This window comes from Macrotis lagotis, chromosome 5 (genome assembly GCF_037893015.1).
Source record: "Macrotis lagotis isolate mMagLag1 chromosome 5, bilby.v1.9.chrom.fasta, whole genome shotgun sequence".
Taxonomy (NCBI): Eukaryota; Metazoa; Chordata; class Mammalia; order Peramelemorphia; family Peramelidae; genus Macrotis; species Macrotis lagotis.
The window spans coordinates 262,593,359-262,662,634 of NC_133662.1; the positions used below are offsets into that span (position 1 = coordinate 262,593,359).

Sequence of the window (69,276 nt, forward strand, 5' to 3'; positions counted from 1 at the left end):
TGCCACAAAAATGCGCATCCCCTTTGACCCAGCAATACCACTACCACTACCCTGAAGAGACGGTGCAAAAGGGTAAAAACCTCACTTGTACAAAGGTATTCCTAGCAGCCCTGTGTGTGGTGGCAAAGAACTGGAAATCCAGTCAATGTCCTTCTGTTGGGGAATGGCTTAGCCAGCTGTGGCCCAGGTATGTCCTGGAACACCTGTTCTGTCAGGAAGCAGGAGGGACTCAGGGAAGCCTGCAGGGATCGGCAGGGACTGATGCTGAGCGGGAACCGGGAGCAGGACCGGGAGCAGGACCGGGAGCAGGACCGGGAGCAGGATCGGGAGCAGGATCAGGAGCAGGAGCAGGAGCAGGACCGGGAGCAGGACCGGGAGCAGGACCGGGAGCAGGACCGGGAGCAGGACAGGGAGCAGGAGCAGGACCAAGAGCAGAACCGGGAGCAGGAGCAGGCACCGGGAGCAGGAGCAGGCCCGGGAGCAGGAGCACCGGGAGCAGGCCCGGGAGCAGGAGCAGGCCCGGGAGCAGGAGCAGGCCCGGGAGCAGGAGCAGGCCCGGGAGCAGGAGCAGGACCGGGAGCAGGAGCAGGACCGGGAGCAGGACCGGGAGCGGGACCGGGAGCAGGAGCAGGACCGGGAGCAGGCCCGGGAGCAGGAGCAGGACCGGGAGCAGGACCGGGAGCAGGAGCAGGACCGGGAGCAGGACCGGGAGCAGGAGCAGGACCGGGAGCAGGCCCGGGAGCGGGACCGGGGGCACTGCCCACCCCGACAGCAACATGGGGGCGAGGACCGGCCTGGAAGGCCTGGCTCATTCCATCAGGGTGACAAGCGGGGCCAATGTGGGGCTGTCTGCAGAGGAGCGTGCCAGCTGTGCCCAGATAAGGAGCTGTGGAGTTTGAACAAAGACCGGGGCCTATTCCCTTCCATTCAGATAAAACCCCATCATCTCATGATGTGATTCTGCCCTCTCTTTTATCCCGCTTCCTCCTGGAGGACATCTCCCACCACGTGCAGCCCGGGCCAGTGCAGGCCCGGAAGCCGCGGCAGGCCGGGCAGGCCGCCTTGTGGGGGATGGGGGGCGAGCACGGGGGAAACTGCAAAGCCGGCCGAAGAACATCTTCCTGCGAAGAAACGAAAAGAATCAGGGTGACTGGGGGGGTCGGTCTGCGGGGTCTTCGGCTCTGAGGGGGCCGGGGCCGGCGGCAGCCGTGCGCGCATGCGCGCCGTGCCTGCGCAGGGGCGCCTCCCGCCCGCCTCGGTTTCCTCCTCTGCCCGGCGGCCGGACAAGGCCACGGCCACCGCCCCCGGCAGCGAAGGTCCCGGCGCGTGCACGCGCGTGCGCCCCCCCCCCCCCGTGGCGCGCGTGCACGGAGGCGGCTCCCGAGGCCCGGCGGGGGGAGGGGCTCCGCCCTCGGGCGCGGGCGGCGCGCCCCTCCCCCGCCGCCCCGGCCCACGCCGAGCCCCGGCTCCCGCTTCCTCCCAGCCGCAGCCTCCGTCACGCTGACGTCAATGGAGCCGGGCGCGTCCCCGGTGGGTGGATGTGGGCGCCCGGCCTCGGCCCTCCCCGCGCCTGGCTTCTCCGCCCCCCCCCCCGGCTCCCGAATGGATCGGCCCACTCCGCTCCCCGCCTCCCCGGTCCGGCCGCAGACTCTTGAATGAAGCCGGCCCAGGGAGCGGAAGTGGAAGGGACCATGTGGGAGGCTCCGGGGGTTTCCCGAGCGTTCATTGAAAGGCCGTGGGCCGAGGGAACATGGTGTTCCATGTGCGTCTTATGTAAAGCGAGCGACGGGCGGCCGAGCCAATGGGAGCGCGGCTCCGGCCCGGGCCCCCGCCCCGCTATGCAGATGAGCCGGGGCGGCCTCCAATGGCGGGGCCCCGGGGGCGGGCCCGGCGCCCGCGGTCACGTTTTCCACTATGTGACAGGCGCCCGGCCTCGTCCCGCGAGTCGCAGCCAGCTCAGCCGCGGCCTCCCGCCCGCCCGGCGCTGCCAGCTCCGCGCTGCTCCGCGGTGAGTGCGGCCGGGCCCGGGGCGCGGGGCGGGGGGCGGCCCGTGACGTCACGCCGGGGCGCGGGGCGGGGGGCGGCCCGTGACGTCACGCCGGGGCGCGGGCCACTTGTTGCCTCCTGCGGCCCCCGCGCCTCAGTTTCCCCCGGTGTCACGCGGGCGGCGCGGCCCGGGCGGGGGGGTGGGGGCGCCCCCTGCCTCAGTGTCCCCCGTAAGCCCGGGGGCCCCCGCCCGGGGCCGAGGCTTCTGGAGTGTTCGGAGCCTCCTCCTCCTGCCCGCTCCCGCAGCGCCGCGCCGTGGCCGGGGCCCCACGGGGCGGGGGCGCTATGGGGAGGGGGCGCCACGGGGAGGGGGCGCTATGGGGAGGGGCCCACGGGGAGGGGGCGCTACGGGGAGGGGCCCACGGGGAGGGGGCGCTACGGGGAGGGGGCCACGGGGCGGGGGCGCCACGGGGAGGGGGCGCTACGGGGAGGGGGCGCACGGGGAGGGGGCGCTACGGGGAGGGGGCGCTACGGGGAGGGGGCGCTACGGGGAGGGGGCCACGGGGAGGGGGCGCTATGGGGCGGGGGTGCCACGGGGAGGGGGCGCTATGGGGCGGGGGCGCCACGGGGAGGGGGCCCTATGGGGAGGGGGGCCACGGGGCGGGGGCGCCACGGGGAGGGGCCCATGGGGAGGGGGCGCTACGGGGAGGGGGTGCCACGGGGAGGGGGCGCTACGGGGCGGGGGCGCCACGGGGAGGGGGGCCACGGGGAGGGGGGCCACGGGGCGGGGGCGCCACGGGGAGGGGGCGCTATGGGGAGGGGGCGCTATGGGGAGGGGCCCCACGGGGAGGGGGCGCTATGGGGAGGGGGCCCCACGGGGCGGGGGCGCTACGGGGAGGGGGCGCCACGGGGCGGGGGCCCATGGGGAGGGGACCCACGGGGCGGGGGGGGCGCCCCGGGGGCGGGACTGGGGGCCCCTCCCTCCTGGCCCCTCGCCTCGGGGGCCCAAGGCCGCCGGCTGCACCGCGTCTAGTTGGGGCGCAGACTGGGGGCGACGCCCCCCAACTTCACGCCGCTTCCCGGGCCCCGCACCCCACACCCAGCTCCGAGCCCCGGGGTCTCCCCACTCCCCTTGCACCCGCCCACCCGGGGGGCACCAGAGGGGTCCGGCGAGGGGCCGGGGGCCACCTGCCGGGGCTGGTCCCCCCGGCCCAGCCCGGGGCCCGCATGGAGGGGCCCCCAGTGATCCACGCCCGTGGGCACGCACCCCCAGAGACGCGCACGGGCTCCTCCTCGGGTCACCGCGTGTGCGCGGACAGGAGTGGGCACCTGTGCCCACGGGCCCGGGCGAGGGGCAGGGGCCGCACCTGACGTGCCCGCTGCGTGATTGGCAGGGGGTGCGGGCGCGTGGGGCCCCGTGTGGGGCCCCGGAGCCGGCCTGGGCCGAGGCCTGCCGGGCGAGCCCCGGCCGTTAGGTGGCGCCACAGCCCAGCCTGCTGTGAGGGGGTGGGGAGCAGGTGCTCCTGCAGCATCACCCCAGCCCCTGGGATGCCCCCCACTTTCCGAGGGGGACCTCGCCCCCGACACCCCAGGCCTGTCCTCAAGCTCGGCTCCGGCCCAGGCTGCCCTCCCCCCGCACCTGTGCTGGCCCCTGGGCTGGGCACTGGGTAGTCTGAGTGGCACCGCTGCCAGCCGGGCCCCCGCCTCCCCCCACGGGGTCACCTGTGGCACCGGCACTGCCAGGCACTCCCCAGGGAGTTTTGTTCTTGGCAGGAGTGTGCCAGGGTCTCTGGGCCGGGGAAGGGAAGGAAGGGGCCCGGAAGCCGCAGACTCCACCATGACAAAAGGAGGACCAGGCCCGGGCCCCCAAGCCTCAGCCGGAGCGGGGGCAGAGCTGGCCCAGACGGGCCCCCGTGCTGACGAGAGTGTTTGGAAGCCTGGTGAGGGGCTCAGCCGGGTGCTGGGGACCCAGCTTTGTCTGCTGGGGAGCCGGGGAGCGGGGTGTCTGCAGACCCCTGGCTGCCCCCGCTGCCCCTCTGGTCGCTGGCCTGGGGAGGGGTGAGAGCCTCTGCTGCTGCCCCGGGAGGTTCGGTCAACTTGCTTCTGTGGGGTGCAAAAGGCCTCCTGCTTGGCAAGGGTTTGCCTCTCCTGGCCTTGGGGGTTCTTAGAAAGTAGCCCTCAGCTGGGGGGCGAGGGGGACAGTGACCATAAGAGTCGAGGCCCCCTGGGCTGCCCCCACAGTGTTCCTATTCGACTCGCTTTGCTGGCCCACGCTTCTAGACTCTGACCTCTTTTTTTTAATTTTATTTAAGGCAGTGGGCTGAAGTGACTTGTCCAAGGTCACACAGGCAATTATTAAATGTCTTGAGGCCAAATTTGAACTCAGGTCCTCCTGACTCCAGGACCGGTGCTCTATCCACTGTGCCACCTAGCCACCCCCTTTCTCCCCAGACCAGGACCCCTTCCTGGAGCCCCCCCCGTTTGCAGGTTGGCAGCCTTCCTCTGCCTCGACCTCCCTCCTGCGGGAATCTGAGGAGAAGAACTTAGAAGAGATGGGAGACAGAGGAAGAGCCCACAAGCCTGGGGGACCTCAGGTGCTTTAGCAGCTCTTGAATTTTTAACATTGGTTTTTTGAATGTTCTTCAGAAAGCAGAAGTATGTCATGGATGCCCTGGGTCATTTGATCATGATTTTCTGTGGAGCAGGAGCCTCTGCCCCCCACCCCCACCCCCAGCTTGGGAGGCCGAGCCCAGGTCATGGGCCCGTGTTTCCAACCTTCTCCCCCTCTCCCCCCACCTGTTGCTGGGGAGCCCGAGGGGCTGTGCCACATGAACTCTATCTCTTCGGAGTCATGGTGGAGGCAGTTTCTGGGTGCTGCTCCCTTTGCCCTGCTGCAGTTCATACAGACTCATCTTGGCTTCCTTTTAGCTTTGCCCAGCCACCTGGAATGCACACTAATATCCCTTCCGTTCTCTATTACGATATCTCCTTTGAAATCTTTCTAGAGAATCCAAGACAGTGGCTGGCCGTATTTGAAAACAGACTGTTTTAGCTTAAATGTACATTATTTGGGATGAACATTCATTTTCATTATTATTTATCCTATATGCTTTTTCCTTCTCTTTGCAAAAAACTTTTCCTCAAAAGAAGATGATCTTGGGGCAGCTAGGTGGCACAGTGGATAGAGCACCAGCCCTGGAGTCAGGAGGACCTGAGTTCAAATGAGGTCTCAGACACTTAATAATGACCTAGCTGTATGGCCTTGTGCAAGTCACTTAACCCCTTGTCTTGCAAAAAATAAATAAATAAAAGAAGATGATCTTGGTCAGTAAGTGTCATAGGCCACCCCTCAGTTGAAAAAACAAAACCCATATTGGGAGTTCAGAATCAAAGCTAGGATCCTCCTGGTGGGGTTGGCACCAAAGATCACGAGGGCCATGGTCTTCTACTTCCGGCCTCATACTGATCCCTTCCAAAGATCCCAACAGTCCCCATGGGTTTGGTTGCCTTCTGACTTCTGCTTTTGGTCACTGGTCACACTTCAGCAGCCCCAGCTGCCTATCCCTCATAGGGTTCCCACGGTCCCTTCAGACCCAACCTGGCCACGCCTGAACTCATCCTGCCCAGATTCCTTGCCCCCACAGCTCCGGAGAGATTCTCCAGCTTGCCCTCTCCTTCGCCTCCTCCAGCCAGTTCCACATCATCACTACACCCCTCAGATCTCTGCCTTTTCCAGCCAAATTCCAGGGTGCCTCTCATCTGGTTGACCAAGTAGCCTTCCATTGGTCTCCTTGTTGCCATTCTCTGTCCTCTCCAGCCCATCCTCCTCAGCTACCAAGACTCCCCTTGCTCAGGTATAGACAGGTCTGGCTGAGTTGCACTCTTGCTCAGAAACTTTTGGAGGCTCTCCATTTCCCAAGTCCTCCACGTTCTGGCACCTTTCCTATCTGAAGTCATCCACTCCCCCCCCCCCATCTCCCACCAGTGTCTTCCTCTGGGGCTTAGTTGTGAACATGCTGAGTCTTGTCAGCAGAAGGGAAGCCCCCCAAGGTCAGGGACCCTTTAGTCTGTGGCTTTATGGCTCTAGTGCTTGGCACAGCGATATTATTCATCCATGCTAGATAGTAAGTTTATTGCACCAAACTTCCAATTGGCTCTGATCCCTGCAGATGCCCCCTCTCCCCTTGCTGACTTCTTCCTACAGTTCATGAGGGTCTCTTCAGGTTTTGAACCTGCAGTAGCTGAGTAGTGGAGCCCATAGGCTTGTTGGGGACCCAGCTTCCTGAGGGAAAGAAGCACCTTTTCCTCCTTTGTTTGGCTTTGAGTGTCTCACGGGGTGCAAGGGATAGATTGCTCCGCAGGGCCCCCACCTTCACAGGCATTCTGATTGATTCATTTGTGTTCATCTTGAATCCCCAGTAGGATGATTGGCTTGGCCCTGGTTGGTGCATCTTTCAGATTCCTGAATTCTTGGAGCCAAAGGGACTGAGGCCATTTGGAAAACTATCATTGGGCTCCCTTGATATGATCACATTCCTGCTACAATTCTTATTAAAGAGCCCACTGTGCGGCTTCTAAAGGCTGACCTAGCCTTGACTAGAAGTCAAGGGTCCAGAGCAAGCTGGTCGGGCCGGAGTAGGTACATATCTGAGCCCCCTGTTTTACAAGAGGTGTTGTTGACAACCCAGAACAGACCCAAGATCTGAGGGATCAGTGACTGAGTACTTGGCAGGACAGTAGATGGAGCTCAGGACTCTGTGTCAGTAAGCTCTGAGTTCAAATTCAGCCTCAGACACTTATTGGCTCTGGGACCTCAGGCATGTCATCTGACATCCCTCAGCCTTGAGTTTTCCCCTCTCTAAAATGGTCCACAGTAGGCTCTCTTCCTGTCTCCTGGGGTCATCCTGAAAACCAAAGGAGGGCCTGGGGCCAGTGCGCTTGGTGAGCCTTAATGTTCTATTAGGGTTGTTTTTGTTAGAAATGTTTGGGGTAGGGGCGGCTCGGTGGTGCAGTGGATAGAGCATCGGCCCTGGAGTCAGGAGGACCTGAGTTCAAATGTGACCTCAGATACTTAATAATGACCCAGCTGTGGGGCCTCAGGCAAGCCACTTAACCCCATTGCCTTGTAAAACCTAAAAAAAAAAGAAGAAAAGAAAGAACTATTTGGGGTATTAATAGAGAAGCTGAGCTTTCTCGAAGACTGATTCTAAACTTGCCTTGTTGACTGAGCAACATAAAAACTATTCCATCCATAAATATGGCTGGAGAATGATCACATCAGGGACATAAAATGTAAAGTGCTATTTACTTGGACATGGACTGCAGGCTTACTAATTGCATTTTCTTTTATCATTTTAAATTTTGAGATAGAAGGAAAACATGTTTCATTTTGCTCCAATGTTTTTCTCTTTTGGACCTTTTCTCTAAGCTCCTGGTGGAGGGGTCGGTAGGTAGGGTTGAAGCAGAGGAAGCATTTGAATGGGCACGAGGGAGAAAGGGAGGGTATATGTGGCAATGTCCTATAGAGAACTTTGGGAGGAGAGACAGATGAACAAAAGAGCTATTTTTCCCTTGGGTCGGAAAAGGGGAGAAAATAGCCCTGACTCCTGGTGAGCCCTAAAGCTACTTTGATTCCAAATCTGAAATAGTCTGCTCGTCAGCTTAGAGTAGATTGGCCTGGGACCAGAGAACAGGATGCTGACTCTCTGCCAACTTTTTTGGGGGGTGATGGTGACGGAGAGGAGACAGATTGGATTGGTAATTCTGTGGAAATGGACCTAGTAGGGGGTTTGCTTTCATTTCCCTCTTTCTGCATCATTTGTGGACAGTGGCCTCTGAGTGCTGTCTGAGAGGGTCTGAAGAGGCTACTACTCTTTTGTTGTTGTTCCTGGCTGGCAGGATTCGTAACCTGTTTTGTAGTCTGGGGAAGCCTAGGGAACTCTTCTCCAAATTAGGTTCTTAAATTCATAAAATCAACTACAAAGCATCACCAAGGCAACCAAGTTTACAGAAATAGAGCCATCCCAATACTCATGACAAGGAGGCCGTCACCCCAGGTTAAAGGGTGACTCCCACACCTTGTGTGGCCTCCATGAAGTCACATCATTGACCTTGACCGTCTATGGATTTGGGCCTAGCAGTTTCAAAACAACTCTGGGGAAGCAGTTGCCAACCGATCTTAGCAAAGGAAGGAATGTGGCCTGTCTTCCAATCTGCTGTTTAAAGTGCTAAATGTTTCCACATAAGACACTCTTTAATCACCGCCAAGGAACAAGGATGTTTTCCCCAGGATAAATACTCCATCATGGTAGAGAAAATAGATGGAAAGCTCATTTGGAAACAGGCTGGAGCCAGAAGACACCAGGAGAGCCCCCAAATCCAGGAAGCCCGCTCCAAAGCCAAGCTGTGACTTCAGGGCTTAGGACTTGGAGAGGAAATGACTTCCTCCAGCGGCCCCTAGTTCTTGGTGGCTGTTTGCTGGCTTTGGCCCAATTTGAACTTTTACTTTCACACTTAAAAATTCTGTGACCCATAGGGACACTCACCAGCCTTTCAAGGCCCCCTTTCTTTGCAGGAGCCCCTTCACCAGCACCTCCCCACAAGTGGTCCCATGCCCTTGTGGCTGCTGTACTGCTTTCTCACCTTGTTGGGAACTGTTGGCTTGTGGCAAGCCAATAACTTTTTTTTTTTAGTTTTTGCAAGGCAATGGGGTTAAGTGACTTGCCCAAGATCACACAGCTGGTGATTACTACTGTCTGAGGCCTGATTTGAACTCAGGTCCTCCTGAGTTCCAGGTCGGTGCTCTTACCATTGTGCCACCTGGCTGTCCCCAAGCCAGTAACTCTCACTGGCCCCCTTTCTTTGCCCCAGGATCTGCCCTGAGACTGAGTGGGCCAAGCCTCATTCATTCTCCTCCCCAGGCCTGGGTTTGCCAGGAGCTTGTGCAGAGTCCTGGTTACGTGTGTAGTTCATAAAGGTTGGTTGAATAAATTCATCAAGAGGATGGCAGAGGCGAAAGCAAGCTCTGGGTCTCCTTAGTGGCCAGGCCTTACCCTTACCGCTGCCCTTGGGCAGGCCTTCTCACTGGCCTTCGTCTCAAGACCCCTCTCCACTCCAACCTCCATCAAGGTGCCTGAGGATGGTTTCTGGAGCACCCTTCTAACCATTCCCGCCTCTGTGCCCCCCCCCAGCTGACTTCCTTCAGAAACACTGATACCAACCAACTTCCTTTCCTTTTTGGCTGGTTACTGAACTGCTGGGGAGTGGGCTCCCCTAGACTGCAACAGAGCTTTTGATAACATCTCTGTATTCTCACGGACCAGATGGAGAGATAGGCCTCTATATTAGCTCCCTCAGGGATTTCATTCACACCTTAAGCTCAGTCGCCACAAGCTGTATTGCTTTGTACATGGGCAGAGCAAAACTGAACAGAACTGATTCAAATGATGTTATTAGAAGGAGAATTGGAAATCAGGTATCCAAATGTTTAGTATGACAGGGAAACAGAGTCTGGGCTACCAAGCCAGGCTCTTGTCTGCCTTTCATGGTTATTTCTGATGGTCTTTGGGTCAGTGGGAGAGGCTACAGGGGATGCGTCTTGTCTTTGTTGGGCATCTCCCATAACACCAGGGGAAGTGTTAATTATACAGTGTCTCAAGGCTTATTCAAGGGAAAAATGCTTATTGAAGGTTCACATTTGTCTTATAGGTGGATCTCAAGTTTTAGTCTTTGGAGTCAAATACCCAATTTTCCTGGTGACGTTCCTTGACCATTTTCTCCAAAGTGGTGAGTTTATTTTTCCATTTTTGTCTTTTTTTTTTTTTTTTTGAAATTTTACCCCTGGTGTCTTAATACTAGTCTTCTGCTTTTCACACATTTCCATACTTGGCTGGGGTGTTCTCTGCAGGGGGAGGGCTCCCCACTAAGTAGGGATCAGGTATTCTTCTGTGACTTAGGCCTAACAGGATGACAGAGAGCCACTGAAAAGCTAAATCACTTGTTCAATGACACCCAATCATACATCTTCTAATTATGAAGAGGAATAACAGTAAAAGGAATCATCATCATCATCCATCATCAAAGCCCTTAATTCATAACAACCCCGTAACATAGGACGTGAGCAAACAGAGGACTGTGAAAGGCCAAGGGCCTTGCCTAGGGTCACCAGATTAAGGGGGCCCCCAGAGTCCTTTTCTTTGGGCTTTCTCTGCTTTCCCAAGGGTCTTTAAGTGACAGAAAGTCTTGGAGGAGGATTTAGACAGGAGTGTGGTAGAGTAGTCAGGTCAGCCCCAGCTCTTTTGTGCCAACCACAGATCCAGGAACCACAGCCAGGGATGTGACCCATACAGTCAGCAAGGTTGTGCTTCCTTCCTGGTCTCTCATTTGGGCTTCTGAACAATACTTGGGGATCAGTAGTAGAAGTATTATCACAGATAAGAACATGGCAGCTCATTTTTCTGGTGACAACCCAGAGGTTCAGACCTGTGTCTGGCCCAAGTCCACACAACTGATCAGTAGCAGGGCTTGGACTCTGGACTGCGCTCTTTCTTCCTCGTTGCCTTCAAATTTATGGGCTCACAGTTTAGCCTTAGTTTTTGGAATACCCTTACTCTTGGGGCGAGGGCCAGTTTCCCCAACCTCTGTGAGGTCCAATGAGAGAAATTCTGAAGAGGATGGAGAGGCATTCCTTGGAGATAGCAGCATCCCACCCCAGAGCTTCCAAGGAGGCTGAATGACTGCCCAGATACCCCGAGACGAGCAGTCCTACGCCGCACATGGGCATTCAAAACTTGCTTTGGGGGACAGAGCCCAGTGCTGGCAGGACCAACCCTAGTAAGACCTGGTGTGTCACCTCATGGAGTCTGTAGGGAGCTATGGCAACATACCCCTCTTCCACGGACACAGCAATGTAGAAAGGCCACAGAACAGTGGGGGGGCCTGGGGCTGTTCTGTCAGAGGACCTTCCTGATGGGTCTGGGCTGAGGCTGAAGACAAAAAGGCCATGTCCTCGGTCTGTGATCCTGGGCAGCCATTGCCAGTGCCCACAGTCACATAGCTAATGGGGGAAAACTTGAATTCAAATTCATTCCCCTGCATCATGGTTCAGCCAAAGGCAACAAGAAGCAGATTTTGTGGGATGATTCTTCATCTCATGGAGCAGTGTTCAATAGACGTAATAGAAGAACATCATTCTGGCCTCTATACCATCTTCTATTGTAGAGGATGGAGAGAGAGAGAGAGAGAGAAATCCTTTGAAAAGACCAACTTAAGCAAGGGCGGGAGAAAGTCGACCAGAAAATATGGTGCAAAAGAGCTGACTTCAAGATTTCCAAGACATGGAGACACCCTAGAAGCTTTAGCCCTGGCCGCTCTGAAGTCTGCCCCTGATTGAAGAATTGGAGGGCAGACCTGGGCATGGCAGGTGCAGGCGAGGGCACCAAGAAGTAGAATCATGACAACCCCAAGGAAGGCTTGTGGGGTTCAAAGGAGCCCCAGGTTTGTATACAGAGACACAAGAAAGAATAAGAATGAGAAAAAGTTGTTTGCAGTGAAGACAAGTCCACTTGACCGGTTTGAATAAAGTGAATGAAGGAAAGGACCCTGACTCCTGCCTTCTGCCTCTCAAGCTCCTTTTCCCCAGGATTTTAGGCTGACTTCTAATTGGAGCAAAGTCACTTACAAATGTTTCAGTATGTAGGAAAAAGCTCCAGAAGGTGGTTTCCATGTTATATAGTGTCTGCCTCCCCAAAGCACCTCATTGTTTGATATTTATTTTCTATAAATTTATACATGAATCTGTTGTCAAAGGTCTGGTCACTTTTCACTTATGGAAAGAAAGCCTTTGTCTTTGTATTTATGCGGCCCAGTCCAGTGCTCAGCATCCAAGGATGCTGTTGGGTGAAGCCGAATCCCCCCTTCCCTTGGGGGGGCTGAGACTTCTGGGTTGAGCCCCCCAGCCTGGCCTGGTCTCCTTGTTGAGTTCCAGCCTCCTGCTAAGGCTTTGGTCCAACCACAGGGGAAAGTTGAGAGACTGAAGAAGGAAGGTCGTGCCAGCAGAGGCTGCCATGTGGAGGGCCTGGAGCATGCCTGGGGGTCCACGCATGTCCTGACGTGGAAGTGAAAGCCTTGGAGATGTCTTCATCACATGTTGCAAGTGGCTGGGGATACATACCTGTTTCTATTAAAGTTCAGTAAATCTAAAGAAGTCAACACTGCATAGGTATGATTGCCAGAGAGCTTCAAAACCATTCTGATTCTTTGTATGTAAGTTAATAAAGCTCAATTGCTCCTCCTCTTGGCCTTCTGAGTCCTGATTTCTGCTGGATGTCGCCGACCCTCACTGGCCTTCCTTTGGATAGCACAGCATCCTTGGTCAGGCTCTCTGTGGCCTCTGCTCTCACTGCTCTGCAGTATAAACTCCCACCCCACCCCTGAGCCAGGGGCTGACAGCCTTCTGACATTTCTCCATCTGGCCAGCCCTGGCTCTTGGGAGGTGAAGTATTGCAGAGTATGGCAATTCTGTTTGTACTGTCCAATGACTGAGTCTGCTCTGGAGCCCTCTCCCAGCCCTGGAATTGTTGAGTTTTACCAAACTTCAGTTTTTCTGGCACTTTGAAAGCCCAAACGAATCTTTTCTAATCTTGTGTCCTGCCACTGGCCCATAGCCCTGCTGATTCGGTACTGATGGCTGAGGACACAGGGCGTGTCTTATTCAACGCTCACACCAGTGTTTGTCTCCAGATCCAAATCTTCCGGCCCCATCCAGTGGGACCCTGTGGATGAATCATCAGTCCACAAATTGGGCCAAAGAAACTTCCATTGAAGAAATGCCATTGAGGCGACAGTATCAACTTGACCGTGACTGGGTATGCTGAGCAGCCGCTGTAGAAAATGATGCTTCCAGGCCCTGTTCCCGATTCTTCTCCGTTGTGTTCTTGACTCTCCACTCAATTGAGATTTTATTGGAAAACTGTCTGCCAGGGAGCAGATGGCAGCATCCCTTTCCTATCATGGAACCATTGAAATAAGGGGCCAGTTCTGGTGGGTGAGGGTCACTTGATTCCATTCCTGTTTCACTGCATCACTCAGAGAGCAGTGATGGGCTGGCCCAGATTGGGGAGGGCCTGCCAGAAGCTTCACTTCATCCACTGCTACAATGCCCCCTCCATTTTATAAGGGAGATGCAGGGGCTCTGGACCATCCCTCAGTGTCCTCTCTAAAAGAGCAAATGGGGCAGGAGAGAGAGGATTTGAATTGCTTTTGAGGACTAGTGACTCCTCCCTCAAACAAAGGCCGGTCTTTTGTTGCTAATATTCTTTGAGTCACGGAAGTCAGGTAAGAGTAAAACTGAAGTTTACTGGAGGCCTAAAGTGGATGGCAGGCGTGAAGGGCTGTGCCACACTTTCAAAAAGAATTCCAAAGAAACCTAGCAAAGGACATTCTGGAAGAACTGCTTGAGCAACAGAATATCTCTGGGTCCCATGGGGAAGGCCAAGCTCCCCAAGGAACGGCCCATGCTCTCTTTTGGCGCCAACCTTGCAGAAGGCTCCACACTTTGGCCCAGGGGCCCCTTGGTGAGGAGGGTCTGGGCAGGTGTGGGCATTGGGGAGTGTGCCTCTGTGGTGTGGAAATGAGTGAGATGATGGTTTAAGTGACCTCCTAATACTTTAGCCAGTTCCGGAACATTCCATTTGGATATGGGGCCCAGTTCCAAAGTGTAATAGTGGGGTGAGTTTGAGGCAGAGGTTCCTTTCTCTGGAACTAGTTCCTTCCTAGGTTCTACAGACTCTCATTCTGCTTTCATCTCTGATGCTCTTCTAGAATTTCTTTTGGTAACCTCTTCATTAGCCAGGGAATCAGGGCTCAGACACAAGGACTTTTGAGGGATGCAGACCCTTGGGTGGTCTGCTTTCCACAAGGCCCCTTGGCTCTCCACACTTCATTATAGTGGTCATGCCGTTTGACACAATACATGCCTGCCTGCGGGAGGCAGTGAACTTGCTGTGGCTTCCATTTTGCAGAAGAGGATCCTGAAGCTCTGAGAAGACCCCGGAGCTAGCCAGCTGCAGAGCCTGGGTACAAACCCCAGCCTCCTGGTTGCACACTGACTGGGTTTGCCATTAAGACTGTCAATGTCAGAAGGACACAAGAGAAATATTAACAACCGATTACTGAATTTTGACTATGGGTTCCCCTTTTTATCTCCTTGTTCAGAGAGCAGCCCCATAGGGTTTCAGGCAGGACTGACCATGCGAGGGAAGCCTTCGATTTGAGCAGGTGGTCAAGAAATGCGAGGTTGGGAGAATCGGTGGATGGCAGCCAATTGGGCATCATTCAGTGGAGTGGAGCCCCCCAGCCCCAGTGGTCTGGGTCGAGTGATCCTGGCTGTGGTCCCCCAGACCCCCATTGGAACAAACCCACTTCTCATCATAATAGTCATTCATCACTTGTTAGCCCATCAGAGTTGATTTCCACCTTCAGGAACACTGCTCTCCCAAGGGAATGTAGGCATCAAGGGGCTGCCACAAGAGCTCTCTGGTTAAAGAGAGACAGCCAAACAACCACCTTTCTATTGCTTATTCACTAGCATAAATAATAAAATGATCAAATACTAGAAACTATGTCTCCCAAGCTTTTTACCTGGCACAGGCGGTAGCCTCCCTACCTGTTGTTTTCCCCATGTGAGATGGTGGCAGTTTCTGGGAGACAGCCCCCCCCACGCCTTGTTGGATCCCGAGCTTCCTTCGGAGCGTGGCGGAGGTACCAGTTCCCCAGGAAGCCTCTACTCCTGGCACCCCTGAGGTGGGCCATGCTCTCTTGGGTTTACCCAAGGATGCGAGCATCCCTTCAGCTCCTGGGGGTCTAGGCCATTATGTTGGTACCTCCTTCTGTCTCTCTCCCCAACACTGTATTGAGGTGCTCATTCAGTTGTATTAAGGACCCTGATGAGGAGCCAGGCTAGCCATTAGGGCTGATGGGGTAGAAGTGGAGGGCTCTGTGTCCACTAGGCTGGGAGTTTGGGTTGTTTGGGTTGTTCCGGGGCAGAATCCACCAGACCTGGCTGGGGTCACACCACTCATTGTCTGAGGTTGTATTCCAGGCTTTGTCCCAGGAAGCCCTTCCTTGAGGTCAGGCCATGGAACCCCCAGAGTCCCAGCACCCATGGAAAGGCATCACTTCCTTGTTAGCACCCACAGGTGCCCTCAGTGAAGGGTCTAATGAGAGGACACATGAGGCTGCGGGCATTAGCTTGGGGCTTCCCCACGTTGGTCTTTCCAAGGGGATGATACTGGCTCAGGGCCATTGGGCTATTGGCGTGTGTGTGTGTGTGTGTGTGTGTGTGTGTAGGGATCAGGCTTGTTGGCCCAATTTTAGCTGAGCAAATGGGGTTAAGTGGCTTGCCCAAGGCCACACAGCTAGGTAGTTATTAAGTGTCTGAGACCGGATTTGAACCCAGGTACGCCTGACTCCAAGGCTGGTGCTTTATCCACTGCACCACCTAGCCGCCCCCCCCCCCACTTAAGTTACAATGAAAATTCCATTGTATTGGAGGCAGTTGAGTGGTGCAGTGGATAGACCACTTACAGTGAGAAAGGCCCAAGTTCAAATCCAGCCTTAAAACCTGGACAAATCACTTCATCTCTATTTGCTTCAGTTTCCTCATCTATAGAATGAGGATGATAACGCTGTCTCATAGTGTTGTTTCAGGAATTCAATGTGATATCTGTAAAGTGATGAACACCATCCCTAGTTCATAGGGAGCACCATAGAAGTGTCGGTTATTATTCATAGTGAATTTAGTGAAGAGTTTGGGGTCACCTGGAGCAGTGAGTCTGAATTCTCTGTAAGAATAGAATACTGTGGGACTGCTAGGTTGTGCAGTGGATAGAACACCGGCCCTGGAGTCAAGTTCAAATCTGGCCTCAGACACTTAATAATTACCTAGCTGTGTGGCCTTGGGCAAGTCACTTAACCACATTGCCTTGCAAAAACCTTAAAAAAAAAAGAATAGAATACTTTTCATTGAAGATCCCTTAAAGGTGATTTGATTTCCCCACTTGGTGTTTTGCTGGCCAAGGAGATGCTGTTGAGGATTATATTCTTCTGCTTTTCAGTTTTTTTTCCACAGATTTTCTTTGCTGGCTTTCGTGGCTAGATGTAAGGAGAAAGCATGTCCTGCCAAGAAGTTGACTTTTTAAGAATATGTAATGTGGTGCGCCCCTGGCGAGGCAACCAACCAGTCATATCCTTTGAGACTCCCAAAGAAATGGGAGATGGAAATTGAAACATTGGCTGCTTGGCTAAACAGGGCCAGCATCTTTCATTAGTTCCTTTAAAAGACAGTGTGTATGTTTCAGCTGTCAGTTTTGAATTTCAAATTTTACTTTTCCCCTTTCTCCCATGGCCTAAAAGAAAATTCCATAGTGGTTTATGAGAAAAAAATTGTATTGCAGATTATGGATCAAATTCTGTACTTTTTCTGTGTTCAGTTGTCCTACCTGTAAGTTTTTTTCAGTTTTTGTTGAATAATTTACTGTCTTCTGTTAAGGGTTTTCTATTTCTCTCTCTTGCATTTCTACCTTTAGCTGGTGGCAGGCAGTTCAGTTTCTGAACTCATTGATTGGTTAACTGAATGAAAACAGACATTCGGGGCAGCATTATTAAATTTCAGTCTCTATTGTTTTTGTGAACAAAGATAACTCTCCCCTCCACCCAGGCAGATTTCTTTGGGTGTCAGTGAGGTGCTAGTTAGTTAATTAGCAAGGGCTTAAAAGATTAGGATTCATAGTCTTTAGTAAGAGTAGCTTTGGTACAGATAGGAGAATGACTATAGCTTTGTGACTGAGCTTTGAGTGTGTGTGTGTGTATAATAATTTATATATAATTTAAATACGTTTATACTTAATAAAAAGTATTTTAAACAGGCTCCATGTATCACAACAATAGTTAACATTATTCATTCATTCTTTGAAAAATGCCATTTCCCTTTTCAGACATCTTACTCCAGGAGGGCAGAATGAATGAGTGTTCCGAGCTGGCTTCTGACCGTCGTAAGGCACCGGAAGGTCAGGGGGAGCCGGGGCCAAAGACAGCCACCCTCCACGAAGATATCGAGATGAGTAGCGGGTCCAGTGGAAATGAGACTAATGAAAATGATTTCAGTGGGCATGAGTCTCCCGGCAACGACTCTGATGAAAATGGGAAAGATTCTGCCATGCTGGTGGAGTCCTCGGAAAGTCACAAGAGGTCTGGCTCTGCCACAGTCCATCTTGGGGCCCAGAATCCAGGTCCCAGACACCGGGGGGTCTCCCCCAGTCTTGTCTTGAACCCCTATGTGTTGGAGTCTAGAGCCCCGCCCCCTCTCTCCCCAACCCTAGCTCTGTGATTTACCCCCTACCCCTTAGACCATTGGGTCATCACTTAGAGAGCACCTAATCTGACTACAGATTCTCCTGATTCTCTCTTGTTTCTTCAAGTAGAATAGGAGTTTCCTTTCTAGTTTAGTACCTACTAGAAGCTTTTCCAGCCCATTGAAAGTCATAAAGCTCAGGCAGCTAGGTGGCGAAGTGGATAAAGCACCGTCCCTGGAGTCAGGAGTACCTGGGTTCAAATCTGGTCTCAGATTACCTAGCTGTGTGGCCTTGGGCAAGCCACTTAACCCCGTTTGCCTTGCAAAAACCTAAAAAAAAAAAAAAGACTGAACTGAAAGTCATAAAGCTCATTCACTTCATTTTACAAAGGGGGAACTGAGGCCCAAGTTCATGCCCACCCCAACTACCCTGCTAATTATTGACTTCCTGGTTGGGAGAGGGAAATGTGGAGAAAAGAAGAGGATGTGTTCTGAACTTGGAATTCCTGTTTCTTGTCTCAGCGGTTCAGACGCTTTCAACCTGATGATGGTAAACTCTGACCACAATCCATCCACCAGTGGATGCAGGTAAATCTAATTATTCAAATGCTCTAACCTTGGAGCTTTAAAATCTCTGTAAATGGAAGAATAGTGCGGGGAGCTGTTAGGGGTTTTCTTGGGGAGGGTGATCTTGCCCATCCATCCTTCTCCTGAGAGATGCTGAACTCTATATTGCCTTCCTTCCTGCCCCGTTCTGACGTGGCAGCCTGGCAAGATGGGGGCTTCCATTGGGGGGTTTTCTAGGAAGCTGGTTGCCAGAGGGAGTTGTTCTGAGTGTGTTCTAGCCAGGTCCCTTTCCTCTCAGCAGTGACTCCTGCAACCCTGTCTGGCTGCTGATGCTCTGATGTCCATTTGAGGCCCCTGACCCCCTTGTGGAATTGACTAGGGACTGTTCCTCTTGGCTTCACCACTTCATGCCTTCAAGGCCCCCCAGCCCCCCAAGACAAGAGTAGCTTCTGAATCTTGAGCAGCCAGGTGATAGCTGAGCTTGGCTGTGCAATATTCTCCAGACCTACCGTCCCCTTTCCCTTGTCCTCTTACCTCCAGACTCCTTCTGCAGCAGCTTCCTTCTCCTCCCCCCTTCTCTATAGGTCCTTTGGGTTCCCAGGTGCCACCTTTTTTGAGAAGTTCTTTCCATTGGATCTGCAGTCAGAAAGCCCCTGGTTTCCCCCAGGCACCACAGCAGGAAAACGTCCAGTCAGAGTGGCTTCCCAGAGAGTTTGGGCTTGGGTCCATGATACCTGAGCCAGGAAAACTTGGTGAAGGGGGAAATAGAACCCACTGGGAGAATTGCCATTGTTCTCTGGGCCCAGGGATTCACATTCCTTTTCTTCAGAAAGGGAAATGTAAAAAAATGAGTCTCTGATGACCTGTTTGATTTTTGCAGCAGTGAGCAGTCAGCCAAAGCCAAGACTCAGAAAGAATTGATCAAAATGCTGAAGGAATTGAAAGGCCACCTACCTCCAGAGAGGAAGACCAAGGGCAAGCCCAGCATGTTGGCCACCCTGAAATATGCCCTTCGGAGCATTAAGCAAATCAAAGGTATTGGCATTCTTGGGGATCTCTAGAAGGAGAGTTTGAGTCTATTTCTAAAGTAAGATGAAGGGATCTGAAGGGTGAGCTGATCCCAGATAACAACCTCTAGGTCAGTGATAAGTCGACAATTAGATGACCCCTCTTACAAACCCACTAAGGCCAGTGGCCTTGGTCCTCACTCCTGAGCCTTTGGTAGAAGGTCTTAAGGTATGAAAATGTGCATTGGTGCTCATAAGGCTACCCCTGAAGGAGTGTTAGACCCAGAATGATCGAAAAGACATCTGTCTTCAGCATTTTCCACTCATTTCTATTACTATGGTGGGTGTTTTCGTCCCTCCCCATCTCACAGGGTTGTGGGGAGGGTCGCACAATGTGATCTGTTAACTTTATGAGCATTATTGGAGTAGTCTTGGGTAGGTTCTTAGTGTTTTTCTTTCACTTAGACATTTTAGATTTTCAACAGCAAGACTTTAGAGGTTCTGAATAACATTCTCAGTCAAAAGAACTAATTCAGAGACCAGGCCATTGCCATCACCTTGCATTGAAGCTTGGATGAGCTCCATTCTCAGACTGAAGGAGGATGTGCTTGGGGCTGTCCTGGCAGCTCTGAGGTCATCCCTCTGCTAAATCTTCTAAAGTCAAGATTTCAACCCAGGTTTTAAATGACATTTAACAACTGGGGGCACTTCATTATTTAGTCCAGGTCAATGGAAGAAAGTGTAGAGCATGAAACATTCCCTGCTCCCCAACAGGATCCTTCTTTTTTACATTTGTATTTTGGGGTGTTGTTGGGACTTCTGTTTTCAGAGGGCAGAACTGGCAGAAAGTCTGCCCCCGAGACTGTGCCGGTCCTTCAGGCTCATCCAGATATTCCACGGGGCCTGGGCTGGGCCTGGAAGGCTGCTCTGGCCTCTGATCTCCAGCCTCCTTCCCCATCTTTCCCTTCCTGGGTCAAGCTCAGGGACCAAGAGTCTGTCATGGCCTTGGGGGGTGGGAGGGCTGGCTGTCATGGTTCCAGCCACTTCCTCAGCACCTCAGATACTCTCTGAGTCTCATTCACCCCTCTTCCTCCTCCTCTTCCTCTTCTTCCTACTACTTGGGTTCTTTTGCCTGAGGAAGAAGTAGCCAGACTCCAGGGGACCCTTCCCCTCTCAGCCAGCCTCTTCTCTGGTGACCTTAGAAAGCAAAGCCCTTTCTGGTCACCATCTCCCCTCTCCTTGGCATCCCCACATTTCTTTAAAAAAGCGCTTTACTAGGGGAGCCAGGTAGTGCAACAGGTAGATAGAGCCCCTCCCCTGGAGTTGGAAGAACCTGAGTTCAAATCCAGCCTTTACACACTTTGGATTTGCTAACTGTGTGACCTGGGCAAGTCACCTAATTTACTGCAAAAAACCCCAAACAAACAAACAGAAAGCAAGCATTTCACACTCCTGCCCTTGTTCCCCAATCTCTCAGGGTGGCTTCTCCTCCCTCTCTTTTATAGTCCCGTTGACCCTTTGGGCATCCTCTTCCTCCTCCTGACCATCACAGGCCCTCTGGAGGCTTTTTCTGTGGCTTCCATAGCAGATCCCTGGGTGGGTTCCATAGCAGACCCTGGCATGAGCATTGCCTCCCACCTGGTTGGCAGCACCTCCTTTTTGGATGATTCCCTGCCTCATTCTTTGTCTTCCTTCCACATGCTAAGTGTCTTCATTTTCCAGGGTTTTCTCTCTTGTTTCAGCCATTGGTTCCCTGGACTCCTGGTTCAAGATGTTTTTGGACTGGTGATCTCCACAATGGAGCTGTGTCTCCAGTGGGGCAGATCTCAGCCCTACTGCCTTTTCCTTGTGTTGTCCCCTCTCTCTCATTCACAACCCCATGAGAACCCCAGGGCAGGGTAAAGGCTTTCACCCAGTGGCTGGCCCTGCGCACTGTCTCCTTTCTTTCAGACAGTTTGTAATTTATCACCCAGGGCCGCCAATGATCAATGGGCATCTCCTAGCTTGCCATGGCTCTGCATCCTCCACAAGGTGGATCAGGAGAGATCAGAGGGTCCTGTGCTTTCTAGCTACCCAACATTAGGGAAAGGACTTGGGCCTGGGGCTCCATGTGTGGGAAGCTCCCTCCACCAATGGCTGCTCTGTTTTAGAGGTGTTATCAACCCTGCCTCTCACTGGCTCTGAGCCTGGCGCTCTCGCTCTACTGCTCCCTTCCTCGCCTCTCGTCCTCCTCAGCCTTTCTGGGCCCCCCAAGTTCTCCATCTTCAGCATCTGTCCATTGCTCGGCCTCTCATAATCCGAACCACAGGCACCCTCTGTCCGGGGCTGGGGGTGGGGGGTGGTCATTAGATAGAACTCTGGAGGGGCTGTGGATCTACTCTAGATACTTCTACCCCATTCTGGGGCTTGAGGTCGGGGCATCCAGAGTTCTCTGCCAGTTCAGAGGTAGCTCAGAGGACTGAGCCCACATCCTCCTGCTTGTGCCCCTGTATGGTAATGGTCAGTGGGTTCCCCAGGCCCAGGCCCACAACCCCTCTGTAACCCAGGCTGCTTCAGGCCTAGCTTCCAAGTTCTCAGAGGACATCTGGGAGCCCACCCTGGACAAGCTGACTTCGACTTGTCCATTCCTCCTCTCCAGTGTCCCTTCCCCTGCTCGCAGCAGGATTCCTGGGAGCTGCCTGGCTCAGGCTCATAACCTGGTGGGCTTCCAGTGGTTTCCCTTGCCAATTCGTTTGTCACAGTTTCCTTAGACTCAGTTCTGACCACATCTCTGCCCCACCTGGAACCCTTTTGGGGGCTCCCAGATGCCCCTGAATTGGTTGTCATCTGTCCAGATAGCATTTCCAGCTCTCCTTGATCTGGCTTCCATCAACCTTGCCAACCTCACTATTTTTTTTTTTTTGGAAATAAAACAAAAATTTATTAAAAAGGTTACAAGACATAGGAAGGCCTAGGGAGAGAGAGAGCGAGAGCAAGAGTGAGAGCGAGAGCGAGAGCGAGAGAGAGAGAGAGAGAGAGAGAGTGAGAAAATAACAGCCAAGCAGTGTTGGTTGGGCCACAGATTGGTAGAAAAGACTATGGCCCCAACCTCACTGTTGATAGACTGCCCTGCTGCTCCAGCTCACCAGGACATCTGGCCAAAGCCATTGCCAGCCTCTCTTCTTCCTCTGCCTTCATACATTCTTGTATCCTCTTTCTGGGCTCAACATCCCCTCCCTCATCTTCCTTCAGGCTGGTCCAGGGGCCTTCCCTTGTCCTGCCTCTGTCTCCCTCCTTGGTCTTCTTGCCCTGGGACCCAGTATGTGTGTGATGGGCATAAGGCATAAGGCAGAGACTGGGTTTTGTCTTGGATCTACAGCAATGAGACTGTGTCTGCCCTGGCAGTGGCTGGCCTCGAATTTCCAATAGGATCCTAACATTCTAGAATTGGAAGGAACCTAGGTTTAGGACCCTCCCCTCCCCCCATCTCACAAATGAGGAAACTTGGGCTGCAGCAGGTGAAATGGCCCGTCCAGGGTCACCTGAGAGCAGGTGCCAGGGCCAGTCTGGGGCTTGCAGAGAGAGCCACAGTCATCCCAACAGCTTCGACCCCTTCTGCTCTGTGGCTATTGGACATCAGCTCTGAGTGGATGACCCACATGGTCATCCTGAGGCTTAGGTTTGGAAGTTCCAAGACACTGGGAATGAATGAAATTCTTCCCATTTCTCTATAAAGCTTCACTTTCTTCTGCCCTTGGAAGTCCACATCAATCCTCAGAAGGAAGCAGGGGCTCCCCTAAGTGTCCTTTGGAGGTCAAACACAGATGGCTTGGCATGAGCATTGGCCCCCATGTGGTTGGTGGCAGGCCTTAGAACTGGGGGCCAGCTCTGGAGAGCAGGGCAGGCACTCGATGGTTCTGATTCACAACTTTTTGAAGGAGAAAAGGTGTTGTAGAAAAACAGCAAAACGGAAACTCATCCTTACAAAATCCTTGGGTTGGCTTTTCTAGCTCAAACAGGGTTTGTGCCCTCTCAACCCCTGATGTTTAATGTTGTGGGGATCTTGGCTTGTACCATTTGAAACAACTCTAAGCTTCCTTTTCCTTGCAGCTAATGAGGAATATTACCAGCTCTTAATGACCAGTGACAACCACCCAGCTGATCTGGATGTGCCTTCCTACACGCTCCAGGAGATGGAGACTCTGACGTCAGAATACATCCTGAAGAACGTGGTGAGTGGAACCTCCCAATGGGCCGCTGCTCATTAATGACCCCTGGACCCAGCCTGCTTTACCATTGAACTAAGACAAATTTGAGGAAGTAAAGGCTTTGCCCAGGTGGACTTTTGAGCCTTTATTTTTAAAATGAAAGGACAAAACATACACTGGAGTCTCCCCTTCTCCCTTCCAGTGCCTCATTTTGGGGAGGTGTCACACATGGGCTCAAGCTCTGGCAGGCTGATGTGGGTCTCCTCCCCAAGGGGTGGGTACTAGGTGATAATGGCTTGGCCATTGAAGACTTGCTATGTGAGACAGATAAGGGGCTACAGTCTTGGTCTGTCAGGGGAGCTCCCCCGACCCTGGAAATGTCAAATCCTAGTGATGTCCCTCGGAGAATCGCCATCTCCCCCCGCCAGAGGAAAGGAAATGACTTCTCCAGGGTCCTCTAGGTCCTCTGGGGCTGTCTCTGCCCCTTCAATGACCTCCTCCCTGGAGCAGCAGTCAATGAAGCAGCACATTTGTGATAGTGTCCCTCATTTTTAGTGTTATATTACAGGATCTAGAGCAGAGGGGCCTTGGAAGCCACAGATCTGACTGAGGCCCAGACTCTGTGTCCTCTGGCCTGAGACCCATGTACCCCCAAATATCATGTTTGTTTTAGCACCTCATTACTCCATCACCTTGGTATGAAAGGCTCATGATGCTACTATGACCGATGGCTGGAGGGGAGACCTCCAAACCCCCTCTTTGGAGCCTGAGAAAGGACACAACTTGTCCAGCCAGCTAGGAGACTGACCCACTCTGGACTGGCTCATTCCAGACCACCACACCCTGGCACCAATTCCCATCCTTCTGAAAGTAGCACCAGGCTCATCTCATTTCTTTTTAGGACATGTTTGCCATGGCAGTTTCCTTGGTTACTGGAAAGATCGTCTACGTCTCTGATCAGGCCACATCAATTCTTCCCTGTAAGAAAGACATGTTTCACAATGCCAAGTTTGTGGAGTTCCTAGCTCCCCACGACGTGAGCGTGTTCCACAGCTCCACGGCCCCATCCCGACTCCCAGCCTGGCGTGTTTGCCGCAGAGCAGGTGAGAGTCCTGGAGAATTTGGCCACATTTACTTCCGCAGCCCCTTAGCTGTGCCTGACTTGAGTAGGTGAAGGCCAGTAATCCAGTGAGCCCAGGCAGCCCGTGGCAGAGGTCACAGGTGAGACGGACAGCTGCTCCAGATCCCTCCTCTCACAGAATTGATGGGGACTGTATCACACAGTGATGGGTTGGAGGGGGCACATAGGTGCCAGAAATGGTGTGGACCCTAGTACCAGTGACCCAGAGGAGGAGGAGATGAGGACAAAGGGCTTCTCAAAAATGTGGCAAGAAAGTACATGAAAGCATGGGACGGAGGCAGGGATGGTCAGGGAACAACCACAGCTGGTGAGGCCTGAAGGAAGAACGTACCGGGTCTTTTTAGAACTAGAGTAATTCATCATCAGAGCTACCTTTGAAAGAAGGTGATGCAGGGAGGGAGGTCAGGTGTCTGGGGGGACTTGAATGAGAACAGTAAGCCGAAGGAGGGAATGATGGACGGATGGATGGATGGATGGATGGATGGATGGATGGATGGATGGATGGAGCCTTTTTGCTACATTTCACTCCAGGAGAAAACAAACCACACATTTAGATCACAGGCGGGGCCCTGCAAAGTCAGTGGGGGATGTCGTTTGGGTAAAAGGCCGAGATGCCTCTGATCTGTGAGGCTTCAGCGTCTTCTTCCTTCCTGTTACCTTCCCCTCACTGCGTGGGCAGACGCTTCTCTCTTCCTTAGACCCAGCTCACCCTGGAGGTCCAGGAGGCATCAGAGTTTCAGAAGGCCATTTCTCTCCTCAGAAACCTTCACCGACTGCCCATGTCTTTCGGGAAAATCTCTAAATCCCTTAAGGCCGCCCCTCTTGGAAGACCAAGAAGCCCCTTTTCCAGAAAGGTAGACTTTGAGTCAGAGAGAAAACCTCAGAGTGGACACTTTGTTCAACTTTGTTGGCCTATGTTCTTTTTAGACATGTGTAGGACCCAACATTTCTATTGTAGGCTTTAGCAAAAATTGTTTTTCGAACCCAGATTCTCCATTTGTCTTAAACTAAATATGTGACTTTCATTTTTTTTTTAATATTTCTAGACTCTTCCACCCAGGAGTATATGGAAGAAAAATCTTTCTTCTGTCGTATCAGGTAAGACTAATGTTTTTTTCTAGACCAAAAAAGATGAAAGTGAAAGGACAGGCCTTTGTTTTTACAAGCACAATGTTGCTGCACAAGCTTAATAGCGAACACTTCATGGTCAAGGGTTAGAAAAAGTCCTTTTTTTATTTCCCAATTCCACTCAGGAGCCAGCTGGTCTGAAAGTGCTTCTGAATATGGAATTCACTGTTGATGCCCAAACTCCTGTGGCCACAGGATACTTTGGGGTTCGAAAGAATTAACAAAACCCCCAAATGGTGCTCTGGGCTGGGGTGGGCCGGGGGCAGGGAGGGCAGAGCTCTGGGAAGGAAGGGCCTTGAGGGTTGGGGGAAGCCCATGTAGTGCCCTGGCCTCAGGCAGCTCCCATCTATGAGGTGGTCAGAGGCATCTGCAGAGGACACCTCCACCCTCTAGGCTCCCTGGCCACGCAGTGGTACCCCAACCAGCCACATAGAAAGAAGCTTGGGCTTTGCAGCCTGTCCCTTTTGTGTCGTGCCCCGGGATGAGGGGGGCAGTGCTAGTGATCTGTCCTGGGGAGAGAGTCCTTTTTCCAAATCTTGGTCTTTTTGGCCCAGGTCATAGATCAGCAGGATGGATATACTGTTCTGCAAGGTTGGGACATATTTACAAATGAGATCTTGGCATCTGCCCAGGCAGGCGTATTCAAAGTTCTGTGAAAGGTGGTGCACCGGGCATCTTCCTGTACAGCCGGGGTTCGGCCCTTTGTGTTATCTGGCCACCTGCCTGGGGGTGGAATGGGAGCCGCTGCTCCAGAGGTTTTGATCCATTCCCAGGCACCGGCCCAATGTCCACTCAGAGTCAGTGCTTAATAAAAGCAGAGGTCTTTACTTTGCTTACAGGACAGTTCCCTGATTCTTTTGTTAGAGGGAAGAGTCCCGAGCAAGGCTTAAAAGGGAGCCCCCTCTCAGGAGCCCCGGGTTTTACCTTCCTATCAACCCACTGGTGGCCTGCTGTGGGCTTAGATGCTGCTTCCCACAAAAGTCATCTCTGACCTTTACTACTCTGGGACCTTGGGCAATCACTGCCTTTCTTGGGGTCTTAGGGGGTTGGATTCAGTGATGTATGAGATTCCTTCCGACTCTAAGCCAGTATTTCTATGGCTCCATTATGCTCTTCCCCCCCACCCCCACTGGATGGTTGGACTTCTCCTGTCTCTGTCTCCATCTCTGTCCCTGCCTCTCCCACTTTGGACCTTGAACCTGCATATCCACAACTTCACTTGGCCTGTTTCCCAGCCCCAGGCTGTCCTCCCTCTGCCTCGACTGGTGACTGCCCACCTCCATGATCCAAGCCCTCTCTCCCCTCTTCTCTCTCTGCCCTACAGACACTGGGCCATCAGTGCTGCCTCTCTCTGTTTCTTCCATCCTTTTGTTGTCCACTTTGACAGTGGCTCCTCCGGCCTCTCCTTTAGATGGACTTGCCTCCCTGCCTGCAGTCTCTTTCCAGACTCCACTACATCCTCAAAGCCTCTTTCTAATGAATGATCTCTTGCTCATAGACCTGTGGGGGGTTTCTCCTCATCCATCAGATTAAGTAGAAACATTTTATTCTAACATTCAAGGCTGCCTCTTGTGGTCTGGCTTCTTGAACTGCCCACTAAAGGGCTCTGCTTCATCTGAATCCACTGCTCACACCCCTCCAGGCCGATGTCTGTTCTCTCTTTCAGAGGTCGGCTCAGGACCCCCCTTCCATAGCAGATCCTGGGCAGACCCACGCTGAATCAGTGACTCTACTAGCGGGGGGGAGTCGTCTCTAAATGGCTCCTAGACCACTAGTGAGATAAAAGTTTTATAATTGTCAATATGTATGTATGTGTGTGTGTGTGTGTGTGTGTGGTGTGAGTGTGAGTGAGTGTGTGTGTATGTGTGAGTGTGTACGTCTGTGAGTATGAGTGTGTGTATGTGAATGTGTGTGTGAGTGTGTGTGTGTGTGTGTGTGTGACAGTGTGAGGGTGTGTGAGTGTATGCATGTGTGGTGTGTGTATGTCTGTTGTTTCATGGCAGCCTGGGACAACAGGCAGTGACAATGATTTTCTTGGTACAAGGACAGAGAACCCCAAATAGAGCAGCTTCCTCAGCCCTGGAAACCAGGGGGACATTTGCAGCCCCACCCCCCACCAATTTTTCTGGTCCCACAATTGGTGTGTGGTTCTCCTCAGCCTGTGGAACTCTCTGATGGTTTGAACTCTAAAGCTGTTCTGAGAATGGAGGTGACTCTGCCAATTGATTTTTTTCTATAAAAACTATTTTGCCTTTTCACTGCAATTGAGACAATTTGAGGCCCTCAGGCCAGTAGAAAGCCCTGGTGGCTGGGCTAGTCGGCTTTAGAGTTTGAAATGAGCGGGCAGATGGTAAAGGTGAAAAGTGCTAGCCCATTGTGATACCGGAGAGCTTGGTCTTTTTAGCCTTGTCTGACCCTCTGAACACTGCTCTGTTTTGGGTCTCCTTGTTGCTGCCACTGTTGCAGGTTATCTCTCAGGTCCCCTTCTTTGGGCTGATGCCTCTCCTCTATGTGGGCTCCTCGTTGGGACACACTTCCAATGGAGGAGGTTGTCCATGCAGGGCCTTGAGGGACTAAGTGCCAGTGACAGAGGCTGAGGAGGGAGCATGAGGTTCTCCTGTCTCTTCCTCCTTGGAGCCTGAGCTCAAGATTGTGCTCATGGAGAGATGCCCACAGATGTTTTCTTGCCATATTGCAGCCATGTGAGCCAAGGGTGCTGGGACTGGGCTAGGTGACAGCACATGGCCCTTCACATGCTCCCTTTGGAATCCCCTCACTAGCTAAGAGCAGTGGAGCCAGGCGAGGCCAGTGACCAGGCTCCCACAGGTGCCCCTCCAGATCCTGTTGAGGGATAGTGCTGAAGCTGCCCTCCAACATCAGAATATTGGGATTCTATGATCAATGCCATCACAGCACTCCACTGTCCTCCATGGTGGCAGGAGGAGTGTCCCTGAGACCACCAGAGCCTAATCTCTGGTAGGGTCTACTACTTCAAGAAGGCTTTGAGTTGGACCCAGAGGTGCTGAGTGGGCAGAAGGGCATGGGTCCAGGGCCACAGAAACCCTCTGGCTGTCACCTTGAGAGTGGCCTTGGTGGAGGCTTCATGCTGTTGATGAAACCCCTGAACCTAGAAGTGGCAGAAAAGATGTAGATGTGATGGAAGTGACTATTCCACTATGGAAGTGGAATGCTACCCAGCTCAAGACTGTAGTGGCAGAACCTGGAACATTTACCTGGATGGCAGCCTTCATCACATATCAGGGGCTGAAGTGATCAGTGTTTCACAAGAGCGGTGGGAGGGCCGCCAGTTTGAAATGTCCTTGTGATTCATTCCAAACCCGTGAAGTCTGTTATTGCACAATTCTTTTGTTGTTTTGGATTTATAGTGGCGGCAAAGATCACGAAAATGTAATCCGCTATCATCCATTCCGTATGACTCCTTACCTTCTCAGAATACAAGAGAAGCTTGACGCAGAAGCTCAACTTTGCTGCGTTTTGCTCGCCGAGAAAGTGCATTCTGGTTATGAAGGTAACTGCCCCGATGACACCATGACGTCTTGGATGAGTCTTGGTGGTGCAGATACTGTCTAGCCCAGCTTGCTGCTGGGCTCTGCTTTAAACCATAGTTATTTGTTGGTTTATTGATTTTTCTTGGAGGATAGCTGAGCCCTGAAGTGGTTTCAGCACAACCTTTGACATTTCTCTCATGGTCCCTAGAGACCTCTTGTCTTTGGGGGGTGCAGATGTGTCCAACTGCCCTGCCTTCCTGCCAACAAAAACTGTGGGCTCCTAGTGGCTGATAAAGACACAGACTTTGGGGGTGGCTAGGTGGCGCAGTGGATAAAGCACTGACCCTGGAGTCAGGAGTACCTGGGTTCAAATCCGACCTCAGACACTTAATAATGACCTAGCTGTGTGGCCTTGGGCAAGCCACTTAACCCCATTTGCCTTGCAAAAAACTAAAAAAAACCCAAAAACCTAAAGACATGGACTTTAGCCAGAGGTCATCAGCTGACCTTTCTGTGGAGGCCGCTCCTCTCCGCTGGCCTGAACCCCTTTTTCAGTTGTGACTTTGGGGACCTTCCTTGATGACAGGAATTCTGTTGTCCAATCTGGTTGTTCATTAACAGAGCAGCCCCAGGGTTCACCAGCCTCACCAAGTGGCCTGAGGTTCCTGGCTTCTGCAGAGTGGTCACTCCCTAATTTTTCCCTTGTGATTTGCTGAAGGCCACATTGTTCTGGCCTTCAAGGTCACCATGCCTCAAGACTAGTTTTGTTGAGCAATGTTTGACCATTGTTGGAGTATTTTCTTTAACATTGCAGTTTTAGGATTATTATAATCAGACGTTACTGTTGGCAAATTTAAAAAAACAACTAAGGAGAAATTTACTGGCCATGGGAGGCAGCTTTCCCTTATTGTTAGGAAGGAAAAAGGGCGTAGTGGGTAGAAAGCTGACCCTGGAGTCAGGAAGACTGAGGTTCGAGCCTCATCTCTGATATGCTCTGACTGGGGAGCCTGGTTGGGTCACTTCCCCCCAGAAGCTCCCCAAGGCTGGAGCCCCCTGCTTGGTCAGCCCAAGGGAGCCCCTTGCTGCCACTTCTCCAAGGCACCCAGAGGGCCGGTCTAGAAACGTGGCTGTTCCTAAAACCCCCAGCCCTGGTTTTTCTTTTGTCTCTTATTCATCCCACTAAACTCAAATGAGATTTTAATTTGTCTCTACTGAATTCATCTGTCACTCATACAAAGCTTTTATATAAACCGTTCTTTCAGCGCCCAGGATTCCACCAGATAAGAGAATATTTACAACAACGCACACCCCAAATTGTTTGTTTCAAGATGTAGATGAAAGGTGAGCTTTTAAAATCTCCCCCTCTGCCTTGCCTCTAACCTCACTGTTCCTGCCCATCTCAGCAAAAAAAAAAAAAAAAATGATAGTCTTTACATGCTTAATAAAATGGAGGCTGTGGGGACAGCCAGGTGGCACAGTGGACTGAGCACCAACCCTGGAATCAGGAGTACCCGAGTTCAAATCCAGCTTCAGACACTTAAAAATTGCCTAGCTACGTGACTTTGGGCAAGTACATAATTCCATTACCCCACAAATAGCAAACTAAAAATGACTGCTTGTCCAGAACATCCTTAGGCTATAGATTGCCCAAGGATGTGTGTCCTATACTCAGATGGAGCTTTCTAGCTCTCTAGTCCCAGAGTTATAGCTGTGTGAGGTCATTAAATCTAGCCTCCTCCTCTGACAGATGAAGAAACTGAGACCCAAGGAATCTGGGTGTGTTTGTATTTGTCTATGGGTGAAGGAAGATGATCTACACAGACACAGACTGTAAAACTCCATTCATTTGTCCATATACCCAGGCACATCTATATGTCTATATATTCATATACATGTTCAGATATAGGTAGCTAGGTCAGGAAGACCTGAGTTCAAATCTAGTGTCAGACACTTTAGGTATCCCAACAACACCAAGGGTGGTGAGGTGGTGCAGTGGATAGGGCTCTGCATTAGACTCCTTTTCATGAGTTCACCTCTAGCCTTAGACACTCACAAGCTGTGTGACCCTGGGCAAGTCACTTCACCTCATCTGTAAAATGATCTTGAGTAGGGAATGGCAACCCACTCCAGTAGATCTGCCAGGAAAACCCCAGAGGGATCACTGAGAACTGGGCACAACCGAAAAGACCCAGGGTCCGAGAGGATCCAATGAGATCATCTTTGTAAAGTGCTTAGCGAAGTGCTTGCTATTATTATAGTCATTATGTCAGTATTAGCTATTCTTCTTACTACAACTATACAGAGGTAACTAAATATTTGTATTTATAATTTAATTCCTTTGAAATACTTTGGGAAGTGTTGTGTTTGCATTACATGAAACAACCCTCCTGCCCCAGTTGTTTTGAAACTATGTTCAGTAGAATGTGTTGATTGGCCAAGATGAATGTCACCTAGAGTGGAATTTCTTCCCTAAGCCTGTAGAGACCATGTGCGGGCCCCCTGACTGTGTGGGCCCACTGGCTGTGTGAGCAGGCCCTATTCATTGCCTTCTTCCTTTGACTTTCAGAGCGGTTCCTCTCTTGGGCTATCTACCTCAGGACCTGATCGGCACCCCCATTCTGCTGCATCTGCACCCATGTGACAGACCCCTCATGCTGGCTATCCACAAAAAAAGCAAGTTTCCCTTTTTAACCTACAGACTTTCAGGTGGGAGGTGATGTCTTAGTCATCCTCCAGCCTTGGGTAGAGTTCTTAAAGTGAAGGAGATGTGTTTAAGAAGGCCGAGCTGCTGGGATGTCCTCTCCTGCTCAGGAAGGGGGGGGGGCCTTCTTCTGGAGCCTCTCAGGCTTTGAGGAGATGCAGCTGGCCAAAAGAGAGACCAAGAGGTGCGAAGGGAGTTAGGATTTCTTAGCAAAATCCACTGACTCATTTTAAGGAAAGACAATTTATAATGGAATTAGATGAAGGAAGCAGGAAGTCAACCAATGAGAGCTGTGAAAGCAGGCTATGGAATGACCTAGAAAACAACTCCTGCCAACTGGCTGTGGACAGGTAATACTGAATGTGCAAAGCTATCCAGGGTCAGAAGGAGGAAGTGCAGGACCCAGAAACCACCTGGAGCCATCCCCTCTAATGACAAGGCAACACAAATACCATAATCAGGAGAGATGAGCAGGAAAAGGAGAAGGATCCTGAAAGGGTCCAGGCACATTGAAACCAAGGCCTGCACCAAAGGGCCAAGCATAGGAGTATTTAAAGGAAAAGTTAACAAATTGAGAGGGATTTCAACGCACCTACCAGAAAAACCAGATTGCAATCAAAGAGATGGATAGAGTATTTCAAAAGTTGGGCATGGTGGGAATAGTAAGGAATAGACCCATCTTTCCACATTGCACTAGACCTTCATAAAAGTCATTTGCACCTTTGCATTTATTCACTTATTTAAGTTGTTGAAAACTTCATTCAAATTAGGTATTCAGATCAATTTCCTTTTTTCCAGGCAAATGCCTTCATTCCTTTCCACAAATAGTCAGCAATTGATTCTGTAGCTGCTGCACTGTATCGGGGAGGGTGCCTTCTGCCCCTAAGGGACAGCAAAGCGAGGGCAGTGGAAAGAGGAACTTTGAGATGAGCACACTGACCACAGAAAGACGAGGCTCCTCTGATCGAAGCAGTGACCCACCTCCAGAGAGAGAAGGGAGGACCTAGGAGGGCAGACTGAAGCAGATTTTTTTTTCCTTAGTAATATTTTACAACACGGTTAATGTAGAAATGTTTTACATATTTTCAAATCTCAATGGCTGGGAAGGGACTGGGAGGGAAAATAGAATTTGAAACTCAAGATGGAAATATGAATGTTTAAAAATAAATATAAGAGGGGCAGCTAGGTGGCACAGTGGATAGAGCACCGGCCCTGGAGTCAGGAATACCTGAGTTCAAAACTGGCCTCAGACCTATAATAATTACCTAGCTGTGTGGCCTTGGGTAAGCCACTTAACCCCGCTTGCCTTGCAAAAATCTTAAAAAAAAAAAAAGACCCTAAAAAGAAAATAAATATAAGAAAGCAAAAAAAGTCATCTAAACCAAAATTTAAAATAAAAACAGGTTTTAAAAGTAAGTAGTTGTAAGGTTTTCTCCTTGTTTTTAAAATGCTAACAGCTTTTTCTGTACATCAGAAATATTTAAGGGGCAGCTAGGTGGCGCAGTACCTGGATTCAAATCCAGTCTCAGACACAATAATTACCTAGCTGTGTGGTCTTGGGCAAGCCACTTAACCCCATTGCCTTGCAAAAACCTTAAAAAAAAAAAAGAAATAATTAAGAATGGATCTTTAAATACTCCTTTAAATATTTTTTTGTTTCGTTTTGTTTTGTTACTATTAACATTGGTTCCTTTTTATTCAAATGGATGATTGATTCATGTTTCTAAATCTTACAGTTCTACAGTACAGTGGACAGCCTTTTGACTATTCTCCAATCAGATTTTGCACTCGAAATGGAGAATATATAACAATGGACACCAGCTGGTCCAGTTTCATCAATCCTTGGAATAGAAAAGTTTCCTTTATAATTGGAAGACATAAAGTGAGGACGTAAGTGAACCACGCTCCAACTCCTCCATCATCCCCTGGTCTTGAGCCTCTGTTGTCCTCACACTCTGACTTGGTCATAAGGAGAATAGCAGGAGGAGAGCTTCAGACCCCCCTCCCCACAGCCCTGCCTAGGTTTGGGTCTGGGAGTGGGAGAGCACAAGACTTGGGAAGCACCAAACACTCCCAAAGGGAGGGAAGAAGAGAGGGAATGAAATACAGACCTGTCTTTGGATACTTAGGTCCTTTGTCCTCATGGAGTGAGGCTTGGATACTTGATTTCCCCCTTTTCCTTAATCTTGCTGTTGTCAAGATTTCTTAGTTTAGGGAGACCTCATTTGCTTGCAGCTTCAGCTCAGGTGAACAGACCTGTATTCTGGTGCACTGGCTGACCTGGGCACTCCCCGAGGTCAGTTCTTAGACTTAGCTCTTTTGGGTTGGTGCTTCCGCATTTGCCCCTATTATGAGGAGCAAGGGTAGAGGCCAAGGTATGCCCTAAACCACCTTTCATGAGGTGGCGGGGACCAGAGAGCTGAAAGTGAGGCTTGTTTGGGGGAAACTTGCTGAAATTCAATTGGGCCCCACAATCAACAGTATTGAAGAAGCAATGGGAGCATCCTGCCATCCATGCTCACTCCTGGGATTTGCAAGAGTTGTGGCTAGGCCTCTGAAGTGGCTCACAAATATTTTTCAGTAATGATGTTGCTAAAATATCAAGTAACTCCTCTGCTGGTACACAGTAGACACCTACTTATTGCTTTTTGCATTGAAAACCCTCTTCCGGGCAACCTTGACCCACCGGGTCCGAGTCAGAGAGAGCTCCCCTTTGGCTGGGAGGGGAGTTGTTGAATGGGGGGAAGCTCCTGCACTGACCAGCAGGCCAGACCTTCCAGGAGTGAACCTGGGGCAACCTCAGCCACCCACTCCTTTTCTCAGACCATTTGGGGGGGGCAGTCTTTATGAACCAAGGGAAGGTTGGTCATCTCATGGTTGATCTCAATGAATTTGTTCAGGGGACCATTAAATGAAGATGTCTTTGCTGCTCATTCCTGCACAGAAGAGAAAACCCCTCACCCCAACATTCAGGAGATCACAGAGCAGATCTACAGGCTACTCCTGCAGGTAGGATTCTTTGTGCTTAGTCTGATGGACAGTGAGGTCACAAAAATAGAGTGTCCTGTTATTACAAATGACAAATGGTTTAAGGACACATTCAAGAAGATGTCCTTCTAGTAAATTCAGTTTTATCAGATGACTGCAGCCCACAGGTTTGGGCCAGGCAGCCCTAGTCCCTGGGACTCTAAAGGACACCCCAAAGATCCTTCCCAAAGTCTTGCTCTGGCCACTGTACCACTTGCAAACAGGCAGTCCTGCCAGTTCTGCCCTTCTTTCAGTCTATCAAGAAGTCTTGCTAAGAGCTTACCTTTTTATCCCTTCCTAATAGAGTAAGTTTGTATCATGACCTGAGTGTTTTAAGTAAACTTTCTGTCTATAAAGAATAGACACTGGTTGATGTCCTAAGCATCAAGTATCCTTAGCAAAATGACTTATCAAAATTGAATTTTATTTATTAAGAAAAATCGATTCTATTTTCCTTCCCCTTCCATCCATCAAAAAAAGAAAAGCTGCATAACAAATGTATATAATTAAGCAAAGCAAGTTTACATGGTGACTGTGTACACAAGATATATGCAATAATTTTTATTCTAATAACATCTTCTTTAGCTTACTCGTCTCTCTAACTTTGCTTCCTTTTTTCATTATCTGCATAGATCTTTTAAAAAACTTTTAAAATTAAATTAGATGTTTTCAGTCTACAAAAATCTTTCTGTCACCCTCCTCCCACCTCTCTTCATCCTCAATTGAAAAGGAAAGAAACGCCAACCCTGAAGTCAGAGGAGCCAGGTTCAAATGCAGCCTCAGATACTTGACACTTACTTTGTGACCTTGGGCAAGCCATTTAACCCTAATTGCCAGAAAAAAAGACCAACCTATTACAAACCTCTACACTCAGGCAAAACAAACTCCCACATTGGCCAAATCCAAAAGAAATGTCTCAGTCTCCACCAGCCCTCACCTGGTTGACAGGAAGTGGGCACTATATGTGGTCAGGGTTCCTATGGAAATGTGGTTTGCCATTGAGATACTGAGAGTTGAGAAACTTTTCCAGGTTGTTTGTCTTTACTGTTTCATTGCTGTATGAATTGTCTTCCTGGTTCTGCTTACTTCAGTCCCTTCACTTTGTACAAGTCTTCCCATGTTTCTCTCACATTGCCCATTTCTTGGTAATAATTCATTACATTGATAGAGAAGGGTTGGTTCAGCCTTTCCCCAATCCCTAAGCATCTCCAAAAAACACAGCTACTCTGAATAGTTTTGGGTTCTTCTCATTCTTTTAACTGTGGGATATAGGCCTAGTGATGTGGTCACTGGACTTAAAGGTTTTGCCTGGAGGGGCATAGTTGTTTCACAATGCCTCCTCACAATGGTGGGGCTGATGCCAAGCTCAACCCACCATGCATGAGTATGGCCCTGTCCAGCCCTCCAACATTCCCATCATCTTTTTTTGTCAGCTCTGCCCATCTGAGGCTGTAAACTGGGCACTTTGAGTCGTTTTTCATTACTAGTGACTCAGATCATTTCTTTTTTTCTGTTGATAACTTGTATTCCTCCCTTAGAAAACTTCCTTTTCTACCACTGGAAAACAAAATATTTATATTTTTTTAAAAAAAGAAAACTGTCTTTTCACATTTTTGGACCATCATCAATTAGGGAATGACTCTTAGAAATTTAAGTCATTTCCTAATGTATCTCTTGAAAATGAAACCCTTATCAGAGAAACTGACTGCAAAGCTTTTCCCCCAGTTAGCATCTTCTCTTCTAACCATAATGGATTTGTTTATAGAAAACCTTTTTAATTTTGTGTAATCAAAATTCTGTTTCATCTTAAATGTTATTCTCTATCCCTGGGTTAGTTATGAACTCTTTCTGGGCCAAAGATCACAGAGGAAATTTTTTCCTTGTTCTCTCTCATTTGTTCATGATGTTGTCCTTTTTATCTAGGTTGTATGTCCATTGGAGGGTTTTGGGGAATAGGTTGTGATATGCAAAAAGACCGACTTTCCACTGTTCATACTCAATTGAGAGACTCTTTTGATGACTTGGCAGCTTTTTTTTACCTTGTCACTTCTCCTTTATCCAACTTGTTAAACAATTAATCTTGAACTGATCCATTTTGTTGTTTCTAAAACCAAGACTCTGGTCTCACTTTACAAGTATGTAACTGACTGTTCTTTGACCAGTGTATTTCCACTTGTCTTGGGTCCCCTTTTTTGGCTAAAACTGATACAACTGTTCTAGAAAACAGTCTGTAATCAGGCCCAAGAGTTCCCAAGTTATTCATGCCCTTAGACTCGGGGGCTTGGCCACAGTGCCCAGGAGGCTCTTGACAGACAGAGACAAAATGATCCCAGCAGTAAGAGCCTAGCACATCCCTGGGGATAGGGAATGGCTTGGGATGCTGTGTTCTGTTAAATGGGATAGACCAGTCTTGTGTCCCAAGTCATGGCTGATGGGAAGGTTTGATAGGAAATGGGGCTGAGTGAAGAAAGCAGAGCAGTAAGGTAAAGAAAGTCAACCTAGAGAGATGGCCCACGATGAAGATGCTCCACAGTTCCCAAGAGTCTCTAGAGACAGGAACTAGAGGGCACCTCAAGGAAATGAATTCCAAAATGGTAGAAGAGTTAATGGGTCTGCATCACCTTGATGTAACATCAAGGACACTGAATTTGGAGTCAGAAGACCTGGTTTTAATCTTCCCTCTGTCCCCCCTTCAATTCTCTGGGCTGAGCTCAGTTCCTCACCTGTAAAATCAGGGAACTAAACTGTGAGCTCTGAGGTCCTTTTTGTCTCAAGTTGATGGTCCTGTGATCCCCCAGTTGTGGGCTCAGTTCCCAGCAGTGCACTTTAGGAGGGACTTTGATTGGCCAGATGGACCCTAGGGAGGATGGCCAAAGTGGGGAGGGTCTGAAGCCCATGTCTTGAGGATCATGTGAGAGAAATGGGGAAAAGACTTAGCAAGGGACATGAGAGTGTTCTTCAACTATTGGAAGGGCTGTCAACGTTCTGTTTGGCCCTAGAGAGCAGAGCAAGGAGCAACTGGTGAAGTGGGAGAGAGGGAAGTGTCGATGTGATGGTATGAAAAGGGGGCTGCAGAGAAGAGGTGGAGAGCTCCTCATCTTGGGGCAATCCCTGCAATCCAGAGGAAATGCCTTCTTTTCAGTTGTTCTTCCTGAGGTTCTGAGGTTCTAGCTCAAATTCAAATTCTGTTTCCAAAAGATAATGGATTTGAGCTCGAAGACCCCTTTTAGCAGGGACTGTGATGCCCAGAGAGGCTTTGTGAACTCTGAATGTGGCTATTCCAACAAAGCTTTTCTCCTCAGCCCGTCCACAACAGTGGCTCTAGCGGCTACGGCAGCCTGGGCAGCAACGGCTCCCATGAGCATTTAATGAGTCAGACGTCTTCCAGCGACAGCAACGGCCACCACCATGAAGACTTGCGCAAGCGGAGGCCTGTAAGTGGAAAGCAGGTGTGGCCAAGGGTGTTCCTGCACCTTGGCCAAACTGCTATAATTCCAACTCTTTGGGGCTACTCTCTAAATTCTACATTTGAAACTTCTTTAAAACTGAGTCAGAGTTAAAGCAATGAAAACCTAATATTGTAAAGAGATTGATGAAAGTTCTTTAAAAATGGGCAAATCTAAAGATAGCTAGGTGACACAATGAATAGGACGATGACCCTGGAGTCAGGAGGACTTGAGTTCAAATCCAGCCTCAGACACTTAGTAATTACCTTGAGCAAGTCACTTAACCCCATTGCCTTGCAAAAACAAAAACAAAAACAAAAAAAACAAAAACGGGCAAATCCAGTCCAAGGCAGGGACTTAACCACATAACTTAAGAGAAAAAAGCTGCATAGGTGGGGCCAGCATGCCACCAGCATCAGGTAGCCACCTTTTCACACTGACTTCACCCATAACCCCTTGCTAGAGGACTTCAAGCCAATCCCCTAGCTTTTCTCATCTGCAGAATGAGTGGAGTTGGGGGCCCTAGTGACCCTGTCCAAGGTCCCCTCAATCACAACATTTCAAAAAGGCGGGAGGTCACCCAAAGGGTCCCTTGAAGCAGGAGCCTTTAGGGCACCAGGTCCAGCTTCATGCTATGGAGGTGATTTTACAAAATGTTTTTCTACCTTTTTGATAGGATACCATTTAGTTTAGGTGGCACAGATGGGGCAGCGTCTAATGAATGCTACTTTTGTTTTCTTCCAGAGTATCCGGAAAGGGATTTGTAAAGATGCCCAGAAGGTCTCAGGCAAAAGCACTATTCTGTGGGAGAGTGGAGAAGAAGTGAAGAAGCCAGCTCCAGGTAAAGAGCTTCCCTCATGGCAAGGGGCTGGTTGGTCTGTTGGTCTGAGACAGTCCCATATTGTAGATGGAGTCCTTGCTTTTGTACCTTCTTTAGGGAGGGGGTGGGAAGAGGGATTCTCACCCCCATTTAACTCTTCCTTGATGGTTGTTGGTTAAACTAATGGTCCCAAACATCAGTGCTTTGTTACCACCCCTACTCTAAGGGCCAAGATGCTTCTGCTTATTGAGGTTGCCAAATTTAAGGGGTTTCCTGTGCCTAGTCTATCATCTGGCTCTCATGTCTGACTTGGTTGCTGTCAGTGGCTTCATAAAGCTGGCGCCCCACTTTTTATCCCAGTGTCTGGGGGTTCCAGGCTTTGGAGCACTGTATTTGAAATGGAGGGGGGGTGTAGAGAAAAAACCTTGTGAGAGTCAGAAGCTCCACCACTGTGGGGTGTACAATGGAGAGCTCAGAGAGGTAACTGGAGATGTAATCCGGAACTCCCAAGCTCAGAAGAAAAATTAGCTGTCAGAGATTCTGGAAACTTTGCATGAAGCCGACCCTGAATGACATGGCAGGAGGGAATGAGCTTTCCAGGGATGGGGAAGGCCAGAGTTTGTGGAGCACCGGGGAAGGTGGAGGGGTCAGGAGGAGGAGAGTTGGGGTGGGCTGATGCCACAGCCTGCAAAAGGCACAACAGAATATGACTTTGGACACCCTGAAGGAGGTGGGGGAAAGGCTCCTGCCCATCATCATTAGACAGAAAGTGCTGGCATCATATTCACTTGGCAGAGTGTTATTCTTTTGGGAGGAAGATGACAAATGACAAACATTTTTGTTATTTTTACAGAAAGCCAAAATAATTCGAACACTCAAACAAAAGATATCTTGGCTACTCCTGAAAAGGACAATTTAGGCCCTGGCTTGCCAAAGAATGCAATTACAGAGGAACTGGCCTGTAGGAACCAATCTGTGTATTCCTATCAGCAGATAAGCTGCTTAGATAGTGTCATCAGGTATGCAACTGCTTTAGGGTCCTTTCTCATCAGCTCTTCCATGACCATGCCAACCTTGCCTTCATTGAAGACTCATTTAACCTTCCCCCCCCTCCACAGGTACCTGGAGAGCTGCAGTGTGACTGGGTCCCTGAAGAGGAAGTGTGAGCCGCCCCCCAGGCCCTTGGAGGAGCCACTGAAGCCCCCAGTGGAGCCAGGACAGTCCCCCTTGGAAGGTGAGCCTGACTTGGGTTCCTCATTGGATAGGACCCCTGAGACCTTCTCATCCAGGCCCCTCATTTTTGAGACCTCCAGAGTGGGAAGAGAGTTGGGGCTTTGAACACAGGGACACAAGGCCCCTAACCTGTTTGGGGAGCTTCCAGAAGCACGGCCAACAGCCAGCTTGTGCCATCTTGTGCCCCAGCCCCCCCACTTCACATCCCTGGTTTTCTTTAACATCCCATTCAAACACCACTTTCCAAGACCAATAACTACCACCAATAGCTAGCACCCCTGCCCACCTTGCCCCCACACCCCTCACCTTGCTTCGATTGCTACATATTTATCTAGGAACCTGCTTTATCCCTTGGAGGGCAGAAACTCCTAGCCTTGGTGCCTGGCCCATAAGATGTAGCTGTCCCATAAAAGCTATTTGTCGATAGATTTGGAGTCTTCCAGATCTACCACTTCCATGGCATTGGAGGACATGTGTATGATTATTCAGACTTAGTATAAATCAGATTAAAGGGGTTGCAGCATGCTTGGTGGCCGCTTTATTGCCAGAATTAGGACAGCACATCCTGGAAAGCAGGAAAAAACCCTTGGGACAACATCATCTCCAAGGGGTCTTTTGCTTATGGCTCCTTCTCAAGCCCGAACTCTTCCAGCCCAGAGGAGTGAATTAGGAGTTAGGCCCTTGGAGGCCTCCGTGCTGTGTGGGAAGGCGACCAGTTTAGGACACCAAGCTCTTCCTTTCCTCTTCCCTCGCTGGCAGGGTCTCTAGGCAGCCCCGTGTGGAGAGAGAAGTGGGGCCCACTCTGTTGGCTGGGTTGGCCATTTGGGATCCCGAGGCCCCAGGCTACTTTTGCATTTCCCCTTCACCCACTTTCTGTTCTTGTCCCTTTTCCTTGTCTCTTCTAAAGAGGAAACATCAGCAGCAAAAGTGGCCTTGAATCCTGCTGTCACCGTCCTGAGGGCATCCAAGTCCAGCCGCCGCCCGGTTGTGGGCACTCACCTGACCTCCCTGACCCTCCCTGGCAAAGCTGAGAGCGTGGTGTCCTTCACCAGCCAGTGCAGCTACAGCAGCACCCTGGTCCATGTCGGGGACAAGAAGCTCCAGCCTGAATCAGGTGGGTTTGCCTCTGCCATGGCCCTCATTCTCACTTTTTCTCCAGGCCAGGAGGGATGGCCATTGAGCAGTGCCCTCAGCTAGCTGAATGGCCACCACAGCTGCAGTTACCACCAGTGGCCTTTTTATTCCATTTAACAACAAATTATATGAAAACAGGCCAAGGCAAGGGCTTAGGTTTCCTCAGAAGGGTCCCCAGGACAAGTCCACTGACCAACCATGGTGGCGATTCTGTTGTGTGGTAGACTCATCTCTGATCCCCAACCAAAGACTAACTGGTGCTCCATGTACTAGATTTAATGAGGGAAATATGTTTGAAGGGTTTTCTTCTACAAAGTTTAAAATAGACCAAAGTCTTCCAGCTAATCAAGGTTTTCCTCTGATTTCAGCACTTACTATCTTCTAAAACCTAGAGATGAGAGCATTGGTGTCCTTACCTGCCATTGGCCTAGGAGCCAGGGCCACAGGGAAGAGTGGCTGATGACTTAGCTCTAGTGGTGCCAGGTCAGAGTCAGACCGTGAGCATCTGAGACCTGTGCTTCTCTCTCTCTTCTCCCAGAGATGATAGAAGACCCTGTGAGTGGAATGGAGTCCCTGGACAGTTCAGCTGCCGCGTCCTCTCACTGTGACTCTAGCCCAGAGAAGGGGCCCCCCAAGAAGGTGGGTCTGACCAAAGAGGTGCTCGCGGTCCACACACAGAAAGAAGAGCAGAGCTTCTTGCACAAATTTAAGGAAACAAGAAGACTCAGCGCCTTTCAGTCTCGCTGCCATTATTATCTACAGGAGAGATCGAAGGGGCGTCCCGGGGAACGAGGTGAGTGACTGACCTCCAGGGACATTGACGCAACTGGGGTAACTTGGTTTTTGTTTCATCTACCTTTGCCACTGTTGGCCTCCCTTCACCTCTGCCAGAGATGGATGCCCTATAAAGTCAGGGGACCTCCAAGGGGCCAGCCCTGTCTGGGCCTCCAGCCCCTGGGGTCCTTCTCCTCAGGAAAGACCCAAGGGAAGGACTTGTGGGTTAAAATTCCACAGCCTTCACTGGTGTTTCTGTTTACACTGTGATGGGTGTGTGTGTGTGTGTGTGTGTGTGTGTGTGTCTGTGTGTGTCTGTGTGTGTCTGTGTGTCTGTGTGTCTGTATGTCTCTGTGTGTGTGGACATTCCCATGTCTGATGTTGGGCCTCTGACTACTCTTTCTGGGTATATCCAGTCCTACTGATTTTCCAGGCAGCTTGTATGGTGTCCTGGGAAGCTACACTTTGTCTCTCTGCTGGTCAGAGAATGAAGGGCCCCCTGGGCCCCCCATCCTCTTCCTCCCTCAAATCTTCAGCCCCTTATCTAGGTTAAGAGCTGTTGACGAAACCCTGCCAGCTCCAGCTACTCTTGCAGCCTCAGTCAGGGTGCCTCCTGCTCCTCCCAAGAGGCTGCTTCAGGCCTCCAGCAGGGATGGGGGGGGAGGCACTTGCTATGCAAACGTACTTAAAAATATCTCAGTTGGGTTATTTTCGCATTATTTTAGTTGTTCGAGGTTTAAGAAATAGTTTTTCTGGAATGGATCCATCTTGGAAAAAAAATGGAAAGAACCGAAAGCCGAAGTCCAAGCGCCTCAAGCCCCAGGCATCTTCGGGCAGCACAACATCGGGGACAAACGTCCCTCCTCGGTCACCACTGGTTGGTCTGAACTCCACGGCCTGGTCACCCTCGGACACCTCCCAGACCAGCTGTCCTCCAGCCTCCTTTCCAGCTGTAGTACCTGCATACCCTCTGCCTGTTTTTCCATCGCCAGGAGTTGTGCCCACCTCGGGGCCTGGAACGGCTGCTCCTCAGGCTGCCCAGGCTCAGCTGAATGACTCAGGGAACTCCCATCATTACATTTCCCTGCAGCCACCAGCCTTCCCCAGCCCCCTGACTCCAGTCATGGCTGTGGTGTTACCCAACTACACCTTTCCTCCAGTGAACCCCAGTGCACCCCCAGCCTTCTACCCTGGCCACAGTAATTGCCCCCAGCATCCCGCCTGCCCTTCCCAAGTGGTGTTTGCGGCCCAGCCTGCCACTCTTTCTTCACAGACATATCCGACACAGTCTTTTAGTTACCAGCCGGGGGAAAGGGAAAGGCCTCCTGCCCCGGGAGGCCCCGAGGGGCCCTCAAGATCCACAACACCCCAGTCTGCTGGAAGGCAAGAGCAGGCGTCACCCCCATTGTTCCAGTCACGGTGTAGCTCCCCCTTACAGCTCAATCTGCTCCAATTAGAAGAGGCGCCCAAAGCTGCAGAAAGTGCAGGGCCAGCTGGGTCTGGCTCCTTGGGAGGACTTGGCCTGTTGAGTGAGAGCTCGAATAATCAAGCAGTCGACTTTGAGGATGGCAAAAGGGCAGCCCCTTGCAGAGTAAGTCGGGGGGCCGGGAGCAGAGGGCACCTCTCCAGGAGACTCTCTGCCAGACCCCCTAAGCTCCCCGGAGTGCTCTGAAGCAGAGCCTTGCCACCTGCGTGGCAGCATTCTTTCCCAACCCTCCTTGGATGCAAGGGGAAGACTGGCAGAAGCTGGCCAGCCAGGACCTGCTCAGCATTTCAGTTTGGGTTTGCTCAATTGTTCACAAAGAACCAAGAATTCAGGGACTCCCAGGGAGGAGAAGCTTCCACTTGGGAGTAGCTACTGTTTCCCTTGTTCATTTGAAAGATGACCCTTCACACCCAGGGGGATGCTGGTGGTCATCTGGGAGCTTAGTATGGAGGAGGGTTGGGAGAGGTGGTGAGGCCAGGTGGGAGGCTGCTGCAGGGAGCCAGGGAAGAGAAAGGCTAAGATCAATTACCCAGAGAGTCTCTCAAGGGTTTTGGCCCCATCCCTTGGGTAGCGACCCATTAAAATCTGCTCTGCCAAGAAGTCTCCTGGAGTTGCGTCTCCCTTAGGCTTCAAAAACAAGGTGGCATGCCTCAGTCAATCGACTGACCTATGAGCCAGGGCTGTGCTAGCCCCCAGGGACCCCCCCCCCACCAACGGAATGGACTCTTCCCTCGAGGAGTCTCCACTCCACGGGGAAAAGTATGTGGAACAGACCCGGAGGAGTAAAGGCAGAATTGGTCAACTGGGTCCCTGGTGCCAGCTCAGGCCCTTTGCCCTTTCTGAGGAGGGAGGGGCCTGAAGCCTCCAAGTAACAGTCTTCTTTGTGTCTCAAGGTTGACTCGCCCATGGAGCCCCACAACAGTGACGCCCTTTCCATGTCCAGTGATCTGCTTGAGATTTTGCTGGCCGAAGACGGCTGCTCGGCCACGGGGTCGGCCTCCTCTGGGAGCGGTGTATCAGCCGCCTCTGAGTCTTTGGGGTCCGGCTCTCTTGGCTGTGGCACATCCAGAACTGGAACGGGTGAGTCATTGGCGACACTCTCATGCCTCTTCCCGCCAGCTACTTCACCTTCTGCTGGTTGGCTCCAGTGTGGAATCTGAGGACTTGGCCAAATGACCCTGTCCCACCAAAAGAATGGCAGCAGAGCCGGGCCTCCTAGTGGTCAAGCTGGGCACCAACTGGGCTTCCTTTCCTTGTGGTTTTCCTTTTCTTGATGGAAAGGTGAAAAGTGTGGTTTTTATATCAGATTGGATCATTGGCTCCTCGGGAACTCCCAAGATATAGGTGGCCCTTCCCCTGCCTCTCCAGGTCATTCTGCCCACCTGGTCTCTGCACTGCTCCCCCCTTTACCTTTAAGTCATGGCTTAAGAAGAGCCTTCTGCCCCCACCCAGCCTCAGGTGCCTAGCCCAGGTTCCTGGGGGTAGGTGACCTGCAGGACCCAACTTCAGGGCTGAGCAGCCACAGATCAGACCTGTGAATGGCCACGGGGTGAGGTGAAAGGCCTGGATTTAAAAAAAGGAAGAGGAGAAGGAAGAGATGAGGGAAGAACAGGAGGAAGAGGAGCACCGCCTTGTGCCCCCAGCCTTCCCTGATCCCCTGCCTTCCCTGCCCCGGGCCACCCACCAACTGCTTTAGAAAGGACAGTTCCTGGAGGGCAGTCTGGTTCCCGATAAAGGCACCCCCCATCTTCCATACCCATATTATTACTGACTCCAGACTGTTCAGGGGAGGGGTGGGGGAGATGGGGGGGGGGGAGCTTATTCGTGGTGGCCATTTTGAGCTGATTTTGGAATCTTTAGAAATAGAAGCCAAATAAATGCAGGGGGTGGGGGGGAAAGGGGAAGGCCATCTGGTAGAAATCTTGCCTTTGGATTTTCTAGGTAATTTAAGAATTGTAAATAAATAAAAAGCTTCTCTCCTTAGCTCCACATCCCCCCAGTTAGCTGCCATTTCCCTTTCTAAGAGATGTGGAGCAGAGGAGGCCAATGCCAGGCATCGGTGACGCGGTTTTCTCTGGTTCTACAGGCAGCAGTGAGACCAGCCGTACCAGCAAATACTTCGGAAGCATCGACTCCTCGGAGAACAGTCATCGGACCAAACTGGACCCTGGCCTCCCGGATAGCGAGCACTTCCTCAAGTGTGTCCTCCAGGAGCCCATCTGGCTGCTGACTGCCAACACTGATGACGATGTCATGATGACCTATCAGCTGCCCTCCCGGTGAGCGTTGGACTGTTGATTCAGGGCTTCAGGGGGTGGGACAGTTTGGCGGCCAGAGAGCCCACCTCAGACCCGGCCTCTGATGCCCACTGGCTTGGCTAGATGACCTTCCCCAGTATGGGTCTGGCAGGTGCCAACCCAGGGCCGTGGTGGAAGCCTGGGGGGTTACAGCCATCCCTTCTTAGAAAGACTAAGAAGATTCTGTGCCTGATTTGGTCTCCACTCGACTGGCAGAGCCCAGTCACTCCTCCACTCAGTCACTCCTGGGATCATTTACAAATCCTGCTCCCCCCCAGCACCAGAGCCCTCCCCAGCCTGACTCCAGTCTCCCTTTGCATCTTCATTATCTCCCCTGCTCTTGTCGCTGCTCCTCCCAGAGGCTTCACACTTCCCACCTCCGTGCCACAGCCTTCTGGAGCCACCTCGGCTCTGCCTCATAAAATCCCTGAGTCCCTCAAAGTTCAACTCCAGACAGTCACAGCCTTCTGCGTCAGACCCTTCCTTCCTGTCCCCCCTCCCCACCTTCTCTTTGCTACATACTTGGGGTTCATCTCTACAAGGGATAGTGGCCGTGGTCCTGGGACAGCAAGGTGGCCCCAGGCCTGGCCAAGGTCTACTCCAGGCTGGGCTCCCTGAGAGCCCAAGGATCCTCCCAAGCAATAATGCCCAGGGGCGATGCTGAGTGACCAGTCTCACATCCGGTGTTCATCTTTGCATCTTTGCAAACCCTTTGTCCCCACCTGTTAGGTCCCGGGGAGATGTTGTGAGCAAGGCAGGAAATTGGCTCCTATGTTTGTATCATCTTTGTCCTTGTCCTAAAGTTAGGAGCTTCCTCTGGTTGTGAAGCTTGGGACCAAGCTACGGGAGGGGCAGTGTCCACCCCATTGGTCAGTCTGGTCATCCTGAAACATCTCAATCTTTTGTTAAGAAATCTAGAAACGGTTTTGAAGGAAGACCGAGAAAAGCTGAAGGGGATGCAGAAATTCCAGCCCAAGTTTGGGGAAGAGCAGAAGCGCGAGCTGCATGAAGTCCACCCGTGGATGTCCAGAGGGGGGGTGCCCAGAGCTCTGGACCTGGCGGTAAGTGGACCAGGCCCAAGCCCAGATCTAACCCCAGGTGTGGTCCGGCGGTTCTCATCTGTAAAACAGGGAAAAGGTGTGTGACTGTCCGGGGGGCTCAGTGACCCCCAAGGATGACCAGAGGGAGATCACATTGAGAGGTGCTTGCACAGTCACTGGAGGGGAAAGATGTGGGGCCTTGAATGCCAGACCAAGCCCAAGACAAGAGGAAGCCACTCCAGTTATTCCTAATTTCTATCCTCTTTATTTCTGGTCTGGCTCTATGGGGGGGAACTCCTCAGGCCGCTCCTCTGATGCTGGGGAGTGACTTCTCTGTAACTTGGAGTCTCAGAGAACTGCCTGGGTCTTCAGGGTTATACTGCCAGTGGTCAGAAGCCAGATTAGAACCCAGGTCTTCTGATCCCAGACCAGCTCTTTATCTACTGGGTGCATCCCCTGTGGATGGAACCCTGGTGTGCCAGGGCCTTCATCTCTAGAAGCCCCCGGTCTGGTGGGGACTGGGAGGGCTGAGGTTGCCATCCTTCCTCATTCCCCCAGGTGGGCCATGGCTGGAGGTTGAGGGTGGGCAGTGGCCGACACCCCATCCCTCCTCACATGGCCATTTCTCCCATTCAGTGCAGGGAGAATGAGGGGACTGAACTTCTCAGTCTAGAAAGACCCTTCGAGGGCATCCAGCCTCCCAGGACCTGAGCAGGAAGCCCCTCTGCCCTTCTCTGAGCAGGCATCCAACACCTCCAGAGATGGGGAACTCATCCTATGGGACAGCCCCTTCTTTGGGACAGCTCTAGCTGTAGGGATCCCCAGTGTCCTCTCTCCACCTTCCCTGTGGCCCTTGGCCTGAGGAGCCCCTCTTCCATGAAGATCCTTGGAGCCCATGTGTTCAATCTGACTTTGAGGACATGTACTCCAGGCCCTTTGGGAACCTGATCACCTTCTCAGGGTTTCTGTATCCTTCCCAAAGGGAGCCCTGAGATCAGGGCTTCCTGTAAGCTTGATCCCCCAGAGGTCAGTGAGACTGAGGCCCAGGCCTCCCTCAGGAAAGCCACCTAAGGTCCAGGGGAATTTTCTGTCCAGTGCCAGCCTTGGCTCCTGACATTGGACCCAGCCTGGCATCCAGGCATCTGGGGGTGTATGGGTGTGGCCGTGTAGGGGACAGGAGCTATGCCCAGCCTTGTGGAGAGGCACTTGTATCTATCTTATCTCCACTGCCCCAAAGCCTCCCCCGTGGGAGCACACACAGGCCAGGGTGCAAGGCCAGGATGAGTCGAGCTAGGGTTCAGGGCCAGAAAGAGTTGGGCCAGGGTTCAAGGCCAGGGTGGGCAGCAGCCCTCCCGTCAGTGGCTGTCCACTCACCTTCTTGTCACCTTCCATTTAAGGTGTGCCCGGATTGTGAGGAGAGCCAGAGAGACGGTGTGGAGGGGCCCTACGACGAGGATGTCCCAGCCATGGAGCTCAGTGAAATGATGGAAAGCCAGGGGGAGAGAAGTGTGTGTCCCACAGCCTGCGAGACCAAAGAGGAGACCTAGCCCCCTTCCCCTTCCCCGGTGCCTGTCGGCCAGGGGCCCACCGTCGCGGGGCCTTGAGAGAACCCAAAGATGGATTGAAATTTGGTTCTAGCCAAACAACTTCTCCCCTCAGCTCGCTTGTTTCCAAGACAAGGTCTGGTCTGAAGAATCTCCTGCTGTCTACAGATTAAGGGAAGGGGCTTCAGCTTGGTGGTCTTTGAATTCAGTCTGTGTCATACAGTAACTCTGCTGAGGGGCCAACACTGGTTTCCCGGTTGACTTTCACCAGTTGAACATGTTGCCCTGTGATCGGAGAGTGTCCAGGGACCCGCTCCTTCCCTATGTGTGATGGTGACCCTCGGGGGTCATTCCAAGCTGGCTGCAGAACACTTAAGTTCCAGAATGTTCCAGAAAATGGTTCGGGGCTGTCAAAATGTCCAGCCCCAGTTCTGTTGTCTTTATTTATTGAGCTTCTTTCTATTTAAATTATAATTTAGTCATAGTAAAAAAAATAATAAAAAATAAAGTTTTTTTTTTTAATGAAAGCCAGAGAGGGCAAATCGGGATTCTGCTCACCTTTCTGACAACTGCCCCAGCTTCATTGGCTTGGTGGAGGATGGGGGGCCAGTCAGGGCTGGGGCAGCAGCTCTGGGGTCACTCCTACCAGAGAAAGTATAACAACAAAATGAAGAGATCTGTGCTGAGCTGCTTGTCCCCGTGTCCACGCATCTATGTGATGAGAGAACGTCTCCACCATGCCCTGCCGCGGGCAGTGCCTGGAAGAGTTCTTGAGCCAGCTCTGGCCAGCCACAGTTAGGATGGGACAGAGGCGGCAGAAGAGCGGCCGCTGCTTGGCTCGCCCCATCCCGAGTCCCCAAGCTCAGTTGTTACTTTGCTTTGGGCGTACGACGGTCATCCTGGAGCCTCTCGTCCTCGCCGTCGGCCACTCTCCTCACCTAGCCTGCAGAACCCACTTCCCTTGAGATTTAATGCGGAACCAAAATTTTCCCAACCCTTTGTACAGTGACCCCTGGTGCCAGGACATCGTGGGCAAGGCTAGCCAGCCTTGTCAGGCCCCACCCTGGTTGCCAGACCCTAGAACAGGCCCACTCTGTGGCCTTCAGGAAGCCAGGGGAGACTCGGCTATTTGATTGGCACTCTGCAAAACTTGGGAAATACCTGGGAACAAAGATCATTTGGAAAACCAGTCCCATCCACTCGTGTTTGCTGGAGAACACTGGTAAGATGGTTCAGGAATAGATCAACATTGTAATGGACTCTGTGGACAAATAGATGCAAAAAGAGGTTGGGGGGGGTCCCTCCCTCCCCAGTGGTCTTTACTTAAAAAAAACAAACTTTCATGATTATAAAGACCATGAAATCTCATCTTGAAGGTTCTCTTTATAGTAAGTTCACTAGAGACTTAAAAAAAAATCCAACTGCCAGATCATGTGGAAAAATGCAGATTTAAATGAATCTCAGAAACATTTCCACTCTGATTTGTGTGGCTTTCCGTGGCTCCCTCTCAAGTTGGATGTTGGTTAGACAGCGCTCTTAAGACCACGCCACTCTCACACATACACACACACATATACACACACAAACACACACACACACACACACACACACACACATTCGCACATGCGCTTTCCCGAGGGTCTCCCCCACCTCCCTAGGAGGGGCTTCTTTCTCCTCCACCTCCTTGTCCCCTCATCCCAGGCAGCGAATGTTTCTGCTTGTCATCTTTAACTAAGTTCAGAGCGGAACTTTTCTGGGCCTTTGGTGACTGTCTTTACACAGTGTCAAAAATTCAGCCCGGCCTCTTTTCCTGTGAAGTGGACGGACGGACAGCCGGCTGACCGCAGGTACCCAGCTGTCAGAAAACGTCCACCGCCATTTGAAAGCTGAGCCTTTGTCCGAGGTTTCTAAAAGTGTGTGTCAGTCTTATTCCAACTCCATGTGATGCCTTGTATCAGAACCTCTGAGGAGGATTCTGAGTTCACTGTTTGTGGCTACTTTTTATGACTTTTTTGCCTTTTAGAAAAATTGGCTAAATAAAGTAAATCTATTTTTGTTTGTCTCATTTTCTTGGGTCTGTGGCTCCGTGTCTGCCATAAGCAACACAAAAAGGAACAAACCAAAGGGTGATGAGCCACATGGGGACTGGAACTGAGACTGCAAAAGCCATAACCAAAAAAAACCCTCTTCCCTTGTAGGTATGATTAAGAAAATTAAAGTTTTATTAGTTTTCGTTTTAAAATTTGTTTAAAAAACTATTGGCCTGGTTCCAGATCGGTAAGAAAGCTCAGGAAAACAGCATTTCAGAATTCTCTCATCTAGTAAGTTAGCCGGGCCTAACAAAGGGTCCTTCAGTGTCTCTCCTTAAGGAATTGTGCAGCAGTAGGTTTAGTTGGGCCCGTGGAACCAGTTTGCTGTCTGGACTCCAAGTACAAGCTTTGAGTTGTGGGTGGAGATGTGCATAGCCCAGACATCCTGTGCCCAGTGAACATTTCCCCAGTCATTTGGAGGACAGCAGAGCTAACAAGCTAGACGATAGCTGGGATTCCCAAAATGTTGTGATAATTCATGGTTTCAGGTACTCAACCTCACAAGGACAAGTCTGGGGAGTTGGGGCCACTTAACAGTTTTTTGAAAAAAGAACCTGGGGTCTAAGTAGCCTGCAAGCCAAGTGTAAGGTAACACAAGCTGCAACATGGAAGGCAAGATCATTTGGGGCTGCATTATTAAGAGGAGGCTGCATTGACTGCAGGGATAATGGCAGTCCTCAGGACACCGCATCCCTAGGGTATTACTGTCAAGCCATTCTAGAAAGGATGTTAACAGACTAAAGAGGAAGGGGATGAGGAAGGGCCTTGAGCCCAGGTCATAGGAGGATCAGCTGAAGCACCTGGGGATGCTTGGGCTCCAAGGAGAAGGTCCTCTACAAGGGAGAGTGTATTTTTGTATTGGGTCCCAGGGAGCCATGATGGGAAACTGCAGAGACCAAATTAAGTTGGATTTGGGGACTAACTTGCTAAGGAGGAGAGGCATCCCAAGTGCATGGGACCCCCACGAAGGGGGGGTGGGCAGACGTGAGCTATTTTTAACATAAAGACCATAGACTTTAAAAAAAATTAAGAACTACTTAAGTCTAATCAGCTTCTTTAATAATCCTCTATAATTGATGTTACGCATTTAAGGGTGTGATTCTGAGAAGGAATTGTGGGCCCCATGGGCGTCTGCCTCAAGGAGGTCACGATGCTCAGCCTAAATATTTGGTGGGTGTCCCTGTGCAGGGATGATTTGGGCTGGATGGTCATGGGGGAGATTCGCTGATTCTGTGAATGGGATTGGCAGGAGAGGCCTCTCCAAGACTCTGAGGGAATCCTGCCGTCTTAGAATAAAGCACCGCGGTTTGGGGGGAACTTCACAGTTGACAATAGTTTATATCCTATTCACCCTCCATTGAGATTGCCTCCAGTGCCTCCTCTTGTCATGGCGGGGACCCCAGGAACTCACAGGCTCATCCCCAGGCCAGAAGCTGGGAAGCTTCCAGGATAGACCGGGTGATGGATGGGGTGTCCTTGTCCAAGGGCCAGTCCAATGTGACTCAAGGAGACCCATCGCTGGGGAAGGGGGTTGGAGAGATGAATGGGGTCCGATATTTTGGACAAAGGCTTAGAGAGGTGGTGGGAGAAGCAGGACCCAAGACCTGAATCAAGCCTCTAATTTGATCAAAGAGACCCAGGAGATCATAGGATCATAGACCTAAGCCAGAAGGGGCCCAAGGTCCCTTTCCCCAGATCCCTCAGGTGTGATGTATAGATCCAAGTCTGGCCCCTCGTCCAAATCCAGCCCTTTTCCAACCATACCCCTCTCCTCTCCTTGAAGTCTTGATAAAATGTTGGTGCCTAGGTCCAAAAGGCACAGGTTTTGCCTCTTAAAACAAACATCTTCCCAGGGGGCCGGCCCAGGGTGTCTCCACTAATAGATGACCAGACAGGCTCTGTCACCTCCTCTGGACAGATGGAGGGGCTGCCTGGTTTATGGTGTTTCCACATCCCCATTAGGTCTGAGAGCTGTGGGTCTCCAGGGAGAGGCCCCTCGGAAGAGTCCCTGGCAAGATCAAAGCTCAGGAGGCTGCAGGACAAGCCTTCAGCCTGGGCCCTTTGAAGAGGCCTATTGGACCTCGGGGACAAATGGCTGAAAGCCCTCAAGGCTGAGGCTAGGGGAGGGGAAGGCCGGCCCCAGGGAAGCCGTCTGTGGCAACAGAGACCGTTTGGATCCGACCCTAGAATGTTAGAGCCCATTAGGGCCGGAAGAGTAGGGAGCTCCTAAATCTTCCTCATGGATTTGGGGCCTTTGAGGTCATTCGCCGCAGCCTCCATTGCTTTACAGATGGGCAAATGGAGGCACAGAATGGTTAGATGAGTTGCCTTCAACCGCACAGCCGGAAAGTTGTCTGAAGGGGCTGTCGAGGCCCCCCTCCCTTATCCCATCCTGCTCCTTGGAGAACCAGCAGCTTTACCTTTTTTAGGCACGAGTCCTGGGACCCCTTTGGCAAGTAACTGGTGAAGCCTGTGGACCGAGCCCTGTATAGGATCATACGTTTATTTACATAAAGTCTGTCTGTCTGTTGTCTTTTGTCCTCAAAGAAGACCAGGGCGTCAGGGAGGCGATGTCATGACAAGCACATGAATTGGATCTGAGTGAGGGGGAGGCTGTGCTCAGAACCCGGCCTCACTTTCTCCTCCAGAGTCACCTGGGTCCAGTGGCCAGATAAGAATCAGGGCGACTGGAGATGGACCTGGATGCCGAGCAATCGGGGTTAAATGACTTGCCCAAGGTCGTACAGCTCCTAAGTGTCCGAGGGCAGATTTGAACTCGGGTCTGACTTCCTCCTCCTTCATCCCATGTGCTGCGGCTTGTTTTCTCATGATAAAGTAAAGTACATAAGATCACAAAGGGACTAAGATATAGCTACTCTCCTGCTCAACTTCCCAGACCCCCCTGAAATCAATCCACAGATCGCTTGGAGCCCATGGGCCCAGATCAAGAACCCCTATGGCTCCTGCTGCGACAGAAAGCCAAAAGGAAGAGATCGCATGCTTGATCTTGCTTCCAGAGACTGCCTGGGGAAATAGAAGTACCATCCCCCTCCTCATTTTACCAAAAAAGCAACTGAGGCATACACAGGCAAAGCCATTTGTCCAGGATTCCACAACTCAGGATTCAAACTCAGGTCTTTTGACTCCCGGCCCACCCCACACCTTGGGCAGCCAAAGGTTCCTTCCATTGGAAAGAACCCGGGATTATCACCTCTGCAGAGGATCAGGTGCCTTATCAATAGAAAAGAACCTGGAGGTCAACTCTAAGGCAGCTAGGTGGCGCCAGAGGGCAGCGTGCTGGGCTCCCGGCAGGAGGATGACTCCCCCAGCTCATAGTGGGGTGACCCTGCTCAAGTCACTTCACCCTCTCTGCCTGGGTTTCCTCATTGGTAAAATGGAGAAGGAAATGGGAACCCACTCCAGTGTCTTTGCCAAGAAAATAAGGTCAGGAAGAGTCAGACTCCACCACAGCAAAAGAAATCCTCCAGGCCAGTCTGACAGATGAGGAAACGGAGGCTCCAAAAAGAGAAGTCAGACTTCCAAGTCCACGGGCACCTGGGGATTCATATAGAAACAGAAACGGCCCTCCAGGGGCTCATATCCTCATGGGGCAAACAACATGCAAACCCTCTCAGTGCAGACAAAATAGATCCCTACTCAAGAACAACATCCCCTCCCCCCGGCACCCAAGACCCCCGACACTGTCTGGGCAGTCAGGAAATAGCAGCAGAGCAGTAACTAGTGCCTGAGGCAAGCATCACCCAATCACCCCCGAATTCAGAAGAGGAAAATTATGGAGGGGAGGATGGAAGATGTCCCCTCCTTATCCAGAAGTGGGGGGGTCTGGGAGACGCCATCAGATGGAACCACTCTACCGGTCCCCTTGGCTTCCATGTTTTCCTTTGTTACAAGGGACCATTGAATTCCTGGAGATTTGGAGTAGGTTAGAGGAGGGAGGGGAGTTACTCCTGGAAAGGATTGGAAGGTGAAAACAAAGGCACCCATAAACAGTGGGAGAATGACTTACTCTAGCGCTTTAGGGGGCTTCCAAGGGGTGCAAGGAACCTACCTTATAGGATCTGGGGGCCCCTTCCCTTTCTCCTCCACCAGAGAAGCTTTGTCCATTGAGCTTCCAACAAATGATAATTAAGCAGCCACTCTATGTGTTCCCTCTACATTTCTCACAATGAGGCCAAGCCCAGATTGCCCCCATTTGCTATAGTTCTGGCAGCTGTGCCAGAGTATATTCTGGGGTTGCTGGGACTCTGGAAAGAGTGTTAGATTTGGAATCAAAAGATCTTGCTTCAAGTCTGGCTCCTCTACTTACATATCCCTTCATCTGTCTGGGACTCAGTTTCTTCATCTACAAAATGGAGGGAATGGACTAGATGCCCGCTGAGATCTCTTCAACTTTTAAGTTCTGTGCTCTTAAGGGCCTTTAATATGTCATTACCCGTGAAAGACTGGAGTCCTACTTAGGAGGACACCTTTGTCCACAACAAAATGGCAGCTCTGGAATAACAATATTGAATCCCGAGTCCTTGAGTCACTGTAGGTCACAAAATGGATTTCACCACCGAGTCGGTAGATTTGCCTTGCTTAACCACAACTCAAAGACGGCCAGTCTGTGTGACTGACCCCCAAGATCCCACACCGGTCCCTGTCTTGAACTGTGTGTGGAGGGGCATCTTAGCTACTCAGAGACATGCAAACCTTTGCAGATACTCTCCCACAAATGATACCTTTTAGGGAAATTGCTTTGTTACCCAGAATGGAATCATCATATCCCATCGAATATTCCATAGGCAGCCTGGAAGCATTGGCTGCAAGCTATATCTGGTGACCAGGAATTGATTATGGGATTGAAAATCAAATATCCTAATAATAGAATGGATTTCTATTCTCATTTTATTTTTCTTTATTCTCCTTAATCTCACTTTTATTAATTGCCAGAATACTTGGTGCTATTAAGAAATGCTAAATGTTTATCTTTTTATTTTTTATCTTTTCATCATTATATGATATTCTTGTCTGCTTTGAATTTTTTTTCTAATCTGAAGGCTATTTTTTAAACTAGCTAACTGACAAACCAACCTCTTAATTTTCATCTCCTTTTTTCCCTGTATGTTGACACTATTTCCTATATGGATCATTTAAAAAAAAAAGAAAGATGATAAGGGAGTGTGGTACACTCCAGGCTACCCAGCAAAAGCCACCAAAAGCAGTGGCTTTTCTATTGAACACTTTCATCAAGAATTATTTGTGAGGGGTGGCTAGGTGGCGCAGTGGATAGAGCACTGGCCTTGGAGTCAGTAGTACCTGAGTTCAAATCTGGCCTCAGACACTTAATAATAACCTAGCTGTGTGGCCTTGGGCAAGCCACTTAACCCCACTGCCTTGCAAAAAAAAAAAAACTAAAAACTAAAAATAAAAATAAAAGTAAAATGAAATAAAAAAGAATTATTTGCTGGCAGCTAGGTGGCACATTGGATAGAGCACCAGCCCTGGAGTCAGGAGGACCTGAGTTCAAATCCAGACAGAGACAATTATCTAGTTGTGTGACCTTGGGCAAGTCACTTAACCCCATTGCCTTAAAATAAAATTTAATAAAAAGAACTGTTTGTGACTTTTCAGGACCCCTCCAAGGGAAGAACTCCTGGGTTCTAGCGCAGATTCTCTCCTGCAGTGGTTTGCTCCTGCCCCGACGCCGCAATCACAGCTCTGTGCCTGTTGAAGGAATCTGGGGACAGCACCAAAATTTATCCTGTGATCACCCCACTTGTCAGGTTAAAAGGAGGGGACTGTCAGAGGACCTTAATGAAGGAAATTAAGTGTTCATCTCCAATAATCTGCCTTACTGCTTGCTGAGGGGGAAATAGCCAAGGTTTGTTGTACAATGTCCATCTAGACAGATCTGAGGACTTAGCAGACAAACAAGAACGTAGCTTGGCTATTTCTCTGTCCTCCCATACTATTTATTATTTCTACCACAAGGGTCAAACTTGCTACAGACTGTGGAACTGAACCCAGAAGAGCCCTTGCCCCTCTTGGGACCAGAGCGTCTGTGACAAGTCAGGTAAGGCCCAGAAAGCAACTGGGTCATCATGAATGACATTGCTGTACTGGTCAAGTGCAGAAACTTCCCTGTAAAGGTGATTTCTCAAAGGTAGAGTGGCCAGCCCCTTCTCTAATAGGGCTTCCTCCTGGTAATCTGTTATCTCTCCCGCCTGCCCACTCCCCTGAGTCCCAAAACTAAGGGAACAGTGATTCTCTGGCTGCTGCTACTACTGAAAGCACGGGTGCATCTTCCTTGCCAGTTAAAAAAAGTAAACCTTGCAAATTGTTGTCTCTCGTCTCCTTTCACCACCCTTCTCTGTGGTTAAGAGGATGAGAGTTAAGGGGGCAGAAATGTTCTGGACACTGGAATGGGCTATCATAGAATATTACCGAGGGTGTGTCTATCATTTTTGAATGACCAAATCCCTCACAAGCTTATCCTGAGGACTGAATGAGATAATGGATTCCAAATACTCTGTAAATCTTATAGCGCCATGTAAAAGTCAGTTATCTGTTTGTCCATGCATCTGCCCTGCTATTATCTACTTAGATTTATCCTTCTAGCCATCCTTTCTAACCTGCTCTATTTGTTCATCTGTCTTTCTGAGTGTCTACGTCTATCCATTTCTCTCCCCTTCTGTTTACCTATCTGCTTGTTTCTTAGTTTCTGTGTATGGAATATTCCAGTGTTCCAGAGGGTTATGATGCTTCCACTTTCCACTTTGTAATCCAATAACGCAACTTCTTTCTTGCGTAGCCTTGTTCCTGGGCTCTCAGCCCAGTTAGGGTTGCTATGGAGATGAGAGATTCAAGAAGACACCATTTACTATCCCAGAGTCCACCAGTTGATGACATCATTTGAACTTGGCCTTCTGGGACTATGTGTGTGTTGGGGGAGAATTCTAGGAGAGAGAAACCAAAAGCAAGTTTTTTCTCTGGTGCCATTCGGGTTGGTCAGGGTGAGCAGTGTGCCTGCCTTCTGCAGTGCCCTCCTTCTGAGGAAGGGCTGGGCTGCTATTTCTATGTAGAGGGCTTAGAATGGTGAGGTACCTGAACACCAGCCACCAGCCAAGGATCAAGCTCCTACTAAGGAGCGAGATGTCCTGGGGTATCTCCTGTACTGAGTCTCTTGGAGATGAGGGGGCAATTCTCAGTGCCTGCCCAACTTCTCCAAGTCTGTCTTTCCTCTGATCCTGAAGAAGGGGAAGGGCGGCTAGGTGGCACAGTGGATAATGCACTGGCCCTGGAGTCAAGAGGACCTGAGTCCAAATCCAGTCTCAGACACTTAATAATGACCTAGCTGTGTGGCCTTGGGCAAGCCACTTAACCCTATTGCCTTGCAAAAACTTTTCTTTTAAAAAAAAGGGGGGAGATAAAGTGAAGAGAATTAATTTTGTCTTTGAAACGTGAGCCTCAGACTCCTTAGCCAAAGAATTGGACATGGTGGGGGCAAGAACACTTAATCTGGAATCAGAAAGGCCCCTGTTCAAATCTAGCCTCAAACATTTACTGCATGGGTAACCCTGGGCAAGCCCTTTAACAACTCTCTGCCTCTGTTTCCTTGACTTTAGTAATAGCTCTTACCTTCCAGTTTCTGTGAGGATCAAACACAATAATATTTATAAAGTTGGCACAGTGTCTAGCATAATGGTCACTCCCACAGCACATTGCTCCAGGGATAAGGAGAGGGGGGAGTAGTAGGGACAGGGAAGGGACCTGTGCGCTGAACTTCCCCATACTCTCAGGTGGCAAAGGTGACTGTGACCCTACATGGGAGATGCTTCATTGATCTGCTCTACCATTTCTTCAAATTCAGCTTCAACCAGAAGCCAAAATGAAAGGGTTGAAGTGGCATCAAAGGGGACAAAGTGAACCAATTCCCATCCTCCTCAGAGGACCAATAACTGACCTGAACCAGGCCTGGAAGTGACCTGGAAGAGGGGGAATCAATCCCGTGGAAACAACTCATTTTCAGGACCCTGGGTAGCCAGCAAGGTGGCCCCAAGTGAAGTCCATGAAAGAAACAAGTCCCTGCCCAGAGAAGTCTTCTCTCAGATCAGGTAACAGGAGATTCTCAATCCACAGAGGCAAAAAAACAAAAAAAAAATCAAAAAACCTCCAACTCCCCCAAAAGTATCCCACTTCAAAATCCACAGCACAGAAAAAAAGAAACAGAGAAAAGATCATTAATGCAAAGAAAAGAAGGAAGAAGAGAGAAACACAGACAAACAAGACAGCTTTGAAAGTTAGACATTAAAGGAAAAGTAAGTAGAAAATATAGTGATTTCAAATTCAGGAACAAATCTCTTTTTCCATTTTAGTTTGTTTACAAAAATGCTCATTTTATTCAGTTTCTTAAATTTAAAATAAAATACTCCATATTTTAAACAAAACTTGTAATCTCCTTGAGGACAGGGAATGTCTTTGATGTTTTGCTGTTTAGCTGCTCAGCACACTCGCACTTGAGAAATGGTTTTCATTTCTTAGCTCATTCTCGAATCTCCCACCTCCCTATCTTTGCTCATCACACTCGCTCTCTCCTGAAACATTTACACACACAGACATAGTCACATACACAGACACAGGTACATACCACATACAACATGCAGCATAGTGCAAACTCACACACACACAACACACATGTACATTCACCATACAAATGTGCCACACATGCCACACACACCAGATACACACAAACTCACACACACATACATAGACCACACAACACACCACACACACGTACACTCACCAAACACATAGACCACACACAAACTCACACACACACACACACACACACACACACACACACACACAGCAGCTTCTCAAAACCTCCTGTTCCAATCCTGCCCAGCTGCAAGACTTAGCCCTTTCCTTCTCCTGCGGGGCACCTTTCCTGAACCCAGAGCCAGTTCTGCCTCCCTGTGCTCCATCAGAGTTCCTGTGGTTCTTCCCCCATGGCACCTCCTCCATTCTAATTGTATTATGGGAATTGTGAGTCCTATTTGTCTCTCCAGCTAGACTCCAACCTGCTGAAGGGCCAGGATGGCATCAGTCCCAGATAGGATCCTCAGCACTGAAAGAGACCTCAACTGCTGCTGGCCCTGGAACCAAGAAGATACCAATTCAAATCCAATTTAGACAGACGAACAAATGAATGACCGAATGAAAGGATGAATGAGTGAGTGAGAGAATGAAAAAGCATTTATTAAGTGTTTACTGTATACCAATCTCTGTGCTAAGTCCTGGGGATTCAAATAAAAAGATAGAACAATGCCTGCTGTCAGGAGACATGTCAAGTCTTAGCTGCCAGTCAGAGGGAAAGATCCCATGGACCCCAGGGTAAAGTCATCCTGCCATGAAGTCTTCCCTTCTCCAGAGATGTGACAGGTAAACAATTCCTTGCTCTCCTGGTTATACGTGTGTAAGCATGTAAGCTCCCCATTAACCCTTTTTGCCTAAATCTCACCCATTTTGAACTTATCTTGGTACATAAAAAGGAAACTGTAAAAGATATCAGTCTCCAGCTCATTTGACAGATAAAGAAGGAGGCTTTAAAAGCTGAAGTGACTTGCCCAGGGTCACATCCAGATTTGAACTCAAGCTGATGAGTCTTCCTGAGAGTGGCTAAGGGACTTGTCCAGCGTGCTGCAGGAGAAGCAAGATTTGAACTCGGGTCGTCTGGACTCCAGCTGGCTAGCTTCTTCATCTGTACAATGAAAAGATTGCCCTGGTTGATCTTGAAATTTCCTTTCCACGGGGAAGCTGTGTGTCGGGAGCTCTCCCAGCCCCGTGGGTTAAGTGGTGCAGGGAAAGTTGGGGGGGTGGAGAGGCCGGCTGCAGTCCAGGTCCTCTGTCGGGTCTGAGACAATGAATCCACCTGGCGCTCCCTCCCCCCTTGGTTCACTCCAGAAAAGGAGCAGATGGGCCGCCTGGCAACTGAGCCAGGGAAGGGCTGCGCCGGGCTGGGCTGGGCTGGGCTGGCTTCCCCTCCCTCCTCACCCTCTCCCCAACCCACCCCTACCCCTGGGGAACAACAAAAGCGCTTGGGCGCCCCTCCCTACACAAAGGGCCCAGGCCCAGACAAAGGGACCGAGGCAGGGAACACCTGTCGCTAGCTCTGGCTCCCTCTGCTCCCCCCGGCCCCCCTCCTTCGCTTCCCCTCTGCCACACTGTTGGGGCGTCTGCAGCTGCCAACCGTCAGCCGCATCAAATTACGGTCCTCGGGCTCCCCTGGGGCAGGAGAGTGGCCAAGCACTGCGGGGGGGGGGGGGGAGGGAGAGGAGGCTGGGCCAGGAGCAGGGCTGCCTTCTGCTGCCCCCCCCCCCAGTCTGCTCATGGCAGTCTCAGCCCCTAGTCCTAATCAGCTTCTCTCACTGAGGGAAGTCTCTCCATCCAAAGCATCATCTCCACCCCAGTGAGTTCTCAGCTGAAACTATCTCCCTCAGCCCAGAATATCCTCCCTCCATCCAGAGCATCCTCCTTCAACCAATCCAAACAAAGCATCCCCCCCTCCCAGGGCCAGTGATGCCCAGGAAGGCAGAAACTGGGTGAGGTTCCCCATCTAGAGGCACCGAGGACAGCATTCTTTCACTCCCTTGGAGGAGCAGACCGGCCCAGGTCACTGGACATGGACAGAGACTTGGGTAAACGGCCGCTAAATGAAATGGAGTGGAAACCACAGGCACAAGGTGATGGAGAGGAAGGATCAGATCTGCAGCTTGCCTCTGCTGATTAGCACCTGTAGGACTTTGGCGAAGTCACTGCCCTTCTCCAGAATTTGGGGGCTCTTACTTGAGAAAGAGGAGGCCAGAGAAATGGAGAGGGAGTTCATTTCTGATCCACTGGATCAATCAGAAGCCCTGGGGAAAAGAAGTCCTTATTCAGCGGGACTGGCTGAGAAAGCAGAAGGGCAGTTTGGCATAAGAAGGGATGAGCTGGGCATCCTGTACCTCACCCGACAACAAATTTCCAAGAAGAAATGACCAAGGTGTAGGAAACTCTAGCATTAAAAAATGAAAGGAGAAGGACCCAGCCTTATATCTGTGGATAGGGGATGAATTTGTAACCAGTCAGGATTATGAAAGACAAAACGGGTTAATTTGATGATATAAAAATTTTAAAAAGGTTTTTGCCCAAATAATACCAATGTGACCAGATTCTTTCAATAGAGAATGGTCTACGGGTATAAATAAGCAACTGGCACTAGAATTAAAGGACAGGGGTTCAAATCCCATCTCTGGTTTACAATCTAAGTGTGACCTTAGGCAAGTCACTTAAGCAGCCTGGGTCTCAGTTTCCCCTTCTATAAAATGAGAGTGTTCGGTTAAATGACCTCTGAGGTCCTTTCCACTTATAAATTTATGTTCCTATGACCTGATAACCGCCTGCAAACATACTCAGAATGATTAGCAATCAGAGAAATGCAAATTAAAATCCACTTTGATCTATCACTTCACACCTAATAAATTGGAAAGTGAGGGAAAAGACCCTCCAGAAAATTCAATAAAAAACAGGCATGTTAATTCATTGACAGTGGAGTTTTGTAGAGGCAAAAGGCAAGAGTTGCAGTGAGGCAGATTTAGACTTGACATCAGAAAGAACTTCCCAACAATTAGCTCCACCCAAAGATGGAACAGAGGAAATTGGGGGTGTCCTCTCCTTGGAGATCTTCAAGTAAAGGCTCGATGACCTCTTGTGGGAGGGGAGAGTGCAATATGCAGAAGATTCCTATTCAGGGAGAGATTGAACCAGGTGATCTCTGAGGTCCCACCCTACTTTGAGATAGTGACCTCAAAGGCCCCTTTCAGCTCTGACTTTTAAAATGTTGCAGGTGGGTTTGATCATGTATGAGCTTTGAGGGTTGAAGAAAGGATTGCAGCAGCTAGGTGGGTCAGTGGATAGAGCACTGGCCCTGGAGTCAGGAGGACCTGAGTTCAAATCCAGCCTCAAGACACTTCATAATTACCTAGCTGTGTGACCTTGGACAAGTCACTTAACCTCACTACCTTGGGGGGGGGATGGAAGAAAGGATCTTGGAGTTGCTTAATTTTCCTACATAGGGAGGACAGTGACTTCATCAACATAGGGAAATAGAAGAAATGTTGCCAGTCCCAACTCATCCCATTTAGTCTTTCTCTAAGTGATTATCACTCCTGGATCACAACTGGCATTATGGAGATGGAAAATAATTGAAAAGGAATTTCTTTTTTTTTTTCTTTTTACCATTTAATAGTATTTTTTCCAATTACATGTAAAAATAGTATTCAATGTTCACTTTTAGAAGAGTTTGTGTTTCAAATTTTCCTCTTTCCTTCTTCCCCAAGACAGTAAGCTAATATAGGCCACTCATGTACAATCATATTAGTCATATGAAAGAGGTTTTCTAAGCTAATTTAAAGAGTAGACTTGTATTCAAGGAGCCAATGTAAGAAACAACAATTCAAAAGATAGACAATGCCTAGGTGTACCTGGCTGACTGACAGGGTCTGAATCATAGTGAGGTCCTTCATTACGGAAGAAGACCTTGACATCAGGGAGGTGATATTATGATATGCAAGTGAATTAGAATTAAGTAAGGGGGTACTGTGCTAACTTATCAGTCTCAGTTTCCCCTTTAGGGTCATCTGGGTCCAGTGAAGAGTGATGGATCAGGATAACTGGAGATGACTGGATTTGAGGCAATCAGGGTTAATTGACTTCCCCAAGCTATTAAATCAAAGGTCAAATTTGAACTCTGGTCCTCCTGACTCCAGGGTTGGAGTTGTATCCACTGCACCACCTTGCTGCCTAATCACAAAAGAGTCTGAATCACAAAAGAGCTGAGTTGGCCACTCTGGCTATGGTATACATGCGTATATGTACATACTCTTTCCCACTAAAAACTGAAATGGAGTAAAAGAATTGATGTACCCTTCCCCTACAGGGAAGAGATTTCCTGAGAGCCTTTTGATAACAAAGACAGAATAGTCCACTCAGGAATATGTTTGGCACCCACACTTCAGACATGGGATCATAGATTTATCCCTGAAAGGGACTTTAAAGGTCAACTAAGCCAAACTCTTCAGTTTGCAGAAAGTAAATGATTTGAATCCAAGTCTTCTGACATTAGATCCAATTTTTTTTGGGGGGGGGTCTCTTCTTTCTCACTGAACCATCCCATTTCTTACCACCATAGTAGTCTAGTGGTTAATTGGGAAGAGCAGCAAATGTCAACACAGGAGGTTGCAGCTCCACCCTCCAACACCAGACCTGGAACTTGAGAAGCTAAGCCCCTTGGCTCTCCACTCTGGGACCCCGACTGCATCTCTTTGGGAATCAGCCCCAAACTCTCTTTTCTTCAGGAAAGATCTTTGCTACTCTCCTATATTACTCACCATCCCTGCCATGATTCACTTCCATCACCAGTATCCCTCTATTCAGGTGGTGTGCCTTCCCACTAGAATGGAAACTTCTAGAGGGCAGAGACTATCTAGGTTTTTGCTCTTAATGAGGCCTTTTCAATCATTCATTCATCCATTCAGTCATCATTCAGAAAAGTGATCCAGTTAAAATGGAGCCTCGTCTGGCTTTATGTTCCCTTCCGAGCACGTGTTCTCGGTTCTGTGCATGCCCTCACCCACTAATACCGGAGAGGCTCTATGGATGTGTTTATTTTCCTAGTCATTTACTTGCCAGGCAGTTTTAATTAAATGCCTTTTGCTTTGAGCTTAGGTGTTTTAGAAGATTTAGTAAAAGCAACACTGACTGAGGCCCTGGGAGCTGGGAGCTGAGTGGCTCAAAGGATGCTATGAAACTAGCTTTGGGGGTCCAGATTAGAGGGACAACCTCAGTGCCGACTGTTGGAGGCAATGGAAGCCTGCCCATGGCTCACCTATGATGGACAAAGGAGCCCTTTATACCCAGCTTGTTAGCTGGCACCGGGGTCTCCTGCTGGCCTGCCGGCACATCTGGAACTGCCCTCCTTAACGTTCTGGTTGGGACCCAGCACTCCTGGCCAGAGCCCCAAGATGAAGCAGGAGGTAATGGGACCATGTGCAGACCTACAGAGACCCCCCTTGTGGTTGCTACATTCTCCATCCCTAGGACCACAGTGGGGTACAAAGGTCAAAAGGAAGCCTCTTTGCTCGTGCTGGGGGGGCTTCAGAATTGGAAGGCTCGGGTTCAAATCTCAGCTGGCTAGCTTCTTCCTCAGTGACCTTGGGAAAACCATCTGGACTTGGAAGATGAGGAAGGTGGACTGGGGAACTTCTGGGGTCCCTCCCTGTTCTAGAACAATGGTTCTAGCCAGGAAGGAGGAAGGAAGAGGAGGGCCGGTGGGGAGCAGAGAGCAGGATGGTGGGGCCGGGGCCAGCAGGCATCCAGGAGCCGGGGAGCATGTTCTCCTCCATCAAAGGGGAAGTGACTTGCCCAGAGTCACCCCGATAGCATCAGTCACAGAGGCCGGGGCCAGGGCCTCTGACTCCAGAGGCAGGGCTCCCCCCGCTGTTCCCCAAGCTGCCTCGGCACCCGGGCACAGACAGGCCCCGGCCCCAGGACCAAACAAAGGCTGCGTGGCCCCTGGGTCCCCGGGGCCTCTCCCGCAGCCCACGGAGATGCAAATGCGGGGGGCGGCGACGGGGCCCCCAAGGCTGGGGGCGGGTGTCCCCCGGTTCTCCCGCCCCCTCCTCATCCTCCACCTCTTGCTCCGCCCCGGCCCCGCCCCGGCCCCGCCCCGCCCCCCGGGCGCCCGCGAGCCGAGCCGGGGCTCCGGCCACAAAAGCCCGCCGGCCTGGGGGGTCCGCTCGCCCCCGCCCCGGCTGCCCGCCATGGCCCCGACGGTCCGGCCCAGCCGCAGCCGCCCCGGCCGGGACGAGGACGATTTCTGGGAGGCCAAGGGGGACCGCAAGGTGAGGGGAGCCGGGCCCGGGGGGGGGGGGCTGGGGCATCGGGGGGCCCCACGGAGGCCGGACTCGAACCCAGGCCCTCGGGCCCGGGGTCAGGAGCGGTGGGGAGGGGGCGCGTCCACGCGGGCCCCCGGGTGCGGGGGCTTCACCGCGTCCCCCCTTCCCCCTGCCCCAGGCCAGGAAGCCGCTGGTGGAGAAGAAGCGGAGAGCGCGGATAAACGAGAGTCTGCAGGAACTGCGCCTGATCCTGGCAGATGCCGAGGTGACCTGCGGGGGGCGGGGGGCCCCAGGAGCCCCGGGGAGGGGGAGGGGAGCCGGCCCCCCGTCCGCTCACCTGCCCCGTCTCCTCTGGCCCCCCTAGTTTCAGATGAAGATGGAAAACGCCGAGGTTCTGGAACTCACCGTGAAGCGGGTTCAGGGCGTCCTGCAGAGCCGCTCCCTGGGTGAGTGCCCCCCGCCTGGGCCCCGGTGCCCGCGCCTCGGCCTCCGCCCCCCTTGGGCCAGGCGCTGAGCCTGGGGCCCCCCGGGCCCGCCCCCCCGGGCCCTGGACGCCGCGCTCTCCCTTCTGGCGGCTTTACTCGGATTTCGCTCAAAACGGGCATTTTAAAATGCGATTTCTGTGAGGAGCAGGGCACGGTTTGCTTTTTCTTGGCATCCCAACTCCTCGCCCTGGGAGTCAGGAGGCCTGGGTTCAAACCCGGCCTCGGACAACGCACTAGCCGTGTGGCCGTGGCCCAGTCCCTTAACCCCATTGCCTTGCAAAAACCAAGGGGGAAAAAAAGAAATGCTTCTCCCTTGAGTTAGTTCAGCCCCCTCACAGTGGCCTTGAGGCCCTCCAGTGTCCAGCTGCTGACCCTTTTTGATGGCACGGTCCCCACGGGCAGTCTGAGCAAGAAACCTCCCCTCAAATTCATGTTTTTAAGTGCATTTTGAAAAAAGCGCCTATGGACTACGATTATGTTGAAATAGTTAACAAAATATGAAAAAGCCCCCACGTTGCCAGGCCCCCAAGCAAGGAGTCCCGACTCCCTCCCTCGGTCTGTCCCAGTTTACTAGAGTCAGAGTCCCCGAGTTAGACCTGGGAGGGGCCTCCGACTTCTCAGCGCCATCTGTCCTCCATGGAGGAACTGAGACCCAGACTTCTCCAAAATGTACAATCGTTGAGGGACAGAATCCAGAGGTGGACCTAAGCCATCTTAACTCTAGGAGTATGGGCACACCTTCCTGGCTTCTTTCTCCTTCCTCTCAGTGGCTCACCCTCCTTTTTCCCTAGCCCTGTCCCCAAGGTTTTAAGAGTAATGAGAGGCTTCTCAGTAAAGGTCTACCAGCAACAGCTGGAGGACCACGGATTGAAGGATTGCTGTAGCCAGTGAGTTTTGGGGGCTTTGACTTCCAGGTCAGCCTGGCACACGACCTCTCCTCAGCCAGCCCTTGGAGCTCCAGGCTCCTTCATGGCGGAGCTCAGGAGCCATTTTACTGCTGGTGCCCCCCAACTTGTGTGCAATTCTTTTGCTTAGATCTGTTTTTATGTGCATGTCATATCCTCGATAGATTGAGCTCCTTGCAAGCAGGCAGGCCCAGGGTCTGACTTGGTAGGTGGTTGAGTCTGCCAGGCCTTGCTAGAGAAATCCCCAAAACTTTGTTGGGTAATGTGGCAGCTCTCTGAGAAGGGACTGTTTTTCCTGCTGTCTTTATACCCCCCTAGGGTCTGGTGCAGTGCCTCAGATGTTGTGTAGAGAGGTCCTTAGTGGCTACTTGCTAGCTGACTGAGTTGGGAACCTTTTCCACCCCTTCCCTTCCTCCACTGTGGCCCTGACTGTTTGGGACCCAGGCCTTCAGGGGGAGGGGAGGATCTGAGCTAGCTCTGCCCCCTTTCCTTGGCCAGGGAGGGAGATTGTGTATTTTTCCTTCCCATCTTTCTTGATATCTGAACCGTGCTTTCATCCTGTACCTGGCTGCAGAGTCGGACAAACTCCACCGGGAGGCCAGTGAACGCTTTGCAGCTGGCTACATCCAGTGCATGCATGAGGTCCACACCTTCGTCTCTACTTGTCCGGGTATTGATGCCGCCATTGCTGCTGAGCTTCTCAACCACTTGCTGGAGTCCATGCCCCTCAACGAAGGTGCCAGCTTCCAAGCCCTGCTCGGAGATGTTCTGGGGGAGGCTGCGGCAGCTGGACCTGGGGGCAGCCTGTGGCCTGGGGGAGATAGTCTGGGCTCCCCTGGGGGTCCCTTGTCCCCTCTGCCCAGTCCTCTGTCCTTGTCACCTAGTGAGGACATTTGCTCTGACCTCGAAGAGGCCTCAGAGGTAGAACTGAACCAGGTGCCCCAGGAAGGGGTGGACGCTGCCCTCTGTATCCCCAGTGGCCTGGCTTCCTCTGCTGTTTCCAAGTGCATGTGGCGACCTTGGTGATGAGCTGAGGAAGAAGAGCTCCCCAAGCTGCCTCATGTGTGCAAAGAGGATGGGCCGAACTTGGTCGGCTCCCCTTCTCTCTTCTTTCCCTGCTATTTCTCCTACCTTCTCCTGGCCTCCTGCTAGAGGCCCAGGCTGGACATTTGGCTGGATCCTAGATCTGTGTGTCTAGTGTCTGAATTACAGACATGCAGGGTAGGTTGCCAGAAAACTGAGCGGCCCATGCAATTGAACTTCTCCTATGCCCTTTGTGTCTTGGGGGGAATTTCATTTTGCATATTTTTCTTTAGCTTTTCTTGGTTCCACCTTTTTTCTCTGGGGAGAATGGGGAACCAATAGCACCCCAGAATAGGGTCAAATTTAAAGTTAGTTACCTCCCCCCCAAGCCAAGGTCTAGGAGTTTGCTACCTTTTTCTGCTTGTCATAGGATGTCAGGCAAGGGGCTGTGGTCTGGGGTGCCTGGGGAACTTACGAACCTGTGAACTGACTTAATTTTACACATCATCAAGTGTCCTAGAAAAGGAAGCACACAAAATTCCAATCAGGAATTTACCTATTAGTCACTCGTGTAGTCATTCAACAAACAGTACCTATTATGTGCTGAGATGAGGAAAGTAGAGGGTGATGGCAAAGGCCCTGCCCTCCAAGCCTTTACAGTCTAATGATGGAGAGGGTCCTAGGCTCTTTTTTCTTGCCATTAGTGAAGGGAAAACAGAAGGAAAGGGGGAAAACACACAATACCACTCCCCAGGACAGGGGGCCTGGTGAGAAAAGAGCCTTCTGAGTGGTTTGCCTTTGGCAGATTTTGAAATCATATATCTAAGGGTGCTGCCAATTTTAAAGAATGTTAATTTTAATAAAAAAAATTGGGGTTTGGGGAATGTGGTTGGTCCATGTGATTAGTCCTGGATTCATTATTGAATATGTGTCTTTTGTTGAGGAAACACTAAGGGAGTCAGCACTTCTTTCCTATACACAGGATATGGTGACTATGTTGGATCCAAATTGTTTTCTTTTTGAAATTTTGATGCTCAGAGTTAGATTAGAGAAAACAATGCTAGAGGCAACCCTCCTTGAGAAAAAGCATTCCCAGGGCTCACATTGTAACACAATTCCCCCAACCTTACTTAGTAGCAGGGTCCAGGGGCTTCCAACTTTGTTTTGGGGTGTCCAGGAAATCCCCAGACTCTGCCTTAAAACTGACTGCATTCTGTGCCTATCTCTAGCGCTCTTCCCAAGATACTGCAGAGGCCCATGAGACTGCGAGTGTGTCTCCTTGCACATGGATTCTGGGAGTTGGCCCACTGGGACACAAGTGGGGAGCAGGAATGGGCTAGCTCTAAGGGGAGAAATCTTGAGGACTCATTGAAGTCTTGCCATTGCAAACCTCTTCAAACAAAGGCTTGAACACCAACCCCGAGTTCAAACAGGGAGGGAGACATTTGGGGTTACATCTGG

At 50.9% G+C, this 69,276-nt stretch overlaps 2 protein-coding genes across 5 annotated transcripts in view; both read left to right on the plus strand.

Annotated features, from left to right (window-relative positions):
* The first annotated feature begins 1,934 nt into the window (after positions 1-1,934).
* On the plus strand, positions 1,935-52,435 carry PER2 (period circadian regulator 2). 4 transcript variants are annotated; one of them, XM_074189677.1, is made up of 24 exons: positions 1,935-2,008; positions 9,694-9,771; positions 16,980-17,232; positions 17,858-17,923; positions 18,783-18,937; positions 22,999-23,120; positions 23,998-24,199; positions 25,284-25,335; positions 28,752-28,894; positions 30,137-30,215; positions 31,441-31,547; positions 33,312-33,465; positions 34,476-34,584; positions 37,905-38,036; positions 38,793-38,889; positions 39,722-39,887; positions 39,987-40,102; positions 41,009-41,215; positions 41,774-42,028; positions 42,735-43,600; positions 44,389-44,575; positions 45,582-45,774; positions 46,703-46,853; positions 48,230-52,433. In XM_074189677.1, exons 3-24 carry the CDS (start codon positions 17,003-17,005, stop codon positions 48,377-48,379), a joined length of 3,939 nt encoding a protein of 1,312 aa, XP_074045778.1. In that variant the 5' UTR covers positions 1,935-2,008; positions 9,694-9,771; positions 16,980-17,002; the 3' UTR covers positions 48,380-52,433. The 4 variants fall into 4 exon arrangements, with proteins under 4 accessions (XP_074045778.1, XP_074045777.1, XP_074045776.1 ...); XM_074189676.1 differs by lacking the exon at positions 1,935-2,008 and having other exon boundaries at positions 5,928-9,771; positions 18,786-18,937; positions 48,230-52,434; XM_074189675.1 differs by lacking the exon at positions 1,935-2,008 and having other exon boundaries at positions 5,928-9,771.
* A 12,886-nt stretch (positions 52,436-65,321) lies between these two features.
* The window catches only part of HES6 (hes family bHLH transcription factor 6), a 4,056-nt gene continuing 101 nt past the window's right edge, over positions 65,322-69,276 (plus strand). Inside the window, exons 1-4 of the mRNA XM_074190433.1 lie at positions 65,322-65,408; positions 65,581-65,667; positions 65,767-65,848; positions 67,367-69,276. The exon at positions 67,367-69,276 is cut by the window's right edge and continues 101 nt beyond it. Of these exons, the coding sequence (XP_074046534.1) occupies positions 65,328-65,408; positions 65,581-65,667; positions 65,767-65,848; positions 67,367-67,818 (702 nt within the window). The 5' untranslated portion in view covers positions 65,322-65,327 and the 3' untranslated portion in view covers positions 67,819-69,276. The remainder of the gene's footprint in view (positions 65,409-65,580; positions 65,668-65,766; positions 65,849-67,366) is intronic.

Excerpts from the sequence above, each read along its gene's own strand:
- PER2 (XM_074189675.1), top strand. The coding sequence starts at position 9,543 with ATGGTCTTTGGGTCAGTGGGAGAGGCTACAGGGGATGCGTCTTGTCTT. Across the intron at positions 18,938-22,998 it reads GAGCATTAAGCAAATCAAAG|CTAATGAGGAATATTACCAG; the intron begins GTATTGGCATTC and ends TTTTCCTTGCAG. Across the intron at positions 45,775-46,702 it reads ACCTATCAGCTGCCCTCCCG|AAATCTAGAAACGGTTTTGA; the intron begins GTGAGCGTTGGA and ends TCTTTTGTTAAG.